This window comes from Lathyrus oleraceus, chromosome 1 (assembly GCF_024323335.1).
Source record: "Lathyrus oleraceus cultivar Zhongwan6 chromosome 1, CAAS_Psat_ZW6_1.0, whole genome shotgun sequence".
Taxonomy (NCBI): Eukaryota; Viridiplantae; Streptophyta; class Magnoliopsida; order Fabales; family Fabaceae; genus Lathyrus; species Lathyrus oleraceus.
Window position 1 is genome coordinate 23,483,789 of NC_066579.1, and position 72,089 is coordinate 23,555,877.

The window sequence follows — 72,089 nt, forward strand, 5'->3', positions numbered from 1 at the left end:
TCGGGCTCTCTGAATTTTCTTTGTATATAACCTACCGAGTTCTGCAACGACAATGGGTCGAGATCCCACTAGGGCTCTCCAACTTCTATATGCCTATAAACTACCAAGTTTTACGACAACAACGGGTCGATATCCCATTGGGGCTCTCCGACTCCTATATGTCTAGAAACGGTTTGGAAACCATGTCGAACTAGAGTTATGATTGGATTCCCCATAAAATCAGACCAGATGGAAGTATAACCCATTCAAGAAGAAAGAATTTCAAGATTCTTTGTCTGAATATTCATCTCATTGTGATTCATGATCGAGAGGCTTATGTACATCCTGAAATTCTTAAAGTCGAGTATGTTTCTCGGATTTTGATAAGGCTGAAGAATTATTATGAGGTCGGGCAGCGAGTTCCATATTCATCCCAGACTCAATTGACTGGGCTCTGAAGGAACGAGTCAAGTCATAATCGTTGTAACATTCCTGGAAGGTCGAAGACCGTTACAGAATGATTGATAATTTGTTACATATCACTAATAGCTACTAAACCCATTAAAACTACGTCCATTTAATATTCAAGAGGGAGAGCAAGGTTTGCATATAAATAGGTCTTGAGACCAAACAAATAAGGAGACATTTGATCAATGAATAACATTAGAAAGAGAGAAAATACGCGAGAACCTTGGATTACCAACAATGGTGGCCAAGATTCCTCCCTAACCTGCCTCATGCCAGACAGGACGATTGTGATCCCACCTGACCAGCTTCAGGGGGATTTCTCCAAATGATATTTATCAAAAATATAAATAATAAAAAAACAAACAAAAATATCATAATATTGACCATACAACTAATATTCTAACTTACAAAAACTAAATAATAAAATACAAAGTTATATGAACAAGGTGAGTTTTGGGGTACTAGTGCCCCCATTTCTTAGTCAATCCCTAAATTTTGTAATCAAAGAATATTTGAACCTAAATCCAATTAAAACGATTTTTCTATATTAAATTTGGAGTGAATTCAAATGAGTATTTATTAGTTCGATTTTTGTTGCTATGAATATAGCCTTGAGAACAAGAACTTAAATAGAGGGGTTGCGAAAATTGGGAAATGCTCATTCCATCCTATGGGGTGCGTCCAACACATATGTAAACCCAAAAATGCCATTATTTGTGTTCGAAGGTGCATCTCTAGATGCACCTAAAATCACATAAACTTTCGTAATATCTGATAGCCACCCATTTTGAGCAAAATATGATCCGGAGATTTGTATATTATTTGGGGTGTATTCGGAGATACATGTCCGAAAACCCCTATGAATAGTTTCAAGACAGTAACATTGTCCCAAAATTTATATTTTTTAAGGTCAACTTATGTTTTAGGCCATGAGTTAAAATACATATACATTAATCGATTCAAACATGCTACACATACATTAAAAAAGTCACACATTAATTAAAGTATAACCAAAATGTAAGGATCATACATAACTTGTTCCGAAAATACAAAAAATATTAAAATCAAACATATACTACTGAGAATGTATAACCCTTAACTTCTCTGTTTGTACTGTAAGGCATTTCAAGTCTCGACAATAACACCTTCTAAGAGGGCCAACTAGAGATTGCCTTCCTCAAAAAGTCCAACCCATATGCATGATCTCTTCATATCCACAACATGCTGGCAAACATTGCTTACGTCCTGGGTGTGGTTATTCGTAACCTTAAGCACCCCTTGATTAAATGGCGTAAGCGGCTTTCTAGAAGCGTCTGATGTCATAATAGGGTGTGATGCCATATAGAACCATGTCTTGTAGGCGTATGCACAAGTCCAATGTACACGAGCTGACATCCTATAATACTTCTCTGGTACCAAATGACTCTAGAAATCCTCAAGCATCACATCAAGATCTCTGCGATGGACGATGGGAGAAGCGGACTTTGAGGGGTATCTCAAAGTAATATGGAAATATCCAAACTGACACATCACTCACTTGGGAAGATACATATACATCAGGCATAACCCATGTGCTAGCCAACAGGAGTATAATGAATTGAGGTTTAGCTGACGCATTTAACGGTGACCTTCATATGGGTAAAAGACAATGTCATATGCTATAATGTAATCAAGATACACTCGGAAGGGCTCGATCTCCTAATTCCATATACACGGGGAAAATGCAGCAACACGTGACTAATCCTCATCGTAGTTAGGCACATGTTTCCACCCGAAAGTGCGAGGAAAGTGAGAGATGATCCATCCTTAAAAAAGGGTTACGATAAATATTAGTAACAAGTGTAACAAAAGAGATAAAAATATCAGTAACAATAAATTACCGTAAGCAGCGTATAACTTCCTGTCATTTGCTTTGTCTTACAAAGATAACCCTCGTAAATCGCCGTCAAGTCGATGAAGTATTTAAGGCATACCACATCGACGTAGGTTGCACTTTTGCACACAAGTATGGACGTGTCAATCAGGTACAAGAGCTAACACCTTAATTCACACTATCGGTGATACTTAACCTACATATCATCACCGTCGGCATCCACAACCATCTGCAGGTGGTCTTTATAAAGTTTCTTCTAATAAATTAAATATAGCATGAGCACCTCTAGTGCCATCTACCTCATTTGCAGCCTTAGTTGAGTCAACCCCCAAATATGTAATCAACATCTCGTTGTCTTCCTCTCGATTGAGTCATCAGTGGTCCAATAATTTTCCCATAATGGGAAGATACAAGAGGCACGAGACATCATCTAGGGTGATGGTCATCTTTCAAAAAAGAATGTGGAAATATGAAGTCTCTGAATTCCATCTTCCTGCAAATTTCGCATGCATGTAATGGTTTATGGTAGTGTATGCAACAACATATAAATCAACAAAATCAAAGTAGCAGATACCATTTTTGAACCAGTCAGTGTCAGGCTATTCCAAATCCACAATATTTCTTATGTGGTTTATAGATTTTAAACATAGATACTCATATAAAAAAACACCATCAATCACAATTAAATTTGTTTAAAACAGATGTAATGGAAATGTAAATAAACATACATCTCCTTCCCATACATGTCTTGAAATAGGGTATCTATGGATATGAAGCAAAAATGTGTCAAATGGGCCTCACAAATAACTATATACATGGGCATTAATAATAGGTTCCTCTTGGGCTTCAGGTGCTTCATCAACTAGGGATATGTGACCCCGTGAGGTAGATATCTGAGATAGGCGACTAAGGGAAGTAAAACCAGAGCCATCAAACAAGGTATCATCGACTCGTGATCTCATAGCTCTTCCCCGTCCCTCTCACGTTGTACAAACACATGTTAGGACACATGGTTAAGCCTAATTCCGTTCAGGTTGTTTTCAGTCACTGCACTTGTAATAAAATCAGAAAGTCACATCAAAATTCAACCAAGATGTAGTCAGACATAAATTCAAAGATACATCTCCAAAAGCATCTTAGACATAATCCGAGAATGCATCTCCGAATGAACTCAAGATTCATTGATGGCTTAACATCCAACCAAATGAAAATAAATGCCTATATCAACTACCTATTTCAATTGTACTACTATCTAATGTAACTTAAACAACCTATGTTACTTAAAACATCATTCAAAATACAAAAATAGAATGAAATAATATACTTACCAAATTAGAGTTGTGGATGAAAAGCTTGAATGAAGTGAGTGATAATGGAGTGAAATGCAGCAAATGAAGTAGAATGAAGCTTGATGAAACTTGTTCAAATATGGTTTGGAAATAGTTTGCAACAAGAGAGCTTACATATAGTTCTTTAAGTGACTTTTCAAAAAATGAAAGAGGAAGAAGGAACAATTTGACGCAGGTTTATGAATAAAACTCGCCTGAAGATGCATATCCGTAAAACTCTCTAAATTTTGAATTAAAGGTGTTTACGAAGATGCATATTCAGATTCATCCTTATGTTATACAGAAATATATATCCGATTTAAATGTTAGCAAAATAAAGGCGATTCATCTATTTACACTGAAGGGTGTATAAAAAAATGCGTCTAAAGATGCAACTTGAGATAATAGGGACAATTTTGACTTTTCACCGTGATAGAAAGCACCCATGAAATCTTTAAAAAATTTTCAACAACATTTCTTTTTCTAAATCCAAAATTAAAGTGGGCCTGAAGCCCATTAAGAAAAATGACTGCAAAATCGACCAAACCCACAAATAATTTCCTCCTCTGTAGAATCCCTTCATTTCGCCTCCTCTTCAAATTCTCACTACTTCCCCCGTTCCTCTCATTTCCCTACACTCTCTTTCTCTCCCATTCACTATTTCTGACCAGCTCTCCGATTAGGGCATCGTCGATATGCCCCTCTTCATCACCGACGAAGACTTCTCTCGGTTATCCGGCGACACAACCGCCGTAGCCGCAAAAGCTGACACCTTCATCCGCGGCCTCCTCAACGAACTCGACACCGTCCGTGCTAAGGCTGATGCCTCAGACATCAATGCTGAACAGAATTGCTCCCTCGTTGAGCAGAAGTATCTCTCCCTCTCTGCCGAGTTCTCCAAGCTCGAATCCCATGCTTCTAACCTCCAATCTTCCCTTGATCAACACCTCCGCGACCTCTCTGATGCCCAAGCGCAAAATCACCAATTTCACTTGCAATTGGTGCGTTTTGGAAACGTTTCGAAATTGAAATGAAACAATTCCTCTTGTTGCTAGTTATTACCGTTGAGGAAGCATTGCACTTGGAAATTGTAGTTAATCTTGTCATAATTGCAGTTATCACTGTGCTGTTTTGACTAGTTTCTAGTTTTTCGAGCTTCTATATTAAAATGAAGTTTTGATTTTTCATTTATGGTAACGTTCTAGGAGCTTAGATGCCTTATAATGTCAACTTATGTTTGTTTTATAAACTATTATTTTTATACTTATTTTATCATAAGTACATTAGGACAAGTTTGCTCAAATTGATCAAATGTTTAAAATCTTTGCAATCGGTGGCATTCATGTGTAGAGTTGTGTTGCTAGGTGTTTCCATTTTGATGTGATTGGTTATTGTTTTTTAGGTTGAGAAGGATAGAGAGATAGAGCGGTTGAGGACGGAGGTGAGCGAGCTGCACAAGTCAAAGAGGCAGTTGATTGAGTTGAATGAACAGAAGGATTTGGAGCTTAGTGAGAAGAACACTACCATCAGGAGCTATCTTGATAAGATTGTGAGTTTCTTTGCATTTTGGTGTTGTAGTTTGTTTTGTTTTTTTGGTGAATGCTTGTGTTGATGCTTGTGTTTCAATGGTGTTGTTGAAGATCCATTTGACAGAAAATGCTGCCCATAAGGAAGCACGCCTCAGTGAAGTTGAGGCAGAAATGGGAAGATGCCGGGCTGCTTGCACCCGCCTTGAGCAGGTTCAGTATAATTTTTCTTTGATTTACCATTAGTTTTACTGCCTAAGAGGTATATAAGTGCTACGTAGTTCCTTTGCTTGACTTTTTTTTCTTCTTGTAAATGACTAATTTCTAATTGGATTACAGCTATGCAATTTAGTAATGGACATTTTAAATGAGCTAGTCTGATTTGTTGTTACCTACTGCTTGTGTTATGTGCTGTGCATTACTCCTTTTGTCTTGAGTGAACACAAAACACTTCCATTTTTTATCTCACTACAACCATTTAATGCATGTAAGCAGGAAAAGGAGATTGTTGAACGGCAGAATGCTTGGCTTAATGAGGAGTTGACTACTAAAACTAACAGTTTCTTAGAGCTGCGCAGAAAACATACAGAATCAGAATCCGACACATCTTCTAAACTTGCAGATGTGAGTATAATATTATATTTTAAAACTACTATGTACTATGTACTGTGTACTTTTAATTTGTTTTTAATTTTTTGTTTGATTGTAATTTGATCTTTTGTCATCACTCTCAGGTTGAAAGACAGTTGAGTGAATGCTCTAAATCTCTGCAATGGAATAAGGATCGAGTAAGGGAGCTTGAAATGAAACTTAAATCTATGCAAGAGGTTGACAACATTCCATTCTTTTTATCTTGCAATGTGATGTATGATTCTTTACATCCGAAACCTTGCCTGATCGAGCTTTTATACACTTGTAGGAATTAATATCAGCTAAAGATGCTGCTGCAGCTAACGAAGAGCAATTATCTGCTGAACTTTCAACTGTGAGTGCTATGGCATACATGAACGCCTTCCCAAAATAAACCCCCAATTTTTTCCCTTTCAAATACTGCTATAATATGCTTAGGCATTTGGAAATAGCGGCATGGCTGTCTTACATAAAAAAAATCTTTGCAAATTTAAATATTTATATTCAATTCTTGAACTTGACAACAACCTGACGCATGGTAGATTCATAGCATATGGCTAAAGGTCATTTTTTCTTAATTATATCTTAAATTTAATCCATAGACAGTCATATTTTGCATTCATAATTTCACAGTAATTTTGACATCATTTTCATAACTTCTATTAATGTTTTTTTTTGCCATAGCCGCTTAGTGGTCTGTTCTATCATTAAATACATTGCACACAAAATAAATTAAACAATAAAGCAAATGCTGGTTTCCTTCCCTATATTTTGCCCTGTCAATGAGTTATAAACTTCAGTCTGCTAGTCACAGTCTCATAATCGAAAAATCATTTATTCATCACGTGTCAGGAATATGGCGAGTTGTGGTATCACATGTAGTTTGTCCATCTTGGAGGGTAAAATTGAATATGTTATAGGGAGAAAATGCTTCATGTATGATGCTCTTTTTTACATTATAGAATCTGAAATTTCAGCTTCAATGTAAATACCATTGAGTAAATGGTTTGTAGTCATGCATAGTCATTCATTTTTCATGGTCACTGTTTTTGTGCCAGCAACGTTTCTAAGAATGTCAAACATCCTATGTTATTCATTTTGATAATAAAATAAAATGACAGAAAAGAGAGGTGTAGTACAACAATGATGAGGATGGATGGGAGATCCTTTAAAACGTGTAAATCTTATGTTTTGGCATCTGCCACAACATGAACTTGGGCAGCTGATGTGTGCACTGCCCATTTGGACCCAAATTATCATTTAACAACTCCAATCTATATTATTCAGGATAATGAGCATAAATTTTAGTTCTGTATTTTTTTCTTACCTTTTTAAATTAAATGAATATTTGCATGTACAATGCTAATAGGTTAATAAGCTTAACGAGCTTTACAAAGAGAGTTCCGAGGAATGGTCCAGAAAAGCAGCGGACCTAGAGGGTGCTATAAAAGCGATGGAGGTGAAGATTGTTTTCTATTACACTCTTTTCTAGTGCCTGGAATTTATCATATTAGAGATCGAGTTCTTGAATACTTTTTGGTAATACATGTGTTTAAGCAGTCACACCTAAAGCAAGTTGAAGATGATTATAAAGACAGACTCGAGAAGGAATTTTCTGTTAGAAAGCAGTTTGAAAAGGTATTTTATTCTTTTGTATTGAGCAGGCTGTTATTTGAACAGAATAGTAACTAACTTGAATTTTTCTGTTAGCTGTTATTTTTTGAAGTATATTGTTATATGATATGCTTGAAGATGATTAATGCTTCAAGGGCAAGGGGTGTCTGTTTCATTTTATTTGTGGGTACTGGGTAGATATTGACTCAAAATTTATCACATGTGTGGAAATGCACATATAATCTCATTTTATTTCTATTTCTCTGCTTGTAGGAAGCTGCTGATTTGAAAGAAAAGCTTGAGAAGTGTGAAGCTGAAATTGAGACAAGCAAGAAGATGAATGAACTAAGCATTCTTCCACTAAGAACCTTCTCCACTGAACCGTATGTCTCTGTTGGTCTTTTTTTCTGTTTTGAGGCACTTGATTAGGCTCATTTTTCCCATCTTATTCTTGTGTGTGCTGCTTTTCGCTTAAGTAGCTGGAAATGGCAAGCCTTGGGGGGCATCGGAAATAGATAGAATTTCATTCTCATTTGTTTGTTGAGAAACAAGGACTGGAGTATGCAAAAATCTGCCACTTTGAAAAATGAAGTAACTCTTAGTATATTCAACTAACCTAGCAATGATAATTTTCAATCATTTGATTGTAGGGTTTTGAATACAATAGAAATTATAATTTATTTAGAAATTAGGTAGTTCAGAGGTCAAAGCTCCAATTTTAGCAGAAAAAGTGCAGGGAAATACAAAAAAAAGGAACCAAACCTTTTCTGTTCATCGACAACAAACATGCTCAAATTAACCTTGAATGATTGCCTGCTTCTCCACTTCATTTTTCCCTTTTGCATCATTGTTATTGATTGCCCGATCCCTCACTATTCATATCTGATGAGTACCCCAGGCCTGTCACTATCATAGTTATCAAAATGAGAGGACCTGTTTGATTATTGATATTTAATTTTGTTTAAATTACGATTTTAACCTAATTATGGACTCTTGGACACATAGTCAATACAAATAGGGTATTTTAAAGTAAAAACGAGTAACATATGCAAAAGACACAAGCTGATATATCATATGTGAACTTCAAAAAAATTTGAGATTTCAAGTTATAAATCTAGATGTCAAAAAAGAAGTTGCTGGCCACAGTTTAAGTGATAAATGTGATTCATTAGATTAATAAAAATGTATCAAGATTCATGTCCAAAAAAGATATGCACGAATTTTCGTATTGATTTGGTTCAAAGCATTCTAATAATCTATTTGTGACTAAGACAATAAGGTTTTGTAATTCTTGGAAATTGAAAGCAGGAATATACAGAGAGTTATGTGGAACAACACAATAGGTTGGACAGTCCTTCCATGTTCGATTTTATCACTTTGAGCTTAGATACTGGTTGATCTTCACAAGTGCTAGTGGCTTTGAGCCTTTGACTTTAGTATTTATTTGCAATGGTAATGTGATGAGGTGTTTGTGAAAAAGAAAAATTAGAAAAAGAGTGATTCATCTGCACTGTGATCAGTATAATGGGAATCTAAAACCCTGGTTTCAAACGATGATGAACTATGAATAAGTGCTGCAGGCAGTATAACTACTGTATGGGCTACACTTAATTAAAATGTTACTGTATTATCTTAAAAAATATAAAGATTGGCAACCTCATGGTTAGATGCCGCTGTAATTTTTATTTTTTAATGGCCGAGGATGAGTTATGCTATTGGTTTTGTCTAGAAAACAATGCAAGCAATAACACTTGTCCTTATTATGTCTACGGCTTACTAGGCCACACCCATGGCTGCAATGCAACCACTTCATTGTTGTCAGTCAAGTTAAAAAATACTTGTATGCTCCACTTAGGGTTTTTGTGGGCTATTGGCTAAGGTGATCTAAGAAGGAGCCTGCAACAACAAATTAACGAGATCTGCCACTTTCAAAACATTAGGATTTGGTTTCTAATAGACTCAGTCCTTGCAAAGACAGTGACGCACGAAAAGTCTAAGACCATATACAGGTTGCCATGTTTATCTAGGGGGTGTATGTTTTAGGTCTAGGAATGACGTTCTTGGTAATATATGGGCTTTTGAATGAATGTTCCCATGTTGCTAATTTGGAAAATATATTCTCAGGTATAAAGGATCATATGGAAAAAGTAACTTCTCATCTTTTGGGTTTCACATCCTTCCCTGGCTGGGTTTGAATTGGGTCATATAACACCAATTTCATTTTCGACCCCTGCTCTTTTTTTTTTAATTTATAAAAATGGTCCATCATTTTCCGCCACATGCCCCTGGCTGCCCATGTTTGACGACCACCATACAAAATCTGCCTAGACACCACCATTTTGTGGCGGTGTGAGGAAAACCCATCACTGCTTGGCCATGGGGTCACCATAGTCTTCATTTTACAACACTAATCCTCAGTATAGTACGAGTATTTCTATTTAAATGGGGTCTCTGAAAAACAAATTAACAAATATCATTGATAAAAGATAAAAGAGAAATATGACAACCAATTAACTTTTGAGCGGTTGTTTTACAATGCCTTAACCTAATAGCTTTGTTTTTACAAAAGATAATTTGATCAAGCTCTTTAATTGTAGCAATTAGCAAAAGAAAATTGTACTTTTCCTTTTCAATTCAAGTTTTGAAATTGAGTATCTCAACAGTTTATGTTCTTGATTGAAAGGTAATGTAAGTTTTCATTTTGGCATTTTGTGCATGATCAATGTATGTAATTAAATCTCTCATCAATCTTTCTTATGTATTTAGTTTCGAAAACATGCCTAATAATGTAGGCCTTTATTTTTTCCTAGGATCATATTTCTCAGTACCTTCCTATTTTGTTACAGGTGGCTGACATCTGTTGTAGCTGATAATACGGATGAAGACAATAATGCGATAGTCCCAAAACTCCCTGTTGGAGTTTCTGGAACAGCATTAGCTGCATCACTTTTGCGAGATGGGTGGAGTGTGAGTTATTTGAATTTTACTTTCAACTCTTGATCTGTTTTTTCATTTGATTTGTCGAAGTTCACACACATAAATCCTTTTTTACTGTATCCTTCTATCTGTTGAAGTTAGCAAAGATGTATGCAAAATACCAAGAGGCTGTTGATGCTCTGAGACACGAACAATTGGGAAGGAAGGAGTCAGAGGCAATTTTACAACGGGTATGACTGATGTGGTCATCTTTTTATATAACATTGATATAAGGGAATTTGGAGCAAACATCATTTATTATGTATTTCTTCATGTCTGTTTGGTACTAGTTAGTTATCATGAAGAAGCATTTTGATAAAATTTGATCTAAATTTAAAAAGGTTGAAATTTTATCGAATTAGCCCAAGTTCCTAATTTCTACCCGCGGATTCACAGAATTAGGACAGGTCTGTGTTGGAGTAAGAAAAAAGAAACAATTCCATGAGATTATAGTGACTAGACTCTTCACAAACTCGGTCCAAATACATCAAATTCCCTTCTTTTCTTCTTCTTAAGCTCGCGCTAAATACAATACAATGAGTACTCTTCAAATATATTTCTCTCTCCGAACTACTCCAACTACCTAACTGTAGTTATTCTGTTTACAAGGACCTCATGCACTTTGATCTCTAGGTTCTTGCTTACCTTTTTTCACTCAACTTTCTGCTGGGAGGTATAGACTAATTAATTGTGTAAGTATGCAACATCAGTTTGAATGTGATCGTTTTCATTTCGCCTTCAATTTGCATAAAGACCCAAATGCAATGTTAGGGACCTGCAGAAGACCCATGACATGATGTTTTTGATGCATATTAAAAATGAAATAGAAATTGACAATTGTCTAAAATAAGCAAGTGCATTTTGTGGCATTTGTTGTCAGTATTGTTCACTGTTATCTATGAGGTTTTCATATTTGTGTCGTTATATCAAGTTTATTAGTACACATTTAATTACAAGTATGTATATTTGTTGAAAGATACTGCAATCTTCTATGAATTTTTTCAGGTTCTGTACGAGTTGGAGGAGAAAGCAGAAGCCATAGAAGACGAGAGAGGTACAACTCTTTGTTGAGTTGAGTGTGATTCAGTAAATAGTTTGCTAAAGAAGATATAATTAATTCCTGTCCACTTTTTTGTCCTTTTTGTTGTGACCAGGTCCAATAAGCAATCAAAAGTTAGAACTGGATTTAAATCTTGATTCTTTTTAATTACTTTTTAATTATATACCTCCCCTGGTCCTAATTATAAGAAAAACCATTAAACATTAAAATACACGAAGTTACTTGTTGTTGTAGTAACTTTTTGGATGTTTTAATCTCAATATATCTTCACACGAAATTGTGAGATATTGAATACTTCCACCAATATTAAAAAGATATCTTTTAAATGAGGCTAAAGATATCCCCCATACACCATAAATACATCTTAAAAGTTGTAACTTTTTCTTCTAAACCGAATCAAAATTATCTCCAATTATTTTCTGTTTGATAGAAACTGAGATTCATTTTACTATATAGAGTGAATTCAGACACCCAAAGATGCATACTATAGAGGAAATTCTATGACTCATGAAGTGATATTTGACCTTTTTCCTTTAGGGGCACTTTTTGTTGTTTCATAATCACTGATTCAGCGTGAAATGTAGAATAGATATTAGCAAAATAGTAAGAATAAAATAACTATTAAATAAATATCTTCGTGCTTGAATTGTACTTTTATTATCGTTGTTGTCTAATAGCATTATATAGAGGGAGCTCAAATAACTATTAAGTTTGGTGGGACCTTTTCCTAGACAAATTTATCCTTAACAACCCAATTCTTTTTCAAAATTTTAATCTACACCATAAATAAAGGGACTCCAAAGCTAATTATTAAAATTTGGTTGACCATTTATGTGTTAACTGATAACAACAACACTTGTTTTTTTCAAATTTTAAATTTTGCTTGCACATGTTGTCACTGTAGACTGAAAGCTATGCAAGTGTATTATCTTTGTCACGTTCGGAGCCATACCTTTTTTGCTAAAGTTAATAATTGGCAATCATGCAGTGGAACATGAAAAAATGGCTGACGCATACTCTTTGATGAACCAAAAATTGCAACACTCCCTCAATGAAAATTCTTACTTGGAGAAAACCATCCTGGAACTAAAGGTTTGTATAACGAAATACAGTTTTATCTACCGTTTTTTGTTGCATTTAGATTTTATTAGTGCGGATTTTACAGGCTGACATCAAAAGGCATGAACGTGATTATAATCTTGCCCAGAAAGAAATTGACGACCTTCGAAAACAGGTAATCTGTAGAGTGTCCTTTTCATTTTCTAGTATTTTAATATGTTTGTATATCCATTTCATCAAGCAGTTTGCCTAAGAGCTTAGTTTGGAATCTTCATTTTTGTTATTCTTGTTGCTGTAATAATATGCATGTTAATGTAAATGCCTAGAAGAACTACCAAGCCTATTCTACAAGGCGGGCTCGGTTACACAAGTCAATGCATATTACTACTTGTACAAACCAAAATTTCAGTTAGACCACTCAGTCTTTGTTTTAAGTTTCTCTTTCTCCAATCCAGTCCCATTTAATTGGATTATGTTCCATTTGTATTCTTTTCCCACTTGAGTCAAATTGGTCTTCTTCTGTCATGACCAAATTATCTTATTTATGCAAATTCGGTGGTTGTTGTTAATCCTGATGTTCAGTTTTTGTGCATTTGTGATAAAGTGCCAACTTTATCCCTGAATCCGGTATGTGATTTTGGTGCAACGAAAACTTTCTTTGTAAAGCGACAAATTTCAGCTTCAACTCAATGAAAATGTTGTTTTTCTAGTTCTTGCTTAGCAAGTTTTCTTCTAGTTTGTTATTGTAACTTCTTGTGCCAACGTAGTTGTCTCTGGATGACCACCATCTAATTCTGTTTGCATTGTAGTGGCCATTGCCATGATTTTAACTTCACAGCCTCTGGTATGGGCCAGTTTATTGACAAACTTTCTTATATTTAGATTTATTAAAGAATTTAATCTGTACAGGTGACAGTACTTTTGAAGGAATGCCAAGACATACAAGTTCGTTGTGGGTCTTTTGGTAATAATATCAATGCGAATGCAACTAATATTGCCTCAAGAACAAGTACAGACACTGAAGCTGAAAACATCATATCAGAGCACCTTGTAAGTTTTTTTTTGATTTATTTTATCTCTTAGTTTTTGAATTTCTGCATTTCATTCTCGCATGTAATCATTTCAATTTGGGAATTGAGACACAGTTAACCTTCAAGGACATTAATGGACTAGTTGAGCAGAATGTTCAACTCAGAAGCCTTGTACGCAGTCTCTCTGGACAACTTGAAAATCAGGAGGTGGAATTCAAGGTTGGATAGGAATTTTGTTTTTGCCCTCCTTATGCTGCCGAACATAAAGGCACCTAGATTATATGGTTATCATTTTATACAATTGAATTGCAGGAAAAACTTGAAATGGAACTCAAAAGACATACTGAAGAAGCTGCTTCTAAAGTTGCGGCTGTTCTGCAGAGAGCGGAAGAGCAAGGACAGATGATTGAATCGCTTCATGCATCTGTAAGCATTTAGTGTTTTTGATCTTAGGATCCTGCAGGAATGTTTAGAACCTTGGGAGGGGGTTGGGGTTTTCTATAAAAGAGAGGACACTGCAGGTCCTGCTGTGATAAAAATACCAGACTTATAGAACCCTAAATATAATTTAACTAAGTGTTGGTCTGAATGCTCCATTTTATTATGGCCCCTTCGTTTTCTAGTATTATTACTTCTTTTACTTGCGTTTTATTCTCATTATTCGTGCCTCAGAATTCTTACTTTCAATTCTTACTTCTTGTAGGTTGCCATGTATAAGAGGTTGTATGAGGAGGAGCATAGTCTTCATTTATCTCACACCCATTCTTCAGACGCTCTTGCAGGTTACTTAATTGTTTATTTGCCGCCTCTGACTCTAAAATCTGTTCCCTCCCTCCTCACCCCTTCTGGTGCAATTAATTTGAATGGAAATGGGGCTTGATGGGATTGCCAACCTTCATTCTTCATCTTTGCTAAAAAGTTGTCATTTTGTAAACAATTTTTTTCAATAAAAGGTTGTATTTGTGTACATCCAATGTAAATAGAAGGTAACCCAAGTTTCACCATAGTAAAAGCAAAAATAAGGCATAGAAGTCATGGTGACACACCATAAGGTTTTTGATATCTTTTGTTTCTATAGATATCCAAGTCTTGGGGTCCTTAGGTTTTCATAATTGAATTTGTGATATCCGAATGAAAGTCGAAAGTAAAAACAGCACATAATCTCTTCGGAGAACATCTTAGTTTTAGTCAATACACCAAATTGTTCTGCTATAACTTGCTTCTCTTTGGTGTTTAGGTCATTCATGATTTCTTCAAGGGTTCTTCAATTATTGAAAAGACCCTTGTTTTAATTTTTTACTTGTTAGTGTTACTACCTCCAATCCAAAATACATGACTCATTTGAAAAATTTCCTTGTCCCTTTTTACAGGACCCCTTTTATTTTTCAGCTATATTAGTTATTTCTTTACTAAATCCTAAACCCTATCCCTTGTATTTTTTAACTATATTAGTTATTTCTTTACTAACACACCCTAATCATCTGGCATTTTTTCTTGCAACCAACCATTAGTACTATCATTGGAATATAAACTTATTCTCTCTCTCTTGAAGGATAAACTTATAGAAACAAAATCAATTGTTAAAAAATTTAGTAGTGGCTACCAACTAATCACCTCAATTTAGGTAACATAGTTTTATATTTAGGGAAAGAGTACTGTGGCAGTATGTTGTGTATGTGCACATAAAGTATTGCTGTTATGTTATGAAAGTTGCGAGTTTGCATTGAATGTTATAATGTAAATAAGCTTTTAGTTTTGAAAATTACCAGCTGGCATGTTACCTTATATTAGTTGTGTCTTGATTTTTCAGCTGCTGCAGAAATTGGAAGAAACAACGTCAAGACTTCAATTGAAAGTTCACAGGTAAAGATACTGTAACAATACTTGAATACAATTATAATCGCATACTCTTTGTTGATGAAAATGCTGCCCAAGTTTAAGCTATTTGGTGAAGTCTTATACTCTCCGTGGTCCTATTTATAAGAGAAAGTTGACTGTATACTGTATATTATACAGTCTAGATACATTGATTATTCAAGAACTTAAAAAGTAAATTTTCTCTTATAAATAGGACCGGAGGTAGTAAATGATTTGTAAATAATATGGCACCTTGTAGAGTGCCTGTAGCAACCCCTGCAAAAATGTAATTTATTAGATCGACAAATTAACCTCAAATTTTTTAAATAAAAATCCAAACTTATCCCTGAGAAAATATCAAAACTTTAGGTTTTTATCCGACTTCTCTTTTTTTTTTATCCAACCTCATGCTACAACCATTGTAACTTCCGTGTTTTTTTCCTTTTCCAAATCAACATCATTTTCAATATTATTTTTTCACGGCAACTTCATTATTTTCATTATTATGACTCTACCTTCTTTCATGTGTTTATTTTGTATTCTTTATTGTTGTTTTGTTCCTTGAGTTTCATACCATGACTCATTTTTTCATGTTTTTTTTTTCATTTGTATTTTATTTGAAACATTGAATATTGTGTTTGAGTTGTTTATGAATGGACAAATTTCTCTTTGGGAAAATATACTCAAAACTGTTGATACGCAGGACTATTTTACTTAATATGAATGTTGTAGAATTTTAACTATAAAAGGATAAATTTGTTTTAAAATCCCTCCCTTCCCCTTGTGAACAACCATATATTTAATTAAAATCCTTTTTCTCCACTCCTCTCCCTTCTTTTGAACCTAACACATTTAATTAAAATACCTCCCCTCTCATTCCCTCCCTTCCCTATCTCTTCGATTAAAATTCTTCCCCTCCCCCTCCTGTTGAACCAAACAGACCCTTAACGGTGCTCTTGTGTGTGCTATTTTGACTATCCTTTGTGTAATTTTAACAACATACATAAAAAAACTTAGCTAAGCCGTGAAGAAAGCGAACATGATGACTGGGAAAAGCTATAATATAGTTATTCTATTTAAGGAATCACTTGTTTTAATTTTAAATGCTTAGATGAGTTATTTTAAGCCTTGGAGGTTACAACTTATTTGGTTTAAATATCAGAAACAACGAAATCGATTAATTATTATTAACATATGTTCATGTTTGTGCGTTCTTCTGTCTGAACTTTCATGTGTATTATAAATTTCTTGTTTTATTTCCCATCTTAGAATTTGGGTTGGGCCTAACTCATCCCTACAAAACCGGCTTGTAAGGTGAGGGTTGCCCCCACTTATAAATGCAACACTAGTCATATCTCTTAGCAATGTGGGACTAAATCTACCCCTTCATAGCTAACACAATGAAGGTGTTAGGGGCTACAATGAAGACAAGCCAAAGTGCCGCAATTAAGTCGACTAGAGGCGGACCACAATTAAGGCGGAAAGTCCAACAGTACCTTATGTCAAATCTGAACTTTTTTATATTATTTATAATACTAGGATGTGAGTGTTTTAGGTTTGTCTGATCTTTTTCTTATTTTATGATTATTCCTCTTTCTTATTGTATACTTCTTTGTTTGAAAATTGAAATTATTGTGATGTAACCTATCAAATGTTTTTTTGTTACAATAATTTGTCAGATTATTAGTTGTAACCTTTTCATGGTATGTATCGATCCAATGATGGGCCGTATATTTAACATTTATATATATATTTTTTGTTTTCATTATTATAGGAAGCTGCTAAGAAGTCTCTTGAAAAAGCTGCAGAGCGTGTAAGATGTCTTGAGGATGATTTAGCAAAGTCTAGGTAAGGTTTTACTAAATTGATATGATATTTTTTATTGTTGTTTATTATGTATTTTACTATAAGTCTATTGCCTCATAACTACTACTTAGGACATATTGAGACTAAGCACATCCCTTGACATCCAGCATAATGAGGTGCCTGAGGCTGCAATGAAGATAGCCCCAAAATTACTGATATAAAAGTGGCCAAATGCGGACTGCAATTGATGTGGTTTTTCAACTTACATTTTCATGCGCAACAGTAGATCCTTGATATGCTCTAATACTACCCTATAATTTGTGTTAAGGGTCTAACGCAACCTCACAAAATTTGATTTGGGATAAACATACCCCTTCACACCTAACACAATGAAGGTGCTGAAGGCTGCATTGAAAGCCCAAATTTGCCACGATTAAGGCAGCTAGGAGCAGGGCTGGCTTTAAGATGGCTATCCAACATTTTAATACTGTTCCTAGTTACTATCATGTAGTTTGCAATAGCCAAATGACCAGAAATATCCTGTTTGTGTCCTAAATTTTTTATTTTTTCCAGTGAAAAAGAGAGACTAGGATTTGGAGTTCTCTTCTATTAGTAGAAATAAGGGGTAGAGTTTGTCCCTCTCAATAGCATTGCTCAGTATAATATTATAATTGGCTGAAACTTAGAAATATTCTAATACTACTAAATTAAGAACATTAAGTTATACTGGTTACTTATGGCTACTTGGTGCTTCAAATTTCCTATTATGCACATCGGCTTCAAATTTTCTATTATGCACATTCACTATGTAGTTCTATAGTGGGTTGCCTTTTTTCATGTGTCAGCAATTTCTATTTCTATACAATTATGCCTCTTGTTGGTTAATAGTGTTCAAAACTTATTTTCATTGAGTATTTCTTTTGATACATTGATTGAATAGTATAGATGGCCTAAAGAGAAACTATAGAACAGTTTCCCAGGTATCCAGTGTTATATTTGTTCAACTAAAATAACTGAACTAGTTAATGATCCAGGTTTACATTACATGTATAATGTATCACTCATAGTTGTTGATGTAACAATATTTTTAAATTTTCTGACCATCTTTGCTAATCCAATGTTAGATATTGTGTGTGTGCTTGTCAAACCTATAAGACCCTTTTATATTAATCCCATTCTTTTAATGATTCTTTGGATTATCAAAAGTTCATGATCCATCTACTACTCTTGCTTTCTTTTTAGCTTCATAGCTAATTTCTTAGGCTGAACTTTTGCGTGTTTTCAGGAGCGAGATTATTGTATTACGATCAGAACGTGATCCATCTACTACCCTTGCTTTCTTTTTAGCTTCATAGCTAATTTTTTAGGCTGAACTTTTGCGTATTTTCAGGAGCGAGATTATTGTATTACGATCAGAACGTGACAAAATGGAACTAGAAGCAAATTTTGTTAGAGAGCGGCTCGATAGCTTTACGAAGGAATTTGATTTCCAGGCAATTACTTTCTGTGATATCAAGTGTTTTGTTCATGCACACCTGTATTGTACTAATTTATGAACTTTTTTGAGAATATAGAAAGCTGAAGCAAAAGGCATTTTAGCAAGAAATGTAGAGTTTTCTCAGCTAGTTGTCGACTACCAACGAAAATTGCGGGAGAGTTCAGAGTCATTGAATGCTGCTGAGGAGCTCTCTCGGAGACTCTCTATGGAGGTTGAGATTTTCTTGAAGTTAAAAATGTTTCTGATTACATTTTTGTGAACTTTGAACAAAGATATATTCTTTCCTTAATGAACTCATTTTCTGTTGTTATTTCAGTTGTCTGCTTTAAAGAATGAAAAGGAAGTCTTATCAAATGCCGAAAAGAGAGCATCTGATGAGGTTCGCAATTTATCTGAAAGGGTGTACCGCTTGCAGGTCAGGATTATTCCTTATTTAATACTTATATTTCTCAAATTTTGCATATTCTTACTCTTTCCATTCTAGGCTACATTGGGTACCATACAGAGTGCTGAAGAAGTTCGAGAGGTAGATTATTCTCCTCAATGTGTTACGTTATTACTTTTCCAATACTTTCTTTATGGAAGTTCTATCTGTTTTCTAATATGTAGGAAGCAAGAGTTGCAGAGAGGGTAAAACAAGAAGAACATTCAAAGCAATTGGAGGTGAGTTTTCTTCTTTCTTGGGAATATTCTCTATTTACCGGTGAATATTCTCTATTGCGAGTCCCATTATTGTGCTGTGTTTCACGGGTCTCTGCTTCTGATTTTCTGGCGAGTTGGTTTTCCAACTTTTTTCTTCTACTGTCTGTGTTCATGTTCTCCTCCAGCGTGTTCATTCCGTTGGTCGTCACCCGTCATCACCATGCTTCAACTAGCTGCACATTCTAAATTCTAAATCTATATCAAAAGATTATTAAATAAACAAAGACATTTTATGATGTCTACAATCTCTCATGCTACACACTTGTTGATTCTCAGTTATATTTATTTTATATCAATCACTCATTTCGTGTCCTATATAGCTTTTAAAGTTCCTGTATCCCCACGTCCATGATGTATCATTCCTTTCCTGATGTTGAACACATGCTTTTATAGTACATATTCGGCATTTTTTATTGCTATTGTTTTATCTCAGAGGGAATGGGCTGAAGCCAAGAAAGAGTTACAGGAAGAGAGAGAAAATGTGCGGAGACTTGCTCTTGATCGAGACCAGACCATGAAAAATTCTCTGAGACAGGTTGAGGATATGAGCAAAGAGTTAACTAATGCACTGGGTGCACTTGCATCTGCAGAATCTAGGGCTGCTGTGGCTGAGGTATTTTTTTGGTTGCTCTCTTTTGTATGCTTTATTTTTATTGTTATTAATTGTTCTACTTGTAAAGAAACATTGGTCTCTATGCACAGGCAAAACTCTCAAGTATTCAAAAACAAATGGGTTCCACAGATGGGAAGGTTTGTTTTATTAGTATTGTTATGAATATCTTTCTACCACGTTTCCCCTTTTCAAATATCTGAGGATCATTTTGGTTTTTTGAGTTCCTTTTTGTTTAGAAAATGGAAACGTCATTAGTTGCGAACTTGCGATGGTATGGTTAAATAAATATAATGAAAAACTTGTAACGTGATAGTGCGAGACTTTTTAATTTCCAACACTCCCCCTCAAATCTAAACGGGACTCTTATTTTCTTTTACCCGTTTGAGACTTGAAAAGTTTTTTTATTCTTTTTATGGGCTTGTCCTCAATGGCCATTTGGCTACCGGTACCCTCTTTTTCTTTTCATAAACCTGTTATTGAGTCTCAAGGCCCAGCCCAGTAGTTTTTTTGTTAGCTAGGGGATTTGACTCTGATACCAATTGGGGATTATTGCGCAGTCCGAATAGTGTTGTATATTAGTTTACTTTGTGTTCTTAAGTGTGGAAGCCCATAGCCAAAAGTTCAAATCAATGGACTCAAGTGTTGGACTCAAGCTCTCTACCACTTATAAACACTTTCATTTTCTTTGTTTCCCTCCTATGTGGGACTTAGTTCCAACATATATTAATTGGTGTTTAATTAGATTTTCCACTGTCGCTTTCTTGCAAACTATGTTATTTTCTTCTCCCGTTAATTCTAACACCTTGTATTACTGAATACAGCTTGTCAATATGGATTCAGTGAGTGGACCTTCCATTTTATCAAATGATGAGGTGGGCGTGCATTTATATATCTTGATTTCACCTCTACTGCAATGCATTTGCTTGTGCCATTTTTTATGAAATAAACCAATATTTTCTGTTATTAAAGTGCACTGTGTTCAGTTGAATATATACTGTAGGTAAGTGAAAACCCTGTTGCTTAGTCTATTTGGGGTGAAGCCTCCTTCTGTTTACTTGTGAATAAAATTTGGGTGACTTCCTCACCCTCTTTGGAAAGTTAATACCTACAAATAACAGTAACACGATGTGGACTACCCGCTAATACTTCCTTCCGCTTATTTACAAATAACAATTGATATATTTTAATGGTTGATTTTTCTATCTAGGATGAGACAGATAAAGATCCCGTCAATATTTTAAATCTAAACTGAAGAATTAACTGCCCGGTTATATGAGTTATAAATATTTGTTACTATAAAGTAGGAGGTATCATATAAAACAAAATCACGCAGTAGTATTTATTTGGCAGATTCAAAGCAAATTCATGTAGTATTTCAACTTCCAAGCATTTTGCTCGTGATAGCAAAAGGCTTGAATTGATAGGCTTTGAGCTTGAAGACTCTACTAAGCTACGTGTGCTTTGAGATTATGAACTTTGAGCTTTAGAGGATATTAATCATAGCTATTATGTTTTTCCATTCATTTATAGTTGTGCAGGAAGATTATATGATTTATGCAAATATGGATTTAAAAGAAAATGGTTTCCAACAAATTATAATATCTTAAAAAATGCAAGGCCTAATAACTGAGGTTGTAGTCAGCGAAGGATACATAATGTAAATTACTTGGGGCAAGGTCATATATACCATAAATTGATATAATAATACATGTTTAACTATCAATAAAATGAAAAATTATTAAACGACTTTTACTAAAATTAAATAATTAACTTAACTTCCGTCTGTCCCTGGTTGTGTTAGCTTTGAAGGAGTGGATTTAGTCCCACATTGCCTGGAGATATTGCCTGTGTTGTGTTTATAAATGGAGGCAATTCTCACCTTACAAGCTGGTTTTGTAGGGATGAGTTAGGCCCAACCCAAATTCTGAGAACAAGTTTTACCGAAAAGTTGATTAGACAAAGTATGTCCATAGTGGTCCAAGTGATTGTTTTTGTATGGACATGAATGTTCTATTTATATAGCACGTCATCAACTAGAAAAGTCTTCGATTGTTACACTGTTGCACAGGGCTTATAATCGGAATGAAAGTTTTTCTTATTTATTTCTTGACGTGTGTGAATTCTCCCAAGATAAAGCAAATTTAAATTTTCCTTTTTTACATTTAAATTTTTCTACAGTGCATTGGAATGTTGGACTTGTGTTGCATTTCTGTTTGACATTTACTTTCTTAACCTGCTCTAGGTCACTGCTGAATTGCAAACAGCAAAAGAAGAGATTGAGAAACTGAAAGAAGAAGTACATGCTAACAAAGCACACATGCTGCAGGTTATCAATTTATTCTTTTCAATCATTTGATTTTAAAATTTTAACTAAACTAACTGCCTCTTTACATTTTACATTGAAGTATAAAAGCATTGCTGAGGTGAATGAAGATGCACTGAAACAAATAGAAAGTACACATGAGGACTACAAGATAGAGGTACTCTAGCATGGCTGAATCTTGAAATGTATTTCAATGCCATTTGTTGTTTTTCAAAATAGGCTTAATTGTATTTTTAGCCCATCTATTATTGCTAGAATTTCTGGCCCTTAAACATTTCAGATCAAAATTAGTTCCTCAACTTTTAAATTGATAAAATCAAGTCTTCTCCATCACCTTCCTTTTTCCTAATATTAAAATTGTCAACTTCTCTCAATCTGTTCAAAATTTTCACATATTAAATCAATGAAATTGTAAACCTTCTCTACTAAAAAACACACCAATCAATCCAGTGAATTTCACTGAAAAGTAAAAACAAAAATACAAATTCCAGTCCTCAAAACCTAACAACACATTTTACAAAAACTCTAAAAGTTATCAAAATTTCATTGTACTATACAAATTATTTTATGACTCAACTCTCTCACTGTACTACTACTAGGGCTATATTTTCTAAACTTTTGAATTAAAGGGGCGTTGGTTAGTTTGAAAAAACTAGAGCCACAGCAATCCCACACTCCAAACTTGGAGGCCTAAAAGTCTAATTAAACCTGCTAATTATATTTTGTTTGTAAACACATTTAGGTTGACAATACAAAGAAAGCTCTAGAAGCTGAACTGCATTCACTTAGAGAGAAGGTTTCAGAGCTTGAAAAGGAATCTAGTTTGAAATCTGAAGAGGCGGTATCTGCAACTACTGGAAAGGAAGAGGCTCTGACATCTGCTTTGGCTGAGATAACAAATCTTAAAGAAGAAATTTTAACCAAAACGTACGTTTTATCTTTGTACTGCATTGATAATTTTACCCCTTCTTTGGCTAGATGTAACTAACATTTTATGCATACAGTTCTCAAATTTCAGAGATGGAAATTCAGATGTCTGGTTTAAAGGAACACCTAGACAAGGAGCATCAGAAATGGCGTTCTGCTCAAACGAATTACGAAAGACAAGTTAGTACACATTTTTTCTTTAGATAGTATTGGAGTTGTTTGTTTGATTTGGTTGGTTATCTCGGATGCTGGACTGCTGATGCTATTTGTGACTACTATTTAAATTCAAGTAGCTGGAAAATAACGAACCTTACTTTGGCTTATCATTAGTTATTTAGGAGTGTCGACTGCTTTCCTGCATCGATTTTTTATTTATGGGTTTATTTTCTGTCTTGGTCTCCAATTTTGTGTAGTTTGATCCACTTTCACTGATGTAGTTTATCCTTGTATCAGAAATGTGTAAATAAAGTTGGTCTTCTTAATATGCCTGTGTGCTTATTCATTAATGTGGTAATGAAAGTGGGTGTGATGTGCTGTTTCTCTTAAAATATGTAAAGGAAGCTTTTTCTCTATTTGCACTCTTTTTTTACGCCCATTTCTCCATCTGGGAGTCTTTGTATTGCTTAAATGCGGGTAATCTTTCGTAGCTCCTTTATCATCAAAGCTTACACACATATATTTGACCTCTATCATGCCATAATTACATGCAAATATCTTATTGATTCTTTTGATATTTTTCCTTATGACTTTCAAGCTTAATCCTCCTATTATTTTTCCCTTCTGGATTTCTTGTCTCTGATGATTTTGCAATATTGGAGTCTTAAGTGGGGATGGCATACCCAAAAATTAGCATCATGTTTTTTTATCATTTGTTATGTTTTATTCTATTTTGCTAATTTACCACTTTGTTTTCATATATATATATATATACACATATATATATATATATATATATATATATATATATATATATATATTATATATATATATATATATATATATATATATATATATATATATATATATATATATAATATATATATATATATATATATATATATATATATATATATATATATATATATATATATATATATATATATATATATATATATATATATATATGACGAATACATGTTATTCCATGACTTCTTTCTACTGCAATTGCTTGTTTGTTCAGACAAATATTGCAACTTCGGAATATTTGATTTCTTTTCCCTGCTTCTAATCTTTGATGATTTGTATTTCTCAGGTTGTTCTCCAGTCTGAGACTATTCAGGAGTTGACTAAAACATCTGAATTACTAGCCTCGCTGCAGGAGGAGGCATCTAAATTACGTAAATTAACTGATGTTCAGAAAATTGAAAATGTAAGATTTCCTATCAATTTAATATTTAAGTTTACTATTTGTTTCATTTTCAATACATGAGTACACTATATTTTAATTATGTCTCTCTGTTAAGTTCAGAAATTCATTGTGGTGTCTGAAACCCATGAAAGAATCTGTACGTTAAATATCAGTGATTTTTCTCGATGAAATGTTTGAATAATGTTACCTGAGGTTTTATACCCATATTTGGCTTCCAAATGGAATAAGTGGGCATAGTTTCAGATTGCACATCAGTGGTATTGGCTAACAATTTTGCGAGTTTGTCAAGCTGAATTGAAAGGGGCCTTAATAAATTGCTTAGGTGGCACACCACTGAATGCATCTTAGGAAGTAGTGATAGCTTTATTGCTCCGTTGTAAATTGCATCTTTTATTTATTTTCCTTGTAATTTCCCAGTATATAAATTAAGCAAGTATGCTGCAAAGTATATAAAGGAAGTAAATTGCATCTTTTTATCTTTCTCATTCTGAAATAATTGTTTGTCCCAGTTATTGTGCAATATTCTCATGCTATTGATTTTACATGACTTTGGTTTGCATCAATCTATGATGTGAAAATATAATGAAACATTATTGGATAGGTGTTTAAAACATGTTTTCAATGTGATTGATTGTTGTTTACTTAATCAAAGAAACGTTGTTCTTTTCTTTAGAAACAAATTGCCTTGTTAACAAAGTGGGTCATTAAATATTTGTTACCAACTTACCATTAATTTTGACAAGATCTTGTTGTCTGTTTTAAGGATCACGTGAATCTAAACTCCATACTGTGCCTGTCTTATATGTAAGGCTAGGCTTCTGATAATGCTTATTGCACACTTCATATATAATCTAAAGTCATCTGTGTCATAATATATCATTTTTCTTATTGGTTTCTTTCATTGTTGTCAACCTAATTCACCACATATATATTGTTTTGACAGAATGAACTAAAAGCTAAGTGGGAAGAGGAGAAGGCCAGACTTGAGAAGTCTAAGTACGATGCTGAGAAAAAATTCGATGAAATCAATGAACAGGTTTTTTAAAAATATCTTGTGCGATTAATTTTTATGTATTTTAGTAACGAAAGATTCTTGGTTTTTCTTTTGCGTTAAATTGTGTGTATGGAGAAGGAAAAAATACAAGCTATTACAATTTGAATTTGGCGTAACTCACCCGACAAAACAAACTTTTAAGGGAAGGGGTGCCGTACTTTATAAACTCTTTTAGGCTCTATCTTTGACTAGTGTGGTTTTTGGTTTTACCAATACACACACAACACTATTTAACTTGGTGCGTGGATATATACAGCGGGTGGCCCAAGTTGTGGATATGTGGGATTTTGTTTTTTCAATACAGCCCCCTCACACCCAACATACAAACCTTGTAATATATGTATGTGCATGTTTCTATTTAAGTGATTCAAGGGCCACTTATAGGGTGACTCCATTTGAAGTGTTGCGGTAAGAATGCCGTTAATAAGATATTATGTTCCAAGTATGGTGTATGTGTATTATAAGTTTGAATGCGAGCATCAAGTCTATCACATGAACTTGAATGATCAACTGGTGTGCTATCAAGGGCAGTGGCAGTTTTTGTAGTCACATGTGTCCTCCGGTTTCGTTAGCAATAGTAATGTTTGAGTTGTGGTTTACGTAATTGGATCAAATGCATGTGTTTAGGGGAAATTAGATATGAGTATTTGACCTATAAGCCTTGAAGAGAGATCTATTTATGATATGTAGTTTATAACATATTGAGGATTATTAATTTATGGAAGACAGAACTATGTAGCCATCATACTTACATTTTTATGCTATGTTGGTTGCCACCATTTTATTTACATAATCAACCACATCAACATTTTTTTCAGAATAAAATCCTACATAGCCAACTGGAAGCGCTGCATATTCAACGGGCTGAGAAGGAGCGCAATGCTGCCGGTATTTCATCTGGAAATAGTGGTGATACATTTGGTGATGCTGGCCTTCAGAATGTTGTTAATTATCTCCGCCGATCGAAAGAAATTGTAAATACCATTGTGTTTCTGATATTGTCTGTTTCTTTCAATTCTATGTTAATTTCTTGGGTTGTAATACTATTTCTCTTCTTTCACAGGCAGAAACAGAAGTTTCATTGTTAAAACAGGAAAAGCTACGATTACAGTCACAGGTAATATTTGTTGTACATAGACATGGCAGCAAAACCTGTACTCGCGGGTAGCAGCCTAAACCCGCCCCGTGTTTGACGGGAGTAACCTGCCTTTGTCCGGGTTTGGTTTTCCCCGATTTTAAAAGATCGGGATGAGACGGGTATTGGGAACACCAGTACCCACCCAAATCTGTCCCCGCCCTGTTGATAATTTTTTAATATTTTTGATGATTTAGAATATATTAATTATTTGTTTAATACATTGATATTTTAGTTTGTATTTTATTATTTGAAATGTATGTTTGAAACTTTTTAGGATTACTTTAATGTTCGTTAGAGTTCGGGATAAATTATGGATTTGAAGAAATAGACTATTTCAACTTAAAAAATTAATTCTGATGTGGGGTTGGGGGCTGGGCAGGGATACCCGAATCCGTTTGGGACAGATTTTGGGTTTAATTATTAATCCTCGTTTGGGTTTGGGGCGCGAATGAGTATTTAAGTAGGATTCAGGGGTTTGCTTTGCGTACAGGGAAGGTAAAACCTGTTCTCACCCTGCTCCGCTCCTTTGCCATGTCTAGTTGTACCCATGCTTTTCATTATATTTCTTATAAAGTGGTGTATGCACATCTAACTTAGGTTATTTATTCTTAATTTCCTATCTCTTCTCTTACCACCATATGATGTTGTTAACCCATGTATCATTCTCAGTGTGTCGTGTTGTCTGAATCGAGTTTTGTTGTGAAACCCTGCGCCTAGCATTAATTGGAGAAAAGACTTGGAAAAAGTTTATGAAGAATGAGCAATTCTTGCTCTACAAAGTGGTTCTCTAGGTTGAGTTTGACCAAATACCTTATATTATATTGGAACCTATTCTAGATCAGTAGAGCCATCCACCATATTATCGACACTCTAGCCCAATTGTGCTCGGTCGAAGCAGTATTGTTGGGAATTCCAAATCCCTCATTCTAGATCAGTAGAGCCATCCACCATATTATCGACACTCTAGCCCAATTGTGCTCGGTCGTAGCAGAATTGTTGGGAATTCCAAATCCCTCATTCATGATAGATAAAATTTGGAAAGAGTTAATAAACAATGTACCTGAACTTAAGAAGTTGTACTTATCTCAGGATAATAATATCTATTATCCACGGGCTTACTTAATTTTCACACTATTAATAGAAATAACTCTGACTTGACATAATCTCTTATATCCAATAATTTTTTTTTACACGAATACATGGAGTGGGTGATAACTGTATTTGGCTTTGTGATGTTTGTGATGATTTTTGACGCGCCTTTGAAATGGTATATTGTTGTTTGACCTCTTATTTCTCTGTAGCTTGAGAGTGCTCTGAAGGCAGCAGAATCTGCACATGCATCTCTAGAAGCTCAGTGTGTAAAGTCAAGATCGTTTATGTTTACTGAAGAAGAATTCAAATCATTACAGCTTCAGGTTGACGGTCCTATTATCTGGAACAAATTTTATTCATTATCTATGGTTATTGGTAATAGTATAAGAAGTTGATATTTACCCAGTCAACATGTTCTTAGATGACGTTAAGAGTTGCTTACTCAATTATTTGTAGGTCAGGGAAATGAACTTGCTTCGTGAGAGTAACATGCAGCTCAGGGAAGAAAATAAGCACAATTTTGAGGAGTGTCAGGTATGTAGATATTTCATTTGCTTACTTTTGATCTTCTGATTTTGTTACTTCAACATAAAAGTTCATAGAAGTGCTATTGATAAGCTTAAAATATGTCATCTCAGTAGTACCACCTGGTTCTCATGTTTCTAATAAGTTAATTGTTGATTTTTGTTAGAAATTGCGTGAATTAGCTGAGAAGGCAAGAGCTGAGATCCAGAATCTAGAGAATCATCTAAGGGAAAGAGAAATTGAGCTGGAAGGTCGTAAAAATGAAATTGAAACACTAAAAGCGGAAAAGGAACATCTCAATCACAAGGTTTCTGAGGTATTCCCTTTCGAAACACGAAATTTATTACCGATCTTTATACATTTTAAGTCTGCCTTCACTGTTATTCCTAATTTATTTCAACTTTTTTTTATCATCCAAGTTGCTTGAAAGGTGTAAAAATGTTGATGCGGAAGATTATGATCGAGTGAAGAAACTTGTAAGAGATTTGCAGGTTGTTATAGTAATTCTTATTGTTGTTCAATTTCATGCCCCTCACCCTTTGCAGTTGTCTAGCATTTAGTTTTTACATGTTCCTTTTCCTCTTATACATGAAATTGTTATTATTATCATTTTGCAAGTTTTGGTGTGTTCCATTTCTTTTTACTGTTCGATTATTCTAGTTGATGTGTTGCCTATGCTTTGACCATTTAAAATGTTAATCATGTTTATAAATGAACGGATGGTTCTAGATCTATATTTTCAATTTGCAAGATACAATATATTCATCTTCTTGGAGTACATTCTCAAAATATCAATTCGACCAGTCTTTCCTTTGGTCAAAAGCTTTTTATAATTTGTTCAGTCATTGTTCTTAGTAATTCGGGATTGCTATCTTAATTAGCAATCCGGGGTTGGTTATTTGAAAGTTGCTCCCTTGCAATTGTTTTTCAAAAAAGTAGTGCATTCTTTTCTTTTTTGCAGGTTTATGCTCGAATTGAGTTGCAAATCATTTTTATTTTCTGTTTTTATTGACACACAAATACACACACACTTCTTTTGTTTTCAATTAATTTATTCTCTAATTGAAGAAATATATTCATTTTCATTGCCAGGATAAACTTAAAGATAGGAATGCTCGCCCTTGTTTTGTTTTCAATATAGTTATACGCTAATTGAAGAAATTTATTCATTTCCATTGTCAGGATAAACTAAAAGATAGGGATGCTCAGATTGAGGAGACTGGTAAAATTATTTCTGAAAAGCAGGAATCTATTTCACGTCTAGAGCAAGACCTTTCAAACTGCAAATTAGAACTTGTGGAGAAAGAGAAGAGAATTAACGAGATTCATAAAATTGAGGTCTTCAACATATTCTGTTTTTTTTTAAATGTTTGGAAAAAAGCATTTTGTTTTGTTAACAAGCTGTTGTTATATGGTTGTTCAAACAGGCTAACTTAAAACAGGATGTGGAGAGGAATAGGAAGCTGCTGGCCCATTTTAAGGTGAATCCGAATTCTTATTTGAAAAATGAGGCGCATTTACTATTTATAACTGTATAGTAAGATTTTTTTTGTTATTATATTGGTCTCTTGTTTATATCCTCTGTTTTCATTTTCATACTTACAGAAAAAGACTGATCTGTTATCAAGGGAGAAGGAAGATATAGGGAAAGAGAATCAGCAACTTTCTAGACAATTAGATGAAATTAAACAACAAGGTATCCATTACTTTTTTGTACCTTTTCACTATCTATTGGTTGAATGTATTCTTAATATTGAATGGTGTATATTAGGCAAAAAATCAACAAGTGATACAACTGGTGAACAAGCAATGAATCAAGAAAAGGACACCAGAATACAGGTTAGTGGTTTAGATTATTTCCCTGTTGTAAGGGCAAAGGTAGACAAGTGATTCAACTTCCTGTTTGCTAGATTCTGGAAAAAACACTGGAGAGAGTGAGAGCTGAATTAAATAAGGAAAAGGAAGACAAGTCTGTGGAGAAAAATAAACGACTTAAAAATGAGAAGGCCATAATGGACTCTTACACCAATGTTGAGCTGGTAATTCCCGCCTTACCATATTATGTTTTCTTGTCTTCTGCTTTTGTTAGATTTCAGAGAATTAATAACTAAATCCGTTGGAATATTCTGATTTTCATAGTTAGATTTGTTAATGGTATAGTTTTCCATAGTATGTTACAGCAATATGTGCAGGTTAGACTGAACTGTTCCATTAACTCTAACCTGTTCACAGTTGTCGCTAATATACTATAATAGCTTTTGATATTTTTCTTATACTCCATATTATAATAATAATAATAATAATAATAATAATAATAATAATAATAATAATAATAATTATTATTATTATTATTATTTGTTTCATCATTTTTCAATTTATTTAGGTTTGAGTCTTTGTATCAAGTTGCTTTTATCAATAATATTCAAACTACTATTATTTCTCTCATCTTTTTTTATCGTAATCCCATAACCGCAACATGATATTTAGGTTTGATCTTCTATGAGTTGTCCAGTTAATATTAGACTGCCAAGATCTTAAACGTTTTGGACTTTACAAATTGTGTTAGATATTATGTCAAAATTTTAAACATTACTTTTGCATCAAGTAAACTCTATCCCTAATTAGATTTCATGAGTTTATGTAGACTCAAGTTTGATAACTTTGTGTGATTGTTCATGTCAGTTCTCCCATTATTACTGATAATTCACTTATTAGTACTGTTGTGGATTTACTGGCATCTTATTGTGTTTCCGTTACTTTCTGTCAAGTTCTATCAACCATATTGGTTTATTTACTTTCAGGAGAAAAAACAGTTTACTAATGAACTCGAGAGGCATAAGGATGCTCTAAAACGATTGTTTGATGAAGTCGAAAAGCTTAAGATTATTGTTGGCAATCTTCCCGAGGTAATGATTTGAGAAAATTATTTATTGTGCAATTGAACTAATTTTGAGGGATACACTTGCAATTGAACTAATGCAACCAATTGAACTAAAAAATTATTTATTGTGATTACTTCATGTGTCCTGACTGTTTGATACTATATTATGCATAAATAACTTCTTGATTCCTATAAATAGTTTAATTTAAGTCACTTTTGTCCTTGTCAGCACTGTTCCGGTTCCTTGTTCTTCACCTTTACATCTCCTAATCCTAGTCATCTCCTCTGCCAACCTCCACTCCTTTACTTTCATGCTAGCTAACTACCGAATTAGAACTATATCAAAACCTGTCCTTAGTCCACCGCTTATCATTCTTGTCACTATTAAAACTGTTTTTATTAAAGTATTTAATTTCAGAGTCTGGTAGTAGAACTAAAATAATTAAGTTATTCAAAAATAAAAAATAAACAAAAGAAACCATTATTTTTGCTAATTTTTATTTTTTCTGTTTCTTAGGGAACCAATGTTGCTCAGCTTCTTTCAGGATCCAATGTTGATGACTTCTCTGCTCCTTATATATCTGCTGTTGAAAATTTTGAAAAGGAAGCTCATGCAGTATTTGTTGAGTTTGGTGGCCGTGTCACTCTTGGAGATGCATTAACTGCTATGGATACTTCAGCAGCTGCTACAGGTTATTTTCGTACTATAGAATGTCACTTACATCAATATTATTTGAAATGCAAGTGTTTAAGAAAAGTGTAAAAAGTACGGGACATAAAGAGTGCAATTCTCAATAATGTGTCACAATGATTCTTTTGGTTCTTGTTATACTTATAGAATAACCTCATCATGGCAGGTTCTCTTGTCCAGGCTCAACCCCCTAGCGTAGTACCCTTGGCGGCCCCTGTAACAAGCAGCTTACCACCCAAGGCCACTGGTGAAAGTGAGAAACGGGTTGCACTGACAAAATCTAGTATTGAAACACGTAAAACTGCCAGGAGATTGGTCAGGCCACGACTAGTAAAGCCAGATGAACCACATGCGGACACTGAAATGTCTGATGTTGAAGGGCTTGGGGGCAACAAACCTGGACCTTCTAGTGACACAGAAACCCAAGGCAATTTTGCTTCATCATCTCAACCACTGGCTCGGAAACGTGTTGCTCCTATCTCAGCATCTGAATTACGAGAAGAATCTGTCGCTCCTGGTGAGAAGAGTTCTGATGTAGTAGCACCCGTGTTAAAGAAATCCAAAGGATCAGAGTCTCCTGAACAGAGTGGCGAAGAACATCCTGCTACAATCCCTGAATTCAGTCATCCAGTTGCTGAAGAATCATTTGAAAGTGGTGAGTTGCCACAAGGCCAAAATGAGGATGTCAGTGAGGCTCAAAATGATGATGAGACTGCTGTTGGGAAGGATGAAGAATCCAAAGATCCATTACACTTGGATGGTACTAGTCAAGACGAATTACAAGTTGACAAGACTGGAATTTCAGTTGAGAATCTGGATCAACCAGGGCAAACAAAAATGATGTCTGATGAAGTACTGAGGGATCATTCTGAGATAGACAACCAGCAATCAACATTACGTCTCAGTAGTGAGACAGAAGAAGGAGAGTTGTTGCCCGAAGCCGGAGATCCTGAGGGTGCTTGTGATGCGGCTAACATAGAAAACCAAGAATCTCGGGAAGCAACCCCTGAACTTTCCCCATCTAGGGGTGATGATGATGCTTTAGAGGCCGGTGAGATTAATTCTCCTGAAGTTTCTGGTGATGATAAGAATGATGAAGGTGACTTGGTAGAGGATACTGCCGATGGTTCTGATAAATTAGCTGATGCCAATGAACAAATATCAGTTGAGAGTGATCTGGTAGCTGAGCCTGCTCCTGTTGCAAACGAGAGAAATTTGCAGAGCAGCGTTGCAGAAAGTAGTTCCTCTAAATTATCCGTTCCAAAGCAAGGGGCCACTAGTGTCCCCTCGGAAACAGAAGAGGTAAAGCCAACATCACCAGTTAGTGGTACGTCAACAACCACCACCATTAATTTACAAGAGAGAGCTAGAGAGAGGGCTCAATTGAGACAAGCTGCACAGCTTTCAACCACAACAAGAGCTCGTGGAAGAGTTCCCCGTGGTCGGGTTGTTCGGGGTCGTGGACGCAGACCACCATCTAGTGATGAATGAATGTTATGCATCCGTAATGGAATGTTAACAAAAATGTTTGACTTTTGCATCAGGTCTTATAAACTTCTAGTCTGGTAAAACAGTTGATTATGAGTAGGTGTAAATGGACAATCAATCATTATGATGTGAATACAATTTTGTTTTGCACTTCTTTCTGCCTTCTGGTTTTATTTTTATTACTGTGACATATCACCTTGTTGCTGAATTGATATCGATTTGCATGTTTGATACCATCTAATGGTGATTTTATTTCAAGCGCATTCCTTCCAGGACCAGGATCCACTGAAATTCCTTCCATTATCTCGATTGCAGAATTTACTGTCATTCCCTTTAATTATAGTTGTGCTAAATTCTATCTACCTTGAGGAAAATAATAAAAGAAACTGTCAGTGTGACATGCAACTTTTAGTAAGATACTATTTGTATCTTTAAAGTAGTGCAGTTTAAGATTAATTTCATGAATTTTGTCTTACAATCAGATTACATTTCAATTTTAAATGCTCTTTTAAAATTAGACCAGACTCTATATTCAAATCAATTTCAACCATGTTGTGTAAAATGCTTGTAAAAAGTTTGATTAACATTTATTAATTTTATATGGACAATTAGTCTTAAAATTTAATTGAAATGCATTGATATTGTAAAAGGATTTCAAGACTTAAAATTTTCTTAGTGAATATTTGTATGCTAGATTTCAGTTATCTTAGAGAATCAATTTTAATTGTTATTGAGAGGATCTTTTTAGATTATTGTATAAGAATTAAAATAATTACAAAATAGTAGGGTTCTCTTATGCATTAATTGGAAGAAAAAGTTTCACTTTAGCTCTCAATTCTTGGGGCGAAAACTTCATCCCCAAATCAAGTAAAAGATAATTGCATTATTTTCAGTAGAATCATAATAAATCTCCACACCAATTTTACACAACTATCCTCCCCAAATAAAGTATAAAATAATTGCATTATTAATAGTAGAATTAAAATACATCTTCACATCGGTTTTACACAACTACCATGGATGAAGTATTTTTACGACTATCCTGGATGAAGTGTCAGCTTAAAGACTATCGAATTAAGAAAGACAAACATTTTTATTTTTAAAACAATCCACCTTTTATTTATTTATTAAGAAAATCCTATTTTCGTTCAAGTAAATCACATTAAAATCAAACACCTTTTTGTTAGAGTCTATATTAAAAAAATTAGATATTAAATTTAGGGAATTTCTTAATCCATTTTATATAGGACATTCAGGAATGCTAATACATCCAATACTCACAACCTAGGACATTCAGAGTGATGTCCTATTAATTGATTTTTTTAAAATATGAAAATGTATCTCCGAAATCTATCCATAGATGTAGCACAAGTAGAAATAGAAATAAGAACCTTGTATTTTGATAAAATACAATTATCATTCTTAAAATAAAGTAAGTATTATATACATGATTTCAATATAAAATGAAATATTGTATTTCAATATTCTTAAAATAAAGTAAGTATTATATACATGATTTCAATATAAAATGAAATATTATATTTCAATATTCAGGTGAACGTTTCAATATCTTCACAATATCTTTGAGCGATCTTGAAATCTTCGCTTCCAACTCGAACAATTTTTTTATTTTAAAATGGAAAATATATTCAACGTAGTCCTTACATCTACATTCGTCTCGGGCTTAAAGATGATGAACTCAATCTTCCCTTAATTGTCAATCGACGGTGAACGGTACTCGAGCTTGACAATTTTTCGATTGTGTCTGTAAGGTAGAAGATTATGGACTTCATATTTCAGATATGCAAAAGAAGTGTACTTGTTGAGTTTAAACTTTTGGCTGGGTGTCGCGCTTGAGAATGAGACATCTGCAACATACTCGATGATGTTTACTTGTGACATTTGAGATATTTTTTGTTTGTGTGAAATTAAAAGCAAAGACCCCTTAATTTATAGAAGTTGTAGACAAACTTGGATCTCAAAAATTCTATTACTCACCTCGGAGATATATCTCTGATTTCACACCCAATTACCTTATTCCGGAGATACATCTTCGAAAACTATCCTGAACCAAAAAGAAAAAACAGAACCTAATTAAAGACTTTGTTTGAAAAATGAACAAATATTTTGGAAAAGATAAAAAATGTGTTAAACTATTAAGAAATTGTATATATTACACTTCATTGATATTGAAAACACAATTACATACCCTGATTTGTCCGGCTAAATAAAAAATTAAAACTATTCGAAAGATTTATCGTCGGCTAAATCTTTGGATCATACTCTCTCTGACTTTTGTGCATTTGATTCTCTTTCAATGTTGTTCAATTTCTCGAACTCTTGCATCATTTCCACAAAATGGTCCGATCAAGTCTCGACTTTTGTTGTTGAATGAGCTGTCTACTACAAGGATGTGAGTAGTATAGGACATCCCAATTTCAAGTAAACTTGAACAAAATTTCATGAATTTGAAAGCCACCAAATACACATAATACGATCATTTGGATTTTAAGGTGGAGCGGTGCGAAGTGGGAAACAAATTTCTGAAAAAATGTATCGTGTTAGATCAATTCATACTCTATCATACGCACATGCTATGAGGTGACCCATTTCAAAGAAGCACATCCATTTTGCCTTTGGTGTCGATCCAATAAGGCAAGGAACAGAAGATTCATAAATTGCATCAAAGTTTTCTTTCTTTCTGTGAAGTCGTGTGTAGGATTCTTTACGAGTCCTCAATTCATGGATAAGTTGATGGCGGACAAATGTATGATTATCTTCTCCTTTATCGAATAAAGTCGAAACAACTCGATAATCACAATTACCGTCACCCTTAACATCAACGATCAAATCGATGTATTTGAGCATAAAAATCTGACATCTCGTCAACAATCTATTTAATAGCCTATTGACACTTCTGACACACTTCTTGGACTACCGTTTTAATTATTCATTCAAGTTAATATTTTTCCTTGTTTTCAATGTTATAGTCTAACCAATTATACCTTGACTTATGGGTTTGAAATGTTATTAAGAAATACTATTTAGGTCTAAATTCAAGATAATCATCTGTTAACCAATTTTTTTAGATAGACTTAAAGTTTAACATTCATATAACTGTTGACACTTAATTATATCTTATTGATTAATTAGTTGAGAGATCATCAATTAAGTTTATGTTAGAGATTTGAAATTATTTTTATTATGTTGTTTTAAATTTTTTTTTTAAATTATGAAAGTTTGTGTTAGAGATTTGAGTCTCACAAAGAGCAGAGATGTTTTGATAGTACTCCCTCCGTTCCTTTTAAAGTGTCATTTTTTGACTTTTTACACATACCAAGAAAGTTAATCATTATTGTTACTTTTCAAACAATAATTCTTCTTTTACCCATAATACTCTTAATTATTTATTACATTCATTTTACTTTTTTTTTCTCTCTCTACAATTATTATCTTGGGATAATTTTGACAAAATTACAATTAATACTATCTTGAATTTTGCGAGTGACAATTAAAAAGAAACAATTTTTTTTTGCAAGAAAGTAACATTTATAAAGGAACGGAGAGAGTAGTTCGATAGCATGGGCGTAGCCTCACTTGATCCACCCTAACCTGTTCACCAATCTGCAACCTTCACTCGACCCTACACCTACAACACAATCCTAGAACTATGTTTAGATTAGTTGAATTAGCTAACTCATTCAGTTACTTTCAGCGCAAGTTACAACAATGTACTATAAATACCACTTTGTAGGCTGTGCCACTTTAGATCCTTTAATGAAATCAATTATGTATAATGTATCTCATTTCTTTCTCATAAAATTTTCCCATTTAAATCTTCCAAAGTTTTAAGAATTTGGATTGTATCACTCGTTTAACCCAAATCCAAAACCTCTTCACCTACTTTTAAGCTGTGGTTTTGCCTACCTTATGAATTAACATTGGGACAATTTTGACATAAATCTCCAATTTTTTAAAAAATGATTTAAATTGAATAAAAATAATTAATTAGTAATCAATTTTGATTAATGGTGATTTATCTGCCCATGATAAGAAGGGGTGATGAATTTTGGAGTTATCTGAGTTTTTAAGTTAAAATAAGAAATACGTTAATTTATGACAGAAGGAGTAGTTTGAAAGAGAGGAGTTGTTAGATTTAGTTAAAGTTAATTAAAAATTAAATAAAAATTAAATAATTATTTTTTATAAATAATATATTAATTTAGTTTATTTACCTTTGTAACTTCATTAAAAACATTCAATAAAAATATGTTGATAGAACAAACTAAAATTATTTTCGGGGTTGAAATGGCCTGGTTTGCTTGGGTTCGGGTCTGCTTTGGAATCTTCGGGATGCTTGTGTTATTCGGGGCTGAAAGGATTCAGACATACGTCTGACTTTGTAGAGTGCAAAACCTCATGGGTAGTTATACCTTGGCATACTCCGTCGAACGCGTATTGCCCTTCTCTCAGACTTGCATCCTGGTGACACTTATAATTTTTTCCTTGGAAACAGAGCTGAGATGTTGGAGGTTTCTCCAATCGATTTAGAGTCATGCATGCATTCCTTACTCCATCAGTCAAGCATCCGTCTGACCACCTGATCTCTTCAGTTATCCCACGTCCAAGATGACTGCTCAAATTGTAACTCTCATATCATTTTGCGGCCATGGAGCCTTGTTACGATGATAAGACATCTGACGCGAGACTTTTATGATGATGAGACATCTGGCATTGGTCGACCCTGGTGGTGTGTGCATGCCACCACATCTCTCAGAGGTGACTTCTTCTGTTTTTGGTCAGATCCGTAACGAACTTCGTCTCGGATTTGACGAGCCCTACCCGAAGGTGTACTTTGTCGGGGTGAACCTACAACATTGCTCAACTGAGGGAGAAATGTGACTCACCTGCCCCAGACTTATGAATATGAATCTAGATAAGAAGGTGTCCACCGACCAACTTTCCCAAGTGTTTGAGGTTAATGCCCCCGATTTCCTAGAATGCCATTGGACTGGATCTCGACCCACTGGTGTTTGATTGCGTTACTTCGCTGCACGCCGTAATCGATACAAACAATTCTTGGGTGTCATATCAGAATTCAATGGATCCAAATGGTGCGAATATGAGATATTGGATCCTTGAGACTTAAATCTCTTTGCCTAAGACGTTTTTGGAGTTCATATATGAAGATTGAATGTGGAATCGTGGAAATTGCAGAAATCGAAAGTCGATTTCCACAATCGGCGCCACTGTTCCATTGCGGAACCAGAAATGATGATGGTTGCGGAAACTAGAGTGGATAGAAGCTTCTGGTGCACCACGTTGATGTGACACCGTGGATCGAAGGTTGCGATCACAGTGCTTCTTGCACCAGAGATATCGGTCTTTATGCGATGTTGTTAATTGGTGTTGCTATCTCTGATACGGTGGACTTAGGGGAGTATCTGCATAGTTTGCACTCCAAAGCCCAAGTCAGTTTAGAGTTCAAGATAATGGTAGTAAAAATGGATGTTAAAGATTGTGTATCAGAGAATCCATTATGAAAGTATTTATACTTTGGACCTGACAGAGTAGGCTGGATAATAGACCTAATGCTATTGAATTTTTGACTGACGCAGATCAATTTATCTTGGATTTTTAATCAATATATATATATATATATATATATATATATATATATATATATATATATATATATATATATATATATATATATAATCAAATGACACCAAAGTGTCAAATTTAGTAACATGACACCTCTTATAACTCTTCATTCTATGTCCGTATAACAAAATCTACTATTGGATTGAAAACTATTATCGTACAAATAACATATATAAAATTTCACATCAATCAAAAATTATTTGATATATTAAAAAGAATGATAAAAATTAATGTTTTCATGAAGTTTCGTAAGATGTTAGTTTTTAAGTATTTTGTTGATATGTCAAATGATTTTCAATTGATATTAAGTTTTATAGACATGATCTATATAATAGTAACTTTCAATCCAACCGTTAATTTTATTATAATATGCGATAAAAAGTTATAGTAACTAATTGAATAAAAACATGACTTTAGATAAAAAGAATTACCGTGAAATTTAATTCATGTTCATTGTTGTATTATTCCTCTTCATTTTTCTTTGAAAATTGATAAAACTGAAAGACAGATACATATTTTTCTTTCAATTGAAATATATATATATATATATATATATATATATATATATATATATATATTCATGAAATACTAGAATCGTATTAATTAATAACATGACATCTCTATAACTCTTTATTGTATATTCATATAACAGAAATTATAACTTTTTTAATAAGTGTTTTTGGCAAAAATTGTAATTTTTTAAATAAAATGTATTTGTTTTTTCATAACATGAAAATTTAATAATTAAATTAAATATTTAATATTTTTATAATAATCATAATAAGGTTTGGTTTTCATTTAATCTTTATTTGTTTGACTTCTACTTTAGAAGATTTTTTTTAAATAAACAATTTTTAAATTTTTTTTACAAAAATAACCTTTATTTCAAAAAAAATTTCAAAAATGGACACATTTGTGCCCTAAGATACTCATGGGCGCCACTCTAGATGGCGCCTACCCTTAATTGGAGGGCAAGTCGCCACTAGGAGTGGCGCCTACTCCTATTTCCTTTTTTTTTAATTTTTTTTTTGCTTTTTTTTTATAATTTTTTTTAATATCTTTTTAATTATTTTTTTAAATCTTTTTTTAACTTATTTTAAATTTATTAATTTATATTTATTATAAATTATATTAATTTATATTAATACATATATATATATAAATAATTTATATTAATACATATATATTAATTTAATTTATAACTAAATAATATTATTTATAAATTATTAAAATATATTAATTTATATACACGTAAATAAATAATATTATGTATATATTTGTAAAATACACAAGATATATATATAAATATATATTAATTTATATATATTAATTTATATTAATAAATATAATATATTTATATTAAAATAATACACAAGACAAATATTATAAAGTTTAATTAAAATGCATTATTAATTTGGGATTTTTCACATATTATGCGGTCCCTGGTACGATCCGCACGGGGGAGGTCTAACTACTCGTCTAGACGGCTCACGTGGTGGTGGTGTTTCCCTATTCCCACCCCTAGTCCTAACGCGTCCCCTTTCTGTTTGCCGTTGTGGTTGGGTCGAAGTCCCTTCAATGCTGTAGGAAAGGCGGGTGCCCTCTACGCCCTCAAAGCTTTGTCTCGGTGGGACAAACTGACTCCTGTTGGATGCGCCCTCGAAATGTGGCATTTGGTAGTTGAGGGTTGAATCGGGTTGGCTAAAGAACAATGTCTGTTGTGGTGTGTAGTAGTCTTGTTGGTAATTCTCTTGTATACCTGTGTCGGGGCTAAGTGGAGGACTAGAAGAGTCCGGGACATCGTCGTGATGGAAGTGTTGGGATTGGTGTTGGTGGGGGGATTGAGTTTGTGGTAGGTGTTGGGACTGTTGATGGTGGTGGAAATGTTGAGGTTGGTGTTGGTAACCTTCATGATATTGGGGTTGAGTTTGTGGTATGTAGTGTTGATTTGGTTGGGGGGTGGACATGTGTTGTGGTGGTTGTTGTTGGTAATACGGTAGTGGTGGTTGTTGTTGGTAATACGGCGGTGGTGGTTGTTGTTGGTAATACGGTGGTGGTTGTTGTTGTTGGTAATATTGTGGTGGTTGTTGTTGTTGGGAATATTGTGGTGGTTGTTATTGTTGGAAATATGGTTGTTGCATTCGGGGATCGTCCAAATAGAACGGGTCAGACACAATCATTTATGGATTTGTATTTGCTCTATACCAATCCACATATTCCCTTGTCGGCTTCATTTCGTTGGGCGCCACCGGAAATTGTAGTACATAGTGGGCACGCTCTTTCCACATTTTACGGAACTCCTTTGCAAATGTCTTCCAATTTTGGGCATACCACTGGTGGCTTACTTTTTTAAGATGCCAAGGTTCCAAAGACATTGGGGGGCCTGGGATTTCTTGATGCATTCCGAATTGCAGTTTGACACGGTCACTTTGGTGCATCTCCACAGTGGTGAACCGCATGATAGCCGTTTTTGCTGTCCAAACAGCTGCATCTTCGGGGTTGGGTTGATGTTCCAATCCCAAATATGATCTCCACATAAACTGCAAAGAAAAAAATGAATATGTTATTTATTGAGAATGCTTGATATTAATAAATTAGTTAGAAGATGAATGATTTAGTGGTAATACATCTTGTGCTCGGAGACGATCCAAGAGTTGACGATAAAATATTATTTTATTTTTCGGGGTAAGACTGTAATCTAGTCCAGTTGCAATGAACCTAAACAAAAAAAGATAAATAATATTATTTACAAATATTTATAGAATAAATATACAAAATGAAATAACATCATAAATTTACCTAGTTGCGTAGGGGAAGGAGTAGACGTTAGGATTTTCGGGGGCTAGCCTCGGTAATCTCCACCACCCCCATGTTTGGAGCAAAAAACCACATCCAGAAAATGTACAGTGGTCATTTTGTGCATTTTTACACAAAGAGCTATATAGGAAAGCCAATACAGCAGAACCCCAACTATACGTGCTTATTCTATCTATGTCCTCGAGCAAACTCAAGTACATAAAGTTTATGCTATTTTCCGTGCCTTTGGGAAATAGCAAGTTCCCAAATAATAACATAATGTAAAACCTTGTTTTTATTATTTTTTCTTGTTCGGACGAATCCTCAGTCAAAATTATAGCGTCGTGGTAGAATTGGAGGCTCGATAGTTTAATACCCTGACCCCTTGCTTTTGCAGATCCCTCACCCTCGACCAGATCTACGCCCAACATTTGAACACATAGTTCGTTGGGCTGTTGAAGATTTCCAGTCACAGGCTTACCATCTATTCGAAGACCCAAAAGCATGTACACGTCCTCTAGTGTGACGGTACATTCACAAATTGGTAGGTGAAAAATGTGTGTCTCTGGTCTCCAACGTTCACACAAAGCAAGAATAAATTTCACATCAATTGTGGCATTTACCACATGCATAACATGACCGAACCCCGCACGCTCTATGTAAGGTACGCACCATGGGTCTGGATAAGCCATAGGGTGTGAACGTTGACGAAATTTCTTGGGATCCTTTAAAAACAAACAATATAAACAATCATTAGATTGGAGTTTTAAAAAATAAATTATAAACATACGAAAGAGGCAATGTTCAAGAAAAACTTACGAATGAGGCAATGTTCGCCCTAGTGCCTCTGTGTTCTTGGCCCATGGTAAGAAGAGACATGATTGCAATGTAGAACGTAGGTTTGTTGATGAAAAGTTTCGTCGGAGTTCTCTGAAAAAAAGTGTTAGTGGCTAATGAAAATTTTCAAAAATGACCTGCTATTTATAACCGTATTCAAATAGTATGAATATGTAAAAAAATTGGACACGTGTAACGCATGCAAAAATTTGGGAAGGAGTAACACATGCAAAGTTGGCTGAGAATCTTGCAGGCTAGGTGGAGCTGCATGCATGTCTTCATATAAGACACGTCTACTGCATGCATCAGTAGGTCGGGATAAGACATGAACTCGCCACTCTAGGTGGCGAATACATCGAAGTCTTGTCTTGTCTGAGAATCTTGCAGGCTAGGTGGAGCTGCATGCATGTAATAATTTTGACACGTCTACTGCATGCATCAGTAGGTCAGGATAAAACATGAACTCGCCACTCTAGGTGGCGAATACATCGAAGTCTTGTCTTGTCTGAGAATCTTGCAGGCTAGGTGGAGCTGCATGCATGTAATAATTTTGACACGTCTACTGCATGCATCAGTAGGTCAGGATAAAACATGAACTCGCCACTCTAGGTGGCGAATACATTGAAGTCTTGTCTTGTCTGAGAATCTTGCAGGCTAGGTGGAGCTGGATAGGCATGCGTGGGAATCTTGCAGGCTAGGTGGTGAAGACATTTGATGGATAAGCATGCGTGAGAATCTTGCAGGCTAGGTGGATAGGTTAGCATGCATTGGTACAGATTAGGTTGCACTTGTCTTGTCTAGGGGAAGGCTTGGTGGATGTGTTGCATGCAAAAATGTGACACGTCTAACGCATGCATCACAATTGAATCCGTGTATGTAGGCATGCGTGGGAATCTTGCAGGCTAGGTGGTGAAGACATTTGATGGATAGGCATGCGTGAGAATCTTGCAGGCTAGATGGATAGGTTAGCATGCATTGGTACAAATTAGGTTGCACTTGTCTTGTCTAGGGGAAGGCTTGGTGGATGTGTTGCATGCAAAAATGTGACACGTCTAACACATGCATCACAATTGAATTCGTGTATGTAGGCATGCGTGAGTATAAGTATTCACACAAATTTTCACACAGGTATTCACAAAATCTTCACAATATCTTCACATATTTCGCACATATCTTCACATATCATGGCATCTTCATCACAATACAAAATCAAAGCTCACGTGAATGGTGAGACTTATGAATATGATATGTCTGGTTTCCTATTTAGAAACACCGATTGCACTCGTTTTTGTCTAAATAGAGGAGCTGACTTCTCTTATCTAAAAAAAAAGATTGAGTCCAAACTTAGACAACCCGTGTCCCAAATTTTTTATCAACAACCTTTTTTTTTCTGAAAATAACTCAGTCAGGTTTTATAAGTCATTGATTCAAAATGACATGGAGGCACAATACATGTTTCGTAACCATGAGTATTCTGGTTACGATTATATAGTGTTGTACATTGTCTTGGAACAATTTCAACCAACTCAGAATATTCAGTCACAGGTTATTGATCCTGTGGTCGATGACGAACAAGATGTTGAACACCCCGTTGAAGACGATGTGGTTGATGATGCAGAAGACGTGGTTGATGACTTGGTGAACCGTGATTCTGAAGATGAAGACCAAGTACAAATACCTATAGCGCAACGCTACTCACCGCCTGCGCACTTCACAACCCTTAACTTGGGCGAGGATGAGCCCTCGTCAGATATGTTCTACAACCCATATATGAGGTATGATGAGGAGTTAAAGAAGGGTGACCAATTTCGGACCAAGGAAGAGTGTTTGTTAGCAATAAAAAACTGGCACTTGAAAAACTGTGTTGACTACGATGTTAACAAATCAAACCCGGAAAGATACGTTATTTTATGCAAAAACCCAGAGTGTGGGTATAGGCTGATGGAATCGTACAAGAAGAAACATAATGTGTGGGTGATAGGGTCCATTTCTCAAGCTCACACTTGCGTCAACACAAACATGGCACAAGATCATCGCAAACTTAGCCATGATATGATCTGCCATTCCATAATACCTTTTTGTTGAAGTTGACCCGTCACTCAAGGTCAAAACTATTATCTCCCATTGTGTTGCTGTTTTCAAATATACACCGTCGTACAGAAAGGCTTGGTTAGCGAAAACCAAGGCAATTGAAATGGTATACGGTAATTGGGAGGAATCATACAAATAACTTCCATGCTACCTGGCTGCACTACATTTGTATTCACCTGGGACGGTTTCTATAATGGAGACCTTGCCGGCACAATCCCCTGACGGAACTCGTCTAGAAGGTAATGGAATATTCCATAGACTTTTCTGGGCATTCCGTCCCTGCATCATCGGTTTCACATTCTGCAAGCCGTTTATTCAAGTCGATGGAACTTGGTTGTATGGGAAATACAAAGGATCGTTACTGATGGCGGTCGCACAAGATGGAAATTCTAATATTTTCCCAATAGCCTTTGCATTGGTAGAAGGAGAAACGGTTGCTGCTTGGAGTTTCTTTCTTAAGAACCTCCGAACGCACGTGACTCCACAAGCTGGCATCTATGTGATTTCTGACAGGCACGCTTCTATAGACAGTGCATACAATAATCCAGCAAATGGTTGGCATGACCCCCCGTCTACGCATGTCTACTGCATCAGGCATATTGCTCAAAATTTTGTGCGGGAGTTCAAAGATAATTTCTTGAAGGAAAATTTGATAAACGCGGGGTATGCATTAAACCAACCTGGATTCCAATACTACCGCCGGGAAATAGTGTTGGCAAATTCGGATGCAGGGAGGTGGATCGATAATATTGACAGAGCAAAGTGGACTAGGTCATACGACGATGGGGTGAGGTGGGGCCACATGACAACAAATCTTGTGGAATCAATGAACGGCGTATTTAAGGGCATACGTAACCTCCCGGTAACCGCTTTGGTGAGTGCGACCTATTTTCGGATGGCAACGTTGTTCGTAACAAGAGGCAATCGCTGGCATGCAGTGTTACAGACGAGTCAAGTATATAGTGACGCCTGCATGAAGTTTATGAGGCAGGAATCTGCCAAAGCCAGCAGCCATCGGGTTACGGAATTCGACCGCCATGGCCACACTTTTAGTGTCAAGGAAACAATTGACCACAACCAGGGGTGCCCAGACAAGAGTATAGGGTCCTAATACCAGACTGTTGGTGCGACTGTGGTCAATTTCAGGCCTATCGTATGCCTTGTTCCCATGTCATTGCAGCGTGTTCGCACACCCACTTCGATGCATTGTCGCTAGTGTCTCCCATCTACAAAGTTGCAACGTTGCTAAATGTATACGAAATCCCTTTCCGGTGGTAGCATTGGAGGCATATTGGTCAGAGTAGGACGGGGAAATTGTTTGGCACAACGAATCGATGCGGCGGAATAAAAGTGGTCACCCAAACAGCAGGCGCATTAGAACTGAAATGGACGTCGTAGAGAAAATGCAGAGGAAGTGTAGCATATGTCGACAACTGGGGCATAATAAGAACAAATGTCCATATCGTGGATCTAGTTCCACAACATAGTTTTCATATTCATAACTCTGTGTACCAATGCTATTTATCAATAAAGTTTACTTTTTATTCCAAATAGAAGATGACACTGGAACAACAAACACAAACATCTAACATTACAACAACAATTACTAAAACAAAAACAAATACTGGAACAAGAACAAGTACTAAAACAAGAACAAGTACTAGAACAATAACAAATACAAGAACAACAACACAAACAACCATTAAAATCTAGGAAATTACAACAGTTAACACTATGTCATCTGATCCATGCATCATTTGGATGCAATCAATGTCGCTTTCAACTTCAACCCACCAACATACCGTTTCTCCAGTTTCAAATGAGAACCTTCTTCTAAGCCTCTGAATCCTTCTGATGACTTCACCAGGTTCGTAATCTCCCTCTAACCAAGATATCAAGGACCTTTTTAGTTGGTCCAACGAACGGATGTTCCAAAATTTCATCTCCATTGGGGGTTTCACAGGCGAGAAAATAACATGCCCATCCCTTTTTAAGATTACTGGTTCAGGATCTGGCCGCCTTGATGATGTTCGCTGCCATGATGACGGTCTGGGGGATGCCATGAACTCAACTTGATAGAGAAAGTGATTGGAAATAGTGGTGAAGAAAATGCAAGGAAATAACACTTTATTTATAGGAAAAAATCTAGGTTGTACACCAATGTACTTAACCCTAATTAGTGTCGCACTTGATTAATTAGTCTTAGGGAGAATTAGGGTTTGAATTAGGTCATAACTACCAAACTCTAATTATAACCGATCAATAAACCCTAATTATAATTGATTAATTAACCCTAACATGATTAACCCTAATTCTCCCAAAAATTTGTAAATAATATTATTTAGTTATAAATTAAATTAATATATATAAATTAATATATATATATATATATATATATATATATATATATATATATATATATATATATATATATATCTTGTAAATAATATTATTTATATATATATATATATTAATATAAATTAATATAATTTATAATAAATATAAATTAATAAATTTAAAATAAGTTAAAAAAGATTTTAAAAAATTAAAAAAATAATTAAAAACATATTAAAAAAAAAAATTTAAAATTTTTTTAAAAAAAGAAGAAAATAGGAGTAGGCGCCACTCCTAGTGGCGACTTGCCCTCCAATTAAGGGTAGGCGCCATCTAGGGTGGCGCCCATGTGTATCCTAGGGCACAAATGTGCCCATTTTTTATTTTTTTTGAAATAAAGGTTATTTTTGTAATTTTTTTTTAAAAATTGTATATTTAAAAAAAAACTTCTCTACTTTATGTTATTTGTTTGACTTATACTTTATCTTTATTTGTTTGATTTTCTTAAATCTGATATATTTTTCTTACAACATAATCTATAAATTTTATCTTTATATACTAGAGTCGTATAATTTTATTTTTCTCATTTTTTCTCCTATATATTACTCTAATTACAGGTGACAAACATATTCATTAAACAAATACTCTCTCCATTTCATAAAAAGTATCTCATTTACATTTTTATCTGTCTCAAAATAATTGTTATTTTATAATATTAACATAATATTATTTTTACACTATCATATATATATTTATTAATTTTTAATTTATCCAAAAATTCTTTTAACTATAATTAATAGAGATATTTTAGTAAATAATATTAATTTTATAATTAAAACCAACACATTCAATTATTTTCTTAAAAATCGTGAATTATTTAAATAAAATATTTTTATAAAACAGACAAAATATCCATTAAATTTATCCACTAAAAAATTTATTCAATTTATCAATTATATAAAATGTTAATTAATGAATTGAATTCAATCTATCCATCATATTCTAAAACTCCAATAGATTTTTAATTTATTTTAAATATAATGGATGACTTTTATTCTAAAATAATAAAAAATATATTCTAAAATATAGTATGCTTATTGAAACATCTTTTGATCATTTCTTCTCAACCATACGGACTATATATATTTGGTTACACAATTATGCAGTTAATTTTTTTCATTTCATATTTTTTTATAAGTGAAGTATGTATTCCATCACGAGAATTTTATATTCAACAAATCCAAAATTTGTTGGTTGTAAATTTTTTGCCAATACCAAACTACTTTTGGCATGAAAAAAAAGACAAATTAATGATAATAATTGCTGTTATTTTTCTTATGAAATTGTATTCAAACTACTAAAGAAAACACAATGGCACTATTACTTGTTCTAGAGATATTGAGGTATAATAAATTATTTTCAATATTCTGATATTGTTTATTCTACAACTTAACTTCAATTTTTCTAAAATTTCTCATTTTTCTTGACAATTACCTTTATTTTATTTATGCACTTGGCTTTAATTAGTGTAAGTTTTCCATAATTTGTTCACATCGGTATTATAAAAATGAAACTGTAAATATTTTGCTTAATTTAAAATGTATTTTGAATCTAAATATCTCTTTTAATTAAATATTTTGATATTAATTTTTTTAATTACATAATTTCATATATATTTTTTTAATGGATGAATGGATTGAAATAAATTGTGTAAGATTTGATAAATTGGATGGATTGAATATTTTGACATTAATTGGATGGATTGAAATCTTAGTGGATGGATTATATTTTTAATAGATAGATTGATTTAATATTTTTTATTTTGAATCTAAATATCTCTTTTAATTAAATATTTTGATATTAATTTTTTTAATTACATAATTTCATATATATTTTTTTAATGGATGAATGGATTGAAATAAATTGTGTAAGATTTGATAAATTGGATGGATTGAATATTTTGAGATTAATTGGATGGATTGAAATCTTAGTGGATGGATTATATTTTTAATAGATAGATTGATTTAATATTTTTTTTTAAATTAATGAATTATTAATGAATTAATGATTGTGATTGCTCTTTCCATCTTTTGTGGTGAATATGCACCCTTATCAAACCCTAAAATATCCTTCTTAAGTCTGGATTTTAAAATTTGGGCGTGCCTATTACACATCGAATCACTTCATCAATAAGTCATTTTTGTCAAAAATATGTTTGTAGTTTAAACTTTGAATAGAGTATGGATATTGGATTCTGAAAACGCCAACAGAAAATTGAATATAACACGACCTTTCATGTATCCTTTCATGTATTCTTCCTTTCATTATCATATGACAGTACTTGTAAATCTCTACTAAAATCTCCATCAATTCCCAATCATGTTTTGTACTTCAAAATAACATTTTTCTATTATTTCACATCAAAAGGAGGAAAAAACTAGAATTTAAGGTAATGTACACGTATTTCTTTAATCATTGCTGGTAAAATATGGTTTTTCTACTGAAAAATGAACATTGTGTCTGGATTTTTAAATTCAGATTATGTTGCATGTTTCAGAAAATAAAATCTGGATTGTTTTCATGTTGAATTTTAATTTACTTATGGTATTACTTGTTGCATATATGGTGCACCCTGATGTTACTCCCAAAATTATTGTGTCTATAGATGTTAAATCGGATGATGTCCAGGTATCAGGTGATGTACATGTAGATGTTGGAAAACAATTTGCAACTAAACAAGAGTTCGATATTCGTGACCATATGCTTCGGTGGATCCACATAGAGGCTGCCAAATTAGAATTCGACATTTTAACCAGGAGGTCAAATTTCAGTTCTGATAGAAGACCGACATTTATGTCGATGAGATACGAAAGAAATGACAAGTACCAACAACCTATCTGGAAGTTGAAACAGGATGACCCTGGAACAAGGAAATATGAGTGTTCTTTTAAGTTGCACGAGTACCTTAAGGCAAACAATATATGATCATTTAATGTGGTTTGTGGTATACATAATCATGATTTGTGTTACAAGTTAGTTGGTCATCCCATTGCATGCCGCCTTAATTCTAATGAGAAATATCTGATTTCTGACATGACATTGAACATTGTGTAGCCAAAAACATAGTTGCAACTTTGAAACGGAAAAGACATCAAAATGTCTCAAATATTAAGCAAGTATACGATATTCGTGCTCGAAACAACAAGGTGATACGAGGTCCAATATCTTAAATGAAATAACTTTTAAATTTTTTGGATGATGATCATTATGTATTTAGGTGCAGAATGTATGAGGATGGAGAAACCGTTCAAGATATATCTTGGACTCATCATGATTCCAAGTTGTTCAACATATTTCCCACTGTATTGATAATTTAATTCAACATATAAGACCAATAAGTACAAGTTTCCGCTTATGGAAATTATTGGTGTTACTTTTACAGAGATGACTTTTTTAGTTGGGTTTGCATTTTTGGAAAGTGAAAAAGAGGACAATGTCAATTGGGCTTTGGAAGTGTGTCAAATTATGTTGAAAGACCAAGAAAACATGATACATATCATTTTTCCCGATCGCGATAACAGACTTATAAGTTGGGTTGCAAAGGTGTTTCCTACATCATATGCATTACTTTGTAGGTATCACATAACAAAAAATGTGAGAAGGAGACTTAAGCCTGCTGTAAGGATAAAACAAATCAAGGGTGAAGATTGGAAAATGATCAAAGTTGGTGTGATATTGGAAAGCATAATGGATGCTTGGAATGATTTAATAAATTCTTCTACGGAAAAGTTATATGTTGAATCTGTCATACATTTCAGGAGGGTGTGTGAGAAATATTCAGATTTCCTGAAATATGTTGAAAATACAACAACTAATAGAGTTGAATCTACTCATGCTACATTGAATAATTGGTTGGGAAATAGTAAAGGTGATTTATGTAGAGGTTGGCACTTCGTGAACCAAATGATCTAAAATCAACATAATGAGATGCAAATATCATTTGGTCGCAACATCACAATATTAGAATACAAATTTAGAGGCAACAATCTTTATTCACAATAGGTGTATAATATATCTTGAGTGAAATTGAATTTTATTTATCACGAAGCCAATAGAGCAGAGAAAACAGGTTCAGATAGCTCAAAACATGGTTGTACACTTAGGAAGATGTACGGTCTTCCGTGTTCTTGGGTAATTTCAAAAAAGATGAAACTTGATAGACTCATGCGTATGGGTGAGGTTTACACACAACGGAAAAGGCTTCAGTTTGATGATGATGAGGTGATGAAGGATGGAAAATCAAATATATCTATCATGATCGAATGAGAGGCGAATCAAGAGATATTTTTGAAAGCTAATGATAACTTGAAAATGCACATCAAAGAGTAGCTGAGGAAGATTGTCTATTCAAAAATCACCGATATGAAACCACTTGTGAAACCGATAAAAACAAAGGTTGCTCCTAAGAAGATCAAACTAACACTGAGTGACAATTTAACAAGCGATCTCCTTCCTATTTCGAACATGTTGCAACACATTTTTTCAGATTATCCAATTTCAAAATCTCAAAAATGTGTTATCAAAGGTGCTCACATTACCAAACCGTCTTCTTCACTACCTTTACCAAAAATCATACACATTGAAGAGATGTCCGCTTTTATGCAAAAATACATTGAACGAATTGTGGATGTTAAGGGTGACACTAATTGCGATTATCATGGTGTTTCGATTTTGCTCGATAAAGAAGATGAGGATCATACACTTGTCCGTCAACATCTTATCAAAGAGTTGAAGATGCATAATGAATCATACACAAAGTTATACCGAAAAAAAAGAATAATACGATGAAATTAATGAATCTTTTATTCCTTGTGTTTGTGGACCAACACTTGAGGCAAAGTGGACGTGTATCTCTGAAATGGGTCATCTTATTGCAAGTGGACGTGTTTTAATATATATATATATATATATATATATATATATATATATATATATATATATATATATATATATATATATATATATATATATATATATATATAATATTACTTGTATACTTTCTGTGACAGGTTCCGTTTGTGACATCATTTGTCTACCAAAATCATTTATGTGACAAGTGAATCTTGATTTTAAACTCCAAATGCACTCTATGTTATATGCATTAAAATGGTGAATCCGGATTTCAATATCATGAATATTCCCTGAGACAAGATTGGGTTTCTAAGGTCCATGTTGATTTAAAACTTGTATAAATATGTGTTCTGCTCATGGTGTTAAAAAATACACACATGAATGAGTATGTGTCAGCATCTCACATTTGTCCATTTCAACGACGAGAGACACCTTATTGAATTTAGGGTCACAAAGAACACTCATCATTTTGATTTGAAATCCAAACTAGATAATATCTTGCGATATCCAGACAATCAAAAAGTTGTGAAGCTCAATTATCGTTCACCCTTGATTGACAACGAAGGAAATATGCATTTCAACATGTTTGAGCTAAAGGCGGTTGAAGATTTAAGGGTATGTGGGGTATATTTCACCATTAGGAGACAAATAGTCTCATCGAGGTGGATGCGATGGTTACAAGATCGAACGAAAATATTCTAAAGATGTCGAAACAGCCTCAACCATCTCTTGATGGTGAAATGTAATGTTAGTTTTAGGTTAACGAAATATATGTAATGTTATGCATTTTATGCATATGAAATGAAATATTTGTAATCATTTATGTTGTTCTTTCTCTTTCTACAATTGCTTTTGGTTTATGGTAACAAAGAAGATTCTGGATTTTAATATTCAGACAACCTCCTGAACATTATATAGAGAGTCTTATATGATATAGTTTGCTATAATAGGGAATAATCCATATTTTAATATTTAGGCTAACCCTTGAGCATTATAGGAAATTAAGTTTAAGAATTAGTTGGATTTGGGTGAATTCAAATTTTAAAATATGGACTTATCTTTACATTTGATTTGGCAAAAATATGATAGAGCTTTATATTTTTGGATGCGTCCGGATATTAAATTCCGGAATTTAGAGGTATTATTGAATTTTCACCCTGGTGGGTGACCAATATATAAGGTGGGAAGAGCTATGCTTTTAATGGATTACTTTGATTCATCAATTAGAAACTCGGCCCATCACATTCATCCATTTTACAACCGACACTTGAACATATTATTTAATATTTTCATTTCTAATTTTATTCGTCTAATGTTATGATACATCCAACGCAATATCCTCATATGTGCTACAATTACTTTAAGAATCAATAAATTCAATTTTGTTCAATTTCAACACTATGCATCAATTTGTAACTTATTTTTGGGAATACTTATTCCACTCCATGGGGTGCGCCTCACCCTCTGAAAAATTGAAATTATTTTTATTAGTGTTTAAAGATGCATCTTCGAACGCACCTAAAATCACACGAGTTCTTATAACTCAGCCACACATCCCATTTTGCTAAAATATGATCTAGAGATGCATATCCGTAAATTTTCTGGGATGAATCTGGAGATGCGTCTCCGTAAAAACCCTGAATTCATTTTAAGTTATTGGAAGCGTGTTTACTACACATGAGTGGGGATATTTCGGAGATGCATCTCCAAAACACCCATAATGTTTTCTAAGCAACAACATTGTTCTAACTTTGACATATTTTGAGACCAACTTATATTTTAGGTCATTTTAGACCATTTTTTAATCATTTAAAAGTGCCATAAATTGATTCAAACATATTATACATCAATTAAAAAACTAATACATTAATTAAATTAAATTCAAAATGTACCGACCATGCACAATTTATTCCAAAAATACAAAAAATAATACAAACAAACATAAACTATTTGGTACAAATTTACGGATTTACAAATTTACAAATTTACAAAAAATAGAAATAAACATAAACCAATCATCTCCGGACTGTTCAAACTCCAAAATCTTGCTTTCGTGGTTTACGGATTTTAAATATGGACGTTCTTGTTAAAATAAATATATCACCATCAGTCACGATTAAATTAATATAAAATATATATAATGCAAAAGTAAATAAATATATCTCTCCTTATCAGACATGTCTAGCAACACGGTCTCTATAGAGATGAAGTAAGGTGTCAAATTGGTCTCATAGATAAATATCTACAAGGACATCCACATCAACAACAGATTCCTTCTGATTGACTTCATAAGCTTCATGGACTTCATAAGCAAGGGATATGTGGCCCCGTGAAGTAGATTCCCGAGACAGGCGACTTTGGAAAGTAGAAGCAGATGGTTGTGAACCTCGACCTTGTGAACCATCAAACGAGGTGGCATCAACTCGTGTTCACGTGTGTCTGGCCCTTTCACGTCCTACAGACGCATGTTAGGACACACGACCGTGCCTCAATCTATCCTGGTTATTTTTAGCCATTGTACCTATAATAAAACCAAAAAATCGCATCAAAATAAAGTCATACCAAATTCAAAGATACATCTCCGTAAAGTAGATCACTTAAAATTCAGAGATGCATCTCCAAGTAAACTCGTGAGTTGCAAAAATGACAGAAACCTCATTGATATCCTAAACTCCAACCAAATAGGAATGCATGTCTATACCAACTACCTATTTCGAATGTAACTATTATATAATGCATTTTAAACAACCTATTTTAGCTAATATATTCTTCATATCTATAAAAAATGAAACGAGAAATTTATAGAATGAGAGTTGTGGACGAAAAGCTTCAACAGAGAGAGTGAAATGACTTGCGATTGAATGTAGTGAAACAGTAATATTAAAAATGGACTTGAAGAAACTTACCCACAAGCTAAAATGGGATTTTAGTGAGCTTGTAGCAAATGAAAATGGAAGGGGAAAGGATTTGTCACGAGTATATGAATTAAACGTGTCCTAAGATACATCTCCGTAAAATTCATGAATTTTAAGTTAAGGATTTTTTACGGAAATGCAATTTTTGACATCTCGTAAAACTCACTGAGTTTTAAATTAAGAATTTCTACAGAAATACATCTCTAAACTAAATTTTGACAAAATATAAATGACACAATAATTTACACTAAAAAATGTGTAAAAGACGTGCATGAGAAGATGCACCTACAAATTCTATGAATAGTTGTGAGTTTTCAGCATGACAAGGAAGCACCCCATGAGTGTAGAGAGTACTTCTCTTTATTTTGTAATCTAATCAGTTTATATAAGAAAAACTCTACCGACAAGTCCACATATCCAGATCAGACCACTTATTTCCATGATATAGTAAAATAATACAATCTTCAATGCCCCAAAGTATTATATACCTCAAATTATGATTGGTTAGAAACTTTCCAATTCCAATAATTTCTCTATCATCCATTAGATAACCTATCATTTTCAACACATTACAGGTACCTGTCCTAATCAAACCACCTGTTATAGTAATGTTCATTCTACAATTACAAGGAAAAATAATACCAATAAGGCAATAACAAGGAACCATCTGAACCTTTTATGTGCACAAAAAACAAACAAAACTAAACCTTTCCTTGTAACAGAAATCACCTACTCCTTCCAACTTGAAAACTTCATCTTTCTAATTTTTTTTTTCCAGTCTTTTCAATCCAACCATCATTTTCTCCTTTGTAAAAGCATCAGCAAGAACTTTTGTTTAGGAACTTCATCTTCAAACTCATGATATCTCTTGCTTCATAGCTCAGGAATAGCACCAGCATGGCGAGGTCCACAGAAACAGCATCAGATTCCATTCTCTTCAGTCATTAACTTTCTCAACCAACTTAGAATCTTCCATCTTCTTTACACTTGATATGTCTACCGACCCGAGCGCACTTGTTAAGTCATCTATATGCTGCCAACAAAAAAGGGTATCAAGTTTAGAATAGTTTGTTAACTAGGCATTTATCAAAGTTATGCCAAACTGGTCCCACCATCACATGCACACATTCATCAATAATGTCGAAAAAGGATTCGTAGGAATCAAAGTAAAAAGTGAGAACTTTGGAATAAGAATAAGGTACAAATGGAAAATCGAACCTGTGTATTGCCAGTATGTTGCATAGGTTGCCTTGTTTTCTTCTCCTGCATCACCTTCTGACGGCTTTCGTAAAAATCAAAATCGTCTAATATCGATGTTCTTGATGCATAGTTTTTGAAAATGCTGAGTATTTCAATACCTTGCGGGAAAGGCACCTGAAAAGGGGAAATATTCAGCACAATGGTAAGTATACAGAAGAAATAACTTGGAAATTTTCGGTAAATAGTTGCAATGTGAAAAAATGTGAACCTCTTGTGTGTCTCTACTGTTTGTTACAGGCTTGTGATCATTATTCTCGAGGATAATATGTCGTAGTTGAGGATTTGGAATGTCCTTTATAATGTGCCATTTGACAGGGAAATATCCATTCCATTTGTCTTGCTGCCAGAAATCCATACTTTTGTTGAAATCGACGCGCCCGATCATCTCGGCTACTCCACAAAATTGACCACTAGCGTTGACCTGAACTCAAAGCAATTATCAAAAACAAAAACATGCAAGTGAGTGAGGAATTCATAATTTTTGGAGATAAATAAATGAGAAAATAAAACATGGACTGGAGTGATCGGGTTGTTCTCGAACGGAATTAAGGTTGATAGCATACCGAGAAGAAAAGGAATACAGGACACTTGCTTCCTTTCTCTTCCATTCTATTCTGTGCATCCTGAAATGCATTGTCGAGCCTCTTATTCCCATTAGGAGTACTCGCCCATACGTCGTACTTGATGCTCTTATGAACATCATCCTCGCTGTACGATTTGATGACAAAGAAAAGTGCACGATCGTATTTGGTTGGAAAATCAGGAAGGTTATACTGATCTGTCCTGATTTTGCCGTCCCCGTCTTTACTCTCATCGACTGTTACCGTTACCGTTCGTGCAGAATTATCTCCCAAATTTGAAGCACCTTTTGGAACAGAAGTTCTAGGACCCTGATTCTGTTCACTAAGTGAATCGTTAACCTTGTTTCTCAGTTTCAGTTTTTCAGTACTAACCCATCCCTTCGTATTTGCTTTCACATTAAGCAAGGTGTTTTGATAGGTGAATCCACTCTTTCCTTGATTATACGTAGAAAGCTTCGTAACAGGAAAAGATCCTTTCGTCGTTGCATCTGAATGAAGAACTGGACCAGAAACGGATACCTGAAAAACAGCACAAGCTCGTTAGAACAATCAAATATTAAGGAAAATCGATATCACCCTTGTTTCTTTTTAGTTTCATTTTAAGGAATTTAAGGTTACCTTGTTTGCTTGTTTTGGCTGGTTACGCTTAACATGAGTTGAAGAGACCTCTAATAATGGCGGCGAACCCTTCACTTCGGACGAGTTGCTCACGTTAGATGAAGGCATAGACTTTGACACCACACCACTACCGGAAGAAAAATTAGACCTACCACTCGGTTTACTGGCCGAATTATTGTAATGATTCCTTTGTGATACATCTTGTGACGTTAACGATGAATCCCAAGAGTATGTTGATGGAAAAAACTCGGCGTAAGGTAGAGAAGCTGGATAATATCCAGGGGATCCACATGGTTGTTGATAGACGGAACCGGGAGGGTAGACATGATATTGACCATCGACACCGGCGGTATTCACAGGAAAGTATGAAGGGTAGCCAGTCTGAAATCCTGGCATGAGATAGACATAAGATCCATTATCCGCTTGCATGACCTAAATAAAACAAACAAAAATTAAGATATTTACATAGGTCATGTAAATGGTCGTCCAAAATATACCAGCTCAAGAAACTCACCGGATACTGAAAATCGACGGCTTCGGCACCAACGTAATATCCTTGATTTTCTGGCTCTCCGTAGAAACCACCATAACCTGTGATCATTCTACCGTAAGAAATGAAAACATAAATATACAGTCAATATAGATGAATAGCAGTGTTGTCTAATTGCGGTTATAGTGGTGTTGTAACATAGCGGATGCTATTGTTATTTCAATAGGAACAAAACCGCTATTTAGTATAAATCATTGTCAAATAACATCTACAGCAGAATTTGAACAAAATCACTAACTTGTTGTCAAATAAAAGCTATAGCTATAGCAGAATTTGAACAAACCGCTATTTTCCACAATCGAATAGTGACAACACCGACGAATAGGGAACCATTGGAAGCTAACCTGGATAATAGTATCCATAATACGGAACATTCGGATCCATAGATTGATATTCATGATCCAACTCCCCTTCTTTAACACTACCAGAAGCATCTCCTATTGATGATACACATGATCTTGCATCAGATGGTGAACTTCCACCACCCTTTGAAGAAACCTAAACATAACATACAACAAATCCAAAACCACAATAAGAAAACATGTGTCTCTTCATATCTCATACATAGAACTAATGAAACAGTTTATTTCAAACAAACAAAAAAAGTAAAAACAAAATATATACAACAGAAATCACATGCAATACAAATAGAGATTACCATGTTGGAATTATTATGCTCAGAAGTTGAAGAGTCACCATGGAGCTTCTTCTTATTCATTTCATCCGCAGCTGTAAAAAGCAGAAAATTTACAACAAAGTAAAAATCTTTTTTTTATAACCAAAAAAAATAAATCCAATCATAATCAAAAGCATAAAGAAGTATTAAGAAGAAACGAAAAATTACATTTTTTTGATTCAGCCATGGAAGAAGCACTTAATCCAGAAGTTCTCAGCATACAACTTGAACAAAAAAAAAAAATCTCAAAACCCCTTAATACAATCCACTAGATACAACAACAGAAAAAAAACACAGATCCTCCACACAAGCTTTTTTTGTGTCTCTTCAACTTCTTTTGCCTCTTCAACTAAAAAGGTGAAAAATGAAAATTTGAAAGGTTAAAGCGAAAAAAAAATCAAAAAACAGATAAACCCCACAAAATATTTAAGAGAGAAAAAATCTGGGTATGAATTATTTTTGCTGTTTGTGGTGTCTAGATTTCTGGGTTGTGGAAACAAAATCGCTAAAAAATAGGGATTCGGTGTAAAAAATGAGAGATGGAAAAAAGAACAGAGTGTGAATATCCTTAAAAAGATAATCTTTTTCTGGTTGATGATAGATATGGTTTTGAATAGAGAGTCTATATAAAGGGATGCTGTTGAATGAATGGAAGAGAGAGAATACACAGAGGAGAGAGAAAGTGAAGAGAAAAAGGAAGAAGGAAGAAAGAAAGAAACAAAATGGCATCTTTTTTGTTGTGAAATAGAAGAATGGACGGTGGAGAAAATTCCACGCCATTGTTTTTTTTCCGTTTTTAGAAATAATTTAATTAATTAATTTAAATAGTGTTAAAATAAATTACAGCTTTTTAATCAGCCTTTTCGATTTTGAGTTTTCTTAATTTGTAAGTTATTGTGTCTGTATCAGAAACTAGCCGCGTAAATTCAGTTCAAAATGACTACAATTAAAAAAATATAGAAGTAGAATTAAATACTCTCCTACATTCCTTAAATACAATACAAAAATATTTATAAGCCAAATCTTATCTATCAAAGTGGTAACTTATAATAGTAATAATAATCTTTTATTTAAAATGTCAACTTAGAACGCTAATGTAAATTATTATATTCATTTAATAATTGTAATGCTAATAATATAAATATTTCATTTTGATTTATGTAAAGACACATCAATTCTCTTTGAGAAATATAGGATATCATCTTACTTTTTCTCTTCTTATTTTTTTAATTTGATTCAAATATCATGTTTTTCTTAACATGTTACCAACACGATCATTTATATCGAAAGTTATTATTGATAGAAGATATAATTTTGTATTTTAGAAAAGTTGTGTTCGACATAATTGTGTTAGTCGAATACAACATGTGTGTCGAAGGATATAAGCAAGTATTCGACAGAGTATAATATTTCAGATTGTAATTTGTATGTTTTGTTGCCTGTAATATATTGAGTATTGCAGGTTGTAAATCAGAATATCAATCCTTACTTAAATAAACTCATTTTTCACATTATAGTCTCTCTCTCTCTCTCTCTCTCTCTCTCTCTATCTCTCTCTCTCTCTCTCTCTCTCTCTTCTTCTTCTTCTTTTTCATTCTTCTTGAAAACCTTAATTGTTTCAATAAATTGGTATCAACGAGCCCAATTGCGATTTAGAGAGAATCGGTAATGGCAAATGATAACATAACATCAATATAATTTTGTATCGAATCTACCGGTTTTCAAAGGTGGGAACTACGAAAGATGGGTTACGCGAATGAATGTCATCTTTAGATTTCAAGATATGCCTGAAGTCGTGAATGATGAAGCATATGCATTGGACGTGAATGCAGATGATGTTCAGAAGGTTGCGTACAAGGAACAAAGGAAGAAAGATGGAAAAGGTTTTTTCTTTATTCATCAATGTGTAGATCCTAATTTGTTCGAGACGATCATTGAAGAAGAAATGTCTAAAGAAGCGTGGGACAAGTTAAAGAACTTGTAAGACGATGATGAAAAATTGAAGAGAGTGAAGTTGCAGACGTTGAGAAAATAGTTTGAGATAACACAAATGAAAGAAGATGAATCAGTTATCGATTTCTTCTCATGATTAGTGTTACTCATGAACCAGATGAAGGTGTTTGGTGAATCAATCAAGGATTTGCAAAAGATTGAGAAAATGTTAAGATCTCTAACTGTAAATTTTGATTACATTGTAGTGTTTATTGAAGAGTCCAAGAACCTAGCTGAGATGAAGTTAGAAGAACTTCAAGCTTCATTAGAGGCTCATGAGATAAGGTTGAAGCAAAGGAACTCTGAAAGGGAGAAGGTGGCTGAACATGCATTGAGAGCAAGGTTCGTCAAGAAATATGGAAAAGAAAAGGTGATGCAAAGAAACAATTCTGCAGATTACGAGAAGTCAAGTAAGATTTCAAAGAATCATTTTGATTCAACTGAGAAAGTCATGGCAACAAGTATTCGGGGAAGAAAGTTAACATGAAGGAGAGGCATTGTTACAACTGTCAAGGATTTGGTCATTATGCTCAAGATTCTCGAAGAAAGAAGGAGTCAAGAGGAAAAGATAATGACGAAGTGCAATATGCACATACTGGAGAAAGTGACTTTGATGATAAGCTACTCATAGAAAATACTCAATCGAATAATGAACAAACCAATATGTGCTGCCTGGATTCAGGATGTAGTAACCACATGGCTGGTAATAAAAACTAGTTCACCAAGTTAGATGAATCAATCAAGAAAATGGTCATATTTGCAAACGCCAGACATGTCACATCAAGTGGAAAAGGAAACATAGTTGTGGTGAGAAAAAATGGTAAGAGGGCCAATATTATTGACATATTGTATGTACCTTCGATGACAAGTAATTTGATAATCATAGGTTAATTACTTGTTAAAAGGTATAACATGAAGTTGGAAGAAAATCTGATGAAGGGGTATAATAGTGAAGGAAGGATGACCCTGAAGGCACCATTGACAAATAACAAAACCTTCAAAGTAAAGATTAATACAGGTGATCATCAATGTCTTGTTTTGATTGCTGTTAAAGACAAGAACTAGCTATGGCATCATATGTATGGACACCTAAACTTCATAGGTCTAGGTATGCTCATCCAGAAGAATATGGTGTATGGATTACCTCAAGTGAAGGAACCAAATCAGGCGTGTGAGGAATTCTGCAAAGCAAACCAGGCTAGGAAAGCATTCAAACATGACTTGTCCATGAAGTCGAGAGAAAAGATAGAGCTTGTTCACTCTGACGTATGTGAACCTTTTTAAGTAAGGTTAAATGAAGGTAATTTCTACTTCCTAACTTTAATAGATGAATTCACCAAATATATGTGGATTTACCTTATTGAAAAGAAGAGTGAGGTATTCACATAGTTTAAGAAGTTTAAGTTGCATGTTGAGAAACAAAGTAGATGCAAGTTAAAGAAACTGAGAACTAATAGTGAAGGTGAATAATCCTCTAGAGAATTTTCAAGATTTTGCAATGAGAAAGGTATAGAGCATGAGGTTATTACACCATATACACCTCAGCACAATGGTATAACTGAGAGGAGAAATAGAAGTATACAAAACATGACCAGGAGTATGTTGAAAGCTAAAGAAATGTCAAAGAGATTTTGGGGTGAAGCAGATTCGACTGTAGTGTAAGACCCTAATTTTGACCCTAAGATCCCTCATGGCATCATATCATTGCTCATTGCATTGCCTCAAGGATCTTAGCATGTTTGGCTCCTTAACCCTTGGGTGGGACTTGTGTGAGTGGTTTGAGACCACCAAGCATGCTTGTATCGTATATTATTGCTTTTCTTATTTTGACTTACTAACCAAAAGCACAAAAATGTGTCACTAACCTCTTTTGTTTTGAAGTTTAAGTGACCTTGTGTGCCCTTGCTCCTAGGAGGCTTCAATGCTCAAAGAAGTGGCCAGATGAAGATGAAAGCAAACATGACAATGGTTCCAAAAGCTCTCAATCATCATATATGTCTCCCAAAGATCTCAATTTGCTAATTTGATCAAGATAAACCAAAGGGCTTGAGGATTGTTTCCCAAGGAAACCCTAATTCAACTGTGCATTGACTGTGCCTTGCTCATGAAGCAACCTCAACCTATGATCAAATTAAATCAAGGAAAGTCCTTTAATTCATTATTTTATGCATATGTGAGCCTATGTGAGTATCCTCAATCATTCATTCATCAAGATTTGAGGTTTGGCTTTGAGAAGTTGACCAGTCAAGTCATCTGACCAAACTGAGGATCCCTGAGACCTAACTTTGTATGTATTTGTCAAATGAAGATTACCCCAAGCGAAAAAATGTTCTTAAGAACCATATTAACAACTTTCATGTTCATCAAAAATCTATTTGAAACTTTTAAGGTCATCATTCATTTCAAAACATTATAGGTCATTTTGACTGAAACCCTAATTTTAGGTCAACTTCCCAAAGACCTAACTTCTTTATTTTTTTATGATTTTGAGGTGAGACCAATTTAACTGGAACTCTTAAGATGTCTACTTCAAATGTTATGTTGGACAAAATTTCATAATCCTAAAAGAAATACATGTGATAATACAAAACATTATAGGTCACTTTGGACCAAAACCATTGAATGTTAAAAATGTCCAACTTCAAGTGCCCATAACTTTCTCATTAAAAATACAAATGATGAAAAATTTAAGTCCAAATTTATCAGATTTAAAATATCTACAATTTTGATGTTGAAGGTTTTTCTATTTGAGGCTTGCATCATTGAAACATAAGGGCTTGAAGTTGGTCACTTTTGGTAAAAAAATTCAAAGTAAACCTAGACATGTTTTGTACCTCAAACTTCAAGCCAGTTTTCACAAATTTCCAAACTCCAAATGGATTTTTTCCCAACATAGCTTTTGTTCCTTATGTCAAGACCTTTCCAACCATTACTCACACCACCATGTTTGGATTTTCTATGTGTGACTTTCGAAGAGGTGAATGTTTATGACCAAATATGCAATTCACTTTGTAACTTGATGCTTAAGCTAATAGCAGGCCTTTTGCACGTCCATTTCAACTTCAAATGATATCAACTTGCATTTCCAATCAATTTTGGACCTCACATGCGCCTGTACAGGCCCATGCATGAAGGACCCAATTCTCATGCACACGAGTAAATCACTTGCTTGCATCCATCTCAGCTATAAATACATGGCCTTGCACATCCAAAAATGAACCTCATGGTGATCTGAAACTCTGTTGGAATCAAAACCTAACCTCACTCAAAGGAATTTCTGTTTTTTATTTCTCATTTCAAGCTTGAATTTCAACACAATCAGTTGATCTTCAAGTCTTATTCCTTAGCCTTGCATTCATATCACATCTCAAGATCAAATTGGAAGCAAAAGTTTGAAAGAATTGTGTTGTTCAAAGCTTCTCTTCAAAGGTATAGCACCAAACTGTTTTGATCTAAAGCTTGCTATACATTGTGAATTGCTTATGTTTAAACTATTTTCTGAAGTCCTCGAGCAAGAGGCAGGCCAGTGGTGGTCTTGATTTCATAATTTGAGCCATTTCAGTTTGCATACCTGGATTTTCAAGCTCAGATTTCTCACTTAATAGAAACATTGAGCACAATCCAAGGTTACAGGGGTGATGTACATCACCCCAACTTCATTTTGGTACCACGTTTGTTTATTTTCATTGAAGTTTCAAAACCTGCGCGTGGTGGCCGGAAGTTGTTTGCTGGCCGGAGAAGATGGTGGTTTCCACCACCATCCCCACGTGGATCCTCCTGAGCCTTTGGATCCCACTTAAAAGATCTAATCTTGGTTGTGCGTGTGTTTGACCTCTTTTAATTCATTGTGTGATGCATTTGACTTGTGACCATGTACATCAGCGCTTCTGAGCCATTGGATAACGCCACGTCATTTAATGAAGTCAATCCACCGCTTCTGGTTTTTTGCTCTTTTCTATTTTCTGTTTTATTTTCTTTTAATTCCTTTTTATTTCAAAAATTCATAACTATTTTATTTGAAGTCATAAAAATATGAGACCAATGGCAAAAAATTTCTTGAAAAATCTAGTTTCATAATCTAATTTTTAATTATTTTTGTGACTTCATTTAATATTTTTTGTGAATTATTTTGCTTTTAATAGTTTTTAATTCATTTTAAATACTTTTTGATATCTGAAAATTCCAAAAATATTTTCTTAACACATATGGATCATGATAAGTCTATGAGAAATAGTCTCATCAATTTCTTAATTGATTTGAGATTTATTTGAGATTTTAATTCATTTGTGTTATTTTTCATTGTTTTTAATTGATTTAAAATAGTTTCTGATTTCAAAAAATGTTGAAATTTTTTGTCAAACCTTGTTTGACCATGTTAGACCTATGATGATTCAATTGGACTTGTTGAAGTTGATTTGAATTGAGTTTGAGGTTTGACCATATTTTGTCCATTTTAATTTTGCATTTATTTTAATTTCAAAAATACAAAAAAAAATTGTTTGACTTGTTGACTTCTAATCTTCATTTTTCTTCTGTTTTACATTGGTTGATGATGATTTAATTCATATTTGATCATTGTGATTTGATCATTTCATTTGAATTCCCCTTTTGTCCATTTCATTTCATCTTCATCTTCTTCTTTTTATTTTGGCCAATGAGTTAATGATTTGTGGTTGGTCTTGACATATGAGAGGCTTAACCTTCTTTGATCCAAATCAAACTCAACTTGATCAAAAATCAAGTGAGTTGCTTTGTGTCCAAGATAGGTTGCTTCTTGGTCAAGCAAAAAACCTAAAGTCCATACAAGGCCTTCCTTCTTTTCTTTTGGCATGGCAAGTTGTAGGAGCTTGGCTTACTAGTCATGATCTCTAACTTGTGTTTATTTGCCTATAGTTTTATTGACCGACCTCATATAGGTGTGACTACTACATTAGTCCACTTACGATTGCTTAACATAGCACTAAATTGTCTTATGACACACTAACATTAACTACTAACTACTAACTTTAATTCTAGCATTTAATTTCTTGCAATTTACTTTAATGCAATTTACTCTCTTGCTCATTTATTCATATTGCTTTTCCCTTTGCTCATTTGAGCATATATTTTATGTTTATGTCATTTTCCTTTTGCTCATTTGAGCTCATTATTGTATATAAATATATTGTTGCTTTGTGTTTGTTTTGTCTTTGTTTGTGTGAACCCAATGCAAAAAGGAGAAAGGACTTAGAATTAGGACTTTACCTACGCTTAAAGGAGTTCAAGAGCAACTAGGCCTCATGCCTTTAGAATGCTAAATTTGTTGAAGAGCAACTAGGCCTCATGCCTTTAGAATGCTAAATTTGAAAGTTAACTTCAAAGGACCCCTAATCTAAACTCATTCTTTGTCCATTCCTCTTATTGTGCTGTGAACTTTTTGATGTTTGCTCTTGTGTGATAGGGATCCCATCTTGAGATAGTAAGAAGGACCATTGTCATGAGTAGCCAAGTTAAGAGACACAAGCCAAATGGAGATCCTAGGAGCTTGAATATGATATTTGCTTAATTGCTTGAGTTATTTGCTAAGTCCAAAGGAAATGAGCATCTTGAATCATCTTTATGATTTCAAGAAAAGGAACTCCAAGGGTTTTATCTCTTATCTTATCTTTGCATATTTAGGACTAGCCATTCTCTTCTTCTCTCCACTCTAACCCAAGCCAAACTCATTTTGTGCAAACTTTGACATTGTTTTCAAATTAGAAACCTAGGCCTTATGCCTTTGATCTTTCAAATTCTTTTCATTAATACTCATTATGAATGAACCTTAAGTCAACCTTGATCCCATTTTGTGAATACTCCTAACTTGTAAATACAACTCACTTCAAGTTGTTTTTGTGGTTCCAATAGCCACCTTTGTTAAAACCTTTTTTCATAAACATTAGTCATAGGTTTGAGTTATCATAGTGGTTGATGTAAAACTCACCTTATCCTTAGTGATTGGATTATAAGTCTTCCATACTTATTATAGGGTTAACCCCTTACTAGTATGTTGAAGCCCTCCTCACATGGTGGATTGTTGGTTTAGGTTGAGTTTTCTCCCTTTGATAGCAAAAGACCTTAAGGCTTTTGATCAAATTAATTCACAAATATTTTGAGATTTCTACTCCGAACTACGAGGTTTTGATCCTATCTTTTGTGATTGTACGTAGGCAATGGGTTTATCCATTCAAACAACAAAATTGTAAATATGTATATTCTTTTCTCATCCCCCCAATCTTGTTTGCACAAATATTCTCATAAATACCAACCTACAATGCACATTTGCAAAAAGGGCTCCCTTAGAGTACTAAGGATGTTTTGGGTGCTTAAAACCTTCCCATTTCATAAAAACCCCTTATCCAGATCTCTGACATTTTTATTAGTTTTTGATTTGATAAAACTTCTTACTTGGCTTTTGTTCGCTTTTTAGCCTTTCCTTTGGACAAATAAAAGTGCGGTGGCAACTCGAATTGTATGCTTACTTTTGATTTACTCGATAAATCTAAAGGTAACGAATACCCCACTACATGTAGTATACATTCTAAACATATGTCCAACCAATAAGATAGTTGAGAAGACACCTTATGAGGTTTGGACAGGGTTGAAGCCAAATGCTAGTCATCATAGAGTATTTGGATCAATGTGTTTCAGGCATGTGTCTAAATAATCGAGGAAGAAGTTAGATAATCAAAGTCAAGCCATGGTACTCATAGGTTATTATTCAAATGGTGCGCACAAGTTATATTCACCAAATAATGATAAACTAGTGATCAACAAGGATGTTCTAGTGGATGAGATCAAAGCATGTAATTGGACTTAGGGTTCAGTTTAACATGAGAAAGATACAATCGAAATTGTGCTTGAAGAAGGCCAACAAACTGAAGTCACAACCAATCGAAATGAAGAATCACCTGAGAAGAATGTTAGAAGATCTATTAGAACAAGAACTGAGTCTATAAGGTTAGCTGGATATGAGAGATTTCTAAATCAAGCAATCGATGCATATGGTAACTTCATAGAAGAAGTGATGATGATGGCTGAATTAGAACCAATTGATTTGGATCAATACATGAACGATTCAAATTAGTTGGAAGCCATGCAAGAAAAACTCAAGGTAATCGAGAAAAATAAGACCTGGGAACTTTTTAAAAATTCAATCAAGAATCCAATTGATGTTGATGTAAAGTGGGTCTACAAGTTGAAACTAAGGCCAGATGGTGACATTTCCAAGCATAAGGCAAGACTAGTGGCAAGAGGTTTCCTGCAAAAACCTTATTTCAACTTCGACAAAGTCTATGCATTTGTTGCAAGGTTATAAACCATCAGAATTGTTATGTCGACTGAAACATACAAAGGATAAAAGATACATCAATTTGATGTAAAGTCATCATTTCTTAATGAACCATTGAAAGAGGAGGTCTATGTCAGTCAACCACCAAGATTCAAAATCAAAAGGCAGGAACAAAAGGTGTACAAATTGAGGAAGTCTTTATATGGTTTGAAGCAAACCCTAAGGTCCTGGAACAAGAGAATAGATAGCTTTCTAATTAAGTAATATTTCACAAAATGTGTGTCAGAACATTGAGTGTACGTCAACAATGCAAGCAGGCCCAATCGAGTCATTATATGCTTGCATGTAGATGACTTGCTGATTACATGTGCAAATGAAGCAGAAATAAAAGGGGTCAAGTCAAAGCTGATGCAAGTATTTAAAATGTCTAAACTAGGGAACTTGTCGTGTTTCCTAAGGATGGAGTTTAAAGACACATGTGAAAGAGTGTTCTTGCACCAAAAGAAGTATGCCCAAGATATCTTGAAAAGGTTCAAGATGGGTAACTATAATACACTGTCACGCCATTGGAGACTGAAGCAAAGTTAAAAAAGGATATAAATGACGAGTTTGTAAGTGCAACAATGTACAAGAAAATCATTAAATCCTTAAGGTATCTATACAACCCCCAACCAAATATTTGTCAAAGTGTCGGGTTGTTGAGTAGATTCATGGAAAAGGTGCAACGATGTTATCTCACTGTAGTCAAAAGAGTGTTAAGATACATAAAAAGTAAAATTGATCATGGTGTGCTAATGCCAAGGAGAAATAATATCATCACAGATGCAAAGGTACGTGGCTACACTGATTCAGACTTTAGTGGAGATCAAGACAAGAAGAAAAGTATAGCAGACTACATATTCATGATTAAAGGTGATCCAATCTCTTAGAACTCAAGAAAATAAAAAATTATGGCTTCGTCATCTTGCAAAGCTGAATACGTGACTGCATCATATGTAGTGCATCAAGCAGTATGAATAGAGATACTGCTCGAAGAGCTCAAGATCATGAAACCTAAGAAAATGAAGTTGTTTGTCGACAACAAGTCAACTATCGACCTGACAAATCATCATTGTTGGAAATTCCCCAAAACCTATGGAGAATTTCAATCAATCTTGATGAACAAGATTTTTATCACCCACAAAATGACAATAAAAGAAAAATAATGAAGAAGGAAATAAAGTAAAGAACGATGAAGGAGAAGAAGAATTAAAATTCTGCAGAGTTTCTCTCTGCCCACAAACTGTGGAAAACTTCTTATTCACTTTGCAACTGCAAAATACTGTGAATTACAATGTTATAAATACTTTATTCACTTCATTACAAAAATAAGGGTTACTCCCCCTATTTGTAGATTTAGGTTAACTTGGACCTCAAGCCAAATCCCAAAACTATAAAATTCTAAAATGACTAACATACTAAAATAGGCCTAAGTCGAAATCCTGTATGAAGCAACATGCTTCGACACTTCGACACACTAACACAACTTAACACACTAGGTGGTTTGACATTTCCTTGTTCTTGTCGAGCAATATGCTTCAATACAAGGAATTACAATTCAACACATCACCTAATTCATTATGTATAAGTTATCTACATTCATCATAGCTCTTAGTCTTCTGAACACTTCGACCTTCACTCCCTTCGTCATGATGTCTGCAATCTGATTCTCAGTTCTACAGTGTTCAACATTCATCTTCTCATCTGCTATCTGCTCTCGAAGATAATGGAACCTAATTTCGATGTGCTTGCTTCGACCATGTGCTATCAGATTCTTCGCCAGATTGATAGCTGACATGCTATCGATCTTCATGGTAATTGCTCCATGACTCTTTGCTATTATCTTTTCGACTAGATTCACCATCCACGTTGCTTGACATGCACAAAGAGAAGCAACTATGTATTCTGCTTCGCACGATGATACTGCCACTACTAGCTCTTTTCTCGAACTCCAAGCAACTAGTGCATGATTTTCGATCCTCAGCATCACTACACCAGCTTGATTCGGTGTATCCCACTAATTTGCATTCTTTTCCTTCATCAGTTGTAGGAAATAAAATTCCATAGTCGAGAGTTCCTTTCAGATACCTTAGTATCCTCTTCGTCGTTGCTAGATGTGATACCTTTGGCTTTTGCATGAACCTACTCACCATACCTACATTGTATGCTAAGTCAGGTCTTGTATGACAAAGGTATCGAATTGACCCAATAAGTATTCTATATTGGGTTGGGCTGACATCATCTTCATCTGAGTCTTTTGACAGTTGTAATCTAGGCTCAGCTGGAGTCGTAGTTAGGTTGCAATCTTGTATCTCAAATCTCTTGAGTATTTCACTTTCATACCTTATTTGATGCATCATCAAACCTCTATCACTCTTGTAGAATTCGATGCCAGGGAAATATGAAATGTCACCCAGATCTGACATTTCGAATTCCTTATTGAGATCACCTTTGAAGTCTTCGATCTCTTTCTTGCAGCTACATGTTATCAATAGGTGTAGGTGTTTAATTGGCTGCATTATATGGTAAAACACTAGATGGGTACTAATGTCTTGACTGATGTCATGACATGTACGTGTGACTACATTGTAGTTACTGCAGGACTAGCTAACACAGGATTTATTGAATGTCAAACTAGATGCTGTGACATTCATACCTGTCAACAGATACTAAGGAATAGAACAGCAGAAGTTCTGTTAGAACTTAGTATTTAAGTGCAGTCTGGTTATCAAGGAAGAACCAGACCTGGCACAAGGCCTACTGACTGAATGTCAAACTGGATGTTATGACATTCATCATTGAAAGCAGCTGCTGAAGACTAGACAGAGTGGTGATCTGTTATACTTCAGCATGTAACTTAGTTTGTTCTTCAAGAGAATAACAGAACTAACTTAAGGCCAAATGTGTAAATGTTAAGTTGGACACTTTGACATTTATTAATGTAAGTTGTTACTGTAGTATGGTCATTTTGATCATGTACAGGTCAGCAAAATTGTACAGTCTGGTTTCTGGAAAAACAGACTCAGCATATGGACCTTGATGTCAAGCTGAATGTCGTGACATTCGTGCCTGACAGCATATGCTAAATTGTAGGTTGTTCAGTTTTCTGTTTCAGCTTTTCTTGGGCTATTCTTCAGGAAGTCAACAGCTTAGAGAAAATCCAGAAAACCAACAACCAAGCTACAATTAAGGAACCTAACAAATAGCCTATTTGTTAGCACACTAATATGTGGAAATTAGTTAGAATCCTATGTGGCATTATTTGTGGAGGTCTTGAGATATTTTAGGAACTAAATATGGAGATATTTTAGGAACTGAATATGGAGATATTTTAGGAACTAAATATGGAGATATTTTAGTAACTAAAGGATTGAAGACCTTGTTTGTAGCAGAAAGTTTCTGCTGATGTTGTAACAGCAAAGGAAAGTTTGCTGCGATTTCTGAAGGCCCAAATCCACTTGGGTGATTAGATTATAAATAGCTGATTGTAATCTGGTCTTTGTAAGCCTCCTAGAATGAATTGTTAGGGGTGTGTGTAAGGTAAACCTCCCAATCTGTGGGAAGGTTACCATGTGTCTCTCAGTGGCAAAACCTGAGAGTGTTTGTAACTCGAAGCCTGTAGGCAAGAGTGATTATGTTCTTGAATGAAGCTGTGAAGCAAGTTCAAGGTGTTTTGCATTACGTTGTAATTGTAGTGATAGGAAGGAAATTGGAGGTTTCTATCTAGGAGTTCCTAGGTATAGATTGCATTGGGTAGGGATTAAGTGATAAGTTGTAAACGGGTGAGTTTAGCTTTGAATTGATACTACTAATAGTGGATCTTCTTCCTGGCTTGGTATGCCCCCAGACGTAGGTGATGTTGCACCGAACTGGGTTAACAATTACTTGTGTTTTTACCTTTTGTATGTTATAACTGTGTCTGTTATAAAATAAGGTAAACCTGTAATGCTGTAACAGATGATGTTCAAACCAATGTTGAGACATCATGCTGATAACTATGGAAGAAAA

General features: G+C 34.3%; 2 protein-coding genes across 4 annotated transcripts; one reads left to right on the top strand and one right to left on the bottom strand.

Annotated features, from left to right (window-relative positions):
- The first annotated feature begins 4,211 nt into the window (after positions 1-4,211).
- LOC127137567 (nuclear-pore anchor) lies at positions 4,212-33,662 on the top strand. 2 transcript variants are annotated; one of them, XM_051064051.1, is made up of 48 exons: positions 4,212-4,649; positions 5,051-5,197; positions 5,289-5,387; positions 5,670-5,798; positions 5,909-6,001; positions 6,094-6,159; positions 7,174-7,263; positions 7,365-7,442; positions 7,692-7,801; positions 10,265-10,385; positions 10,493-10,585; positions 11,400-11,448; positions 12,443-12,546; positions 12,620-12,688; positions 13,423-13,563; positions 13,653-13,763; positions 13,857-13,970; positions 14,248-14,326; positions 15,355-15,407; positions 17,176-17,249; positions 18,598-18,700; positions 18,782-18,916; positions 19,022-19,120; positions 19,190-19,231; positions 19,315-19,368; positions 19,841-20,020; positions 20,110-20,157; positions 20,842-20,892; positions 22,263-22,346; positions 22,426-22,500; positions 23,086-23,270; positions 23,348-23,450; positions 24,523-24,639; positions 25,583-25,675; positions 26,512-26,667; positions 26,757-26,810; positions 28,133-28,246; positions 28,380-28,457; positions 28,615-28,764; positions 28,868-28,939; positions 29,631-29,786; positions 29,876-29,929; positions 30,054-30,144; positions 30,220-30,287; positions 30,359-30,487; positions 31,250-31,354; positions 31,847-32,021; positions 32,187-33,662. In XM_051064051.1, exons 1-48 carry the CDS (start codon positions 4,344-4,346, stop codon positions 33,509-33,511), a joined length of 6,222 nt encoding a protein of 2,073 aa, XP_050920008.1. In that variant the 5' UTR covers positions 4,212-4,343; the 3' UTR covers positions 33,512-33,662. The 2 variants fall into 2 exon arrangements, with proteins under 2 accessions (XP_050920008.1, XP_050920050.1); XM_051064093.1 differs by having other exon boundaries at positions 13,659-13,763.
- A 21,913-nt stretch (positions 33,663-55,575) lies between these two features.
- On the bottom strand, positions 55,576-59,452 carry LOC127137708 (YTH domain-containing protein ECT4). 2 transcript variants are annotated; one of them, XM_051064161.1, is made up of 9 exons: positions 58,910-59,452; positions 58,724-58,794; positions 58,410-58,563; positions 58,030-58,106; positions 57,516-57,947; positions 56,880-57,416; positions 56,525-56,737; positions 56,275-56,430; positions 55,576-56,089 (listed from the first exon to the last, which is right to left on the bottom strand). In XM_051064161.1, exons 1-9 carry the CDS (start codon positions 58,959-58,961, stop codon positions 55,994-55,996), a joined length of 1,788 nt encoding a protein of 595 aa, XP_050920118.1. In that variant the 5' UTR covers positions 58,962-59,452; the 3' UTR covers positions 55,576-55,993. The 2 variants fall into 2 exon arrangements, with proteins under 2 accessions (XP_050920118.1, XP_050920159.1); XM_051064202.1 differs by lacking the exons at positions 58,724-58,794; positions 58,910-59,452 and having other exon boundaries at positions 58,030-58,117.
- Positions 59,453-72,089: the final 12,637 nt, after the last annotated feature.

What these genes read in the sequence shown, in the direction of transcription:
- LOC127137567 (XM_051064051.1), top strand. Translation starts at nt 4,344, where the DNA reads ATGCCCCTCTTCATCACCGACGAAGACTTCTCTCGGTTATCCGGCGAC. An exon ending in CATCTTCTAAACTTGCAGAT is followed by an intron (nt 5,799 to 5,908) that starts GTGAGTATAATA and finishes CATCACTCTCAG; the next exon opens with GTTGAAAGACAGTTGAGTGA. An exon ending in TTTTGCGAGATGGGTGGAGT is followed by an intron (nt 10,386 to 10,492) that starts GTGAGTTATTTG and finishes TATCTGTTGAAG; the next exon opens with TTAGCAAAGATGTATGCAAA.
- LOC127137708 (XM_051064161.1), bottom strand. Translation starts at nt 58,961, where the DNA reads ATGCTGAGAACTTCTGGATTAAGTGCTTCTTCCATGGCTGAATCAAAA. An exon ending in CATGGCTGAATCAAAAAAAT is followed by an intron (nt 58,795 to 58,909) that starts GTAATTTTTCGT and finishes TGCTTTTTACAG; the next exon opens with CTGCGGATGAAATGAATAAG. An exon ending in CCGTCGATTTTCAGTATCCG is followed by an intron (nt 57,948 to 58,029) that starts GTGAGTTTCTTG and finishes TGTTTTATTTAG; the next exon opens with GTCATGCAAGCGGATAATGG.